This window comes from Oncorhynchus nerka, linkage group LG27 (genome assembly GCF_034236695.1).
Source record: "Oncorhynchus nerka isolate Pitt River linkage group LG27, Oner_Uvic_2.0, whole genome shotgun sequence".
NCBI classification, from domain to species: domain Eukaryota; kingdom Metazoa; phylum Chordata; class Actinopteri; order Salmoniformes; family Salmonidae; genus Oncorhynchus; species Oncorhynchus nerka.
The window spans coordinates 94,604,736-94,676,824 of record NC_088422.1 but is presented as its reverse complement, the minus strand read 5'-3'; the positions used below and the strand labels follow the sequence as shown (position 1 = coordinate 94,676,824).

Genomic DNA, 72,089 nt, shown 5'->3' with positions numbered 1-72,089 from the left:
ATAAACACCTTTGCACAGAAGAACTTTTGCGGCTCCGCCATCTTTTTATTTTGATAGAGGTTAGGTTATCCAGTTTAGCCTTCTGGCCTACTCTACGTGACATATGGTGGCAGTGTTGGGATTCACTGATTTGCGGTACGCCATCCCACCACTGCCACCATATGTCACCATATGTCACGTAGAGTAGGGCAGAATATAGCAAACGATTTGAAACACTTCCACCTTGAGAAATCACCCTACTAATCCTCTCAGCAGTGCTGCTACTTACAGACTGAACCAGTCAAAAGTTTGGACCCACTTACGCATTCAAGGGTTTTTCTTTATTTTTCTTTATAATAACACATATGGAATCATGTAGTAACCAAAAAAGTGTTTAACACATCAAAATATATTTTATATTTGAGATTCTTCAAAGTAGCCACCCTTTGCCTTAACAACAGCTTTGCACACTCTTGGCATTCTCTCAACCAGCTTCATGAGGTAGTCACTTGGAATGCATTTCAATTAACAGGTGTGCCTTGTTAAGTTCATTTGTGGAATTTCTTTCCTCCTCCTCAATGCATTTGAGCCAATCAGTTGTGTTGTGACAAGGTAGGGGTGGTATACATAAGATAGCTCTATTTGGTAAAAGACCAATTCCATATTATGGCAAGAACAGCTAAAATAGGCAAAGAGAAGCGACAGACCATCATTACTTTCAGACATGAAGGTCAGTCAATACGGAACATTTCAAGAACATTGAAAGTTTCTTCAAGTGCAGTCGCAAAAACCATCAAGCGCTATGATGAAACTGGCTCTCATGAAGAACGCCACAGGAAAGGAAGAACCTGAGTTACATCTCAAATCAAATTGTATTTCTCACATGCGCCGAATACAACCTTACAGTGAAATGCTTACTTACAAGCCCTTAACCAACAATGCAGTTTTAAGAAAATCACTAAAACAGTAAGAGATAAGAATAACAAATAATTAAAGAGAAGCAGTAAATAACAATAGCGGGCTATATACAGGGGGTACCGGTACAGAGTCTGTGTCAATGTGCGGGGGAACCGGTGTCGAGGTAATTTGGGTAATTGTGTACATGTAGGTAGAGTTATTAAAGTGACTATGCGTAGATAATAACAGAGAGTAGCAGCAGTGAGGTGTGGGGGGGTGGCAATGCCAATAGTCTGGGTAGCCATTTGATTAGCTGTTCAGGAGTCTTATGGCTTGGGGGTGGTAGCTGTTTAGAAGCCTCTTGGACCTAGACTTGGTGCTCTGGTACCGCTTGTCGTGCGGTAGCAGAGAGAACAGTCTATGACTAGGGTGGCTGGAGTCTGACAATTTTTAGGGCCTTCCTCTGACACCGCATGGTATAGAGGTCCTGGATGGCAGGAAGCTTGGCCCAGGTGATGTACTAGGCCGTACGCACTTCCGTCTGTAGTGCCTTGTGGTCGGAGGCTGAGCAGTTGCCATACCAGGCAGCGATGCAACCCGTCAGGATGCTCTCGATGGTGCAGCTGTAAAACCTTTTGAGGATCTGAGGACCCATGCCAAATCTCCTGAGGGGGAATAGGTTTTGTTGTGCCCTCTTCACGACTGTCTTGGTGTGTTTGGACCATGTTCTCAACCTGCCCCACTACAGCCCCGTCGATGAGAATGGGGGCGTGCTCGGACCTCCTTTTCCTGTAGTCCACAATCATCTCCTTTGTCTTGATCACATTGAGGTTGTTGTCGTGGCACCACACGACCAGGTCTCTGACCTCCTCCCTATAGGCTGACTCATCGTTGTCGGTGATCAGGCCTACCACTGTTGTGTCATCAGCAAACTTAATGATTGTGTTGGATTCGTGCATAGCTGTGCATTAATGAGTGAACAGGGAGTACAGGAGGGGACTGAGCACGCATCCCTGAGGGGCCCCCGTGTTGAGAATCAGCGTGGCGGATGTGTTGTTACCTACCTGTCTCGTCAGGAAGTCCAGGATCCAGTTACAGAGGGAGGTGTTTAGACCCAAGGTCCTTAGTTTAGTGATGAGCTTTGTGGACATTATGGTGTTGAACGCTGAGGTGTAGTCAATGAACAGCATTCTCACATAGGTGTTCCTTTAGTCCAGGTGGAAAAGGGCAGTGTGGAGTGCAATAGAGACTGCATCATCTCTGGATCTGTTGGGGCGGTATGCAAATTGGAGTGGATCTAGGGTTTCTGGGATAATGTTGTTGTTGTGAGCCATGACCAGCCTTTCAAAGCATTTCATGGCTACAGATGTGAGTGCTACGGGTCGGTAGTCATTTAGGCAGGTTACCTTAGTGTTCTTGGGCACAGGGACTATGGTGGTCTGCTTGAAACATGTTGGTATTACAGACTCAGACAGGGAGAGGTTGAAAATGTCAGTGAAGACACTTGCCAGTTGGTCAGCGCATGCTCGGAGTACACGTCCTGGTAATCCGTCTGGCCCAGAGGCCTTGTGAATGTTGACCTGTTTAATGGTCTTACTCACATTAACTGTGGAGAGGGTGGTCACACAGTCGTACAGAACAGCTGATGCTCTCATGCTTGTTTCAGTGTTACTTGCCTCGAAGCGAGCATAGAAGTTATTTAGCTCGACAAGCAGGCTTGTGTCACTGGGCAGCTCTCGGCTGTGCTTCCCTTTGTAGTCTGTAATAGTTTCCAAGCCTTGCCACATCCGACGAGCATCGGAGCCAGTGTAGTACGATTCGATCTTAGTCCTAAATTCACACTCTGCCTGTTTGATGGTTCGTTGGCTGGCATAGCGGGATTTCTTATAAGCTTCCGGGTGAGAGTCCCGCTCCAGAGGATAAGTTCAGAGGATAAGTTCAGAGTTACCAGCCTCAGAAATTGCAGCCCAAATAAATGCTTCACAGAGTTCAAGTAACAGACCCATCTCAAAATCAACTATTCAGAGTAGACTGCGTGAATCAGACCTTCATGGACAAATTGCTGCAAAGAAACCAGTACTAAAGGACACCAATAAGAAGAAGAGACTTGCTTGGACCAAGAAACACGAGCAATGGACATTAGACCGGTGGAAATCTGTTGTTTGGTCTGAAGAGCCCAAATTTGCGAGTTTTGGTTCCAACCGCCATGTCTTTGTGAGACGCAGAGTAGGGGATTTCCACATGTGTGGTTCCCACCGTGAAGCATGGAGGAGGACGTGTGATGGTGTGGGGGTGCTTTGCTGGTGACAGTGTCAGTGATTTATTTAGAATTCAAGTCACAGTTAACCAGCATGGCTACCACAGCCATCCCATCTGGTTTGCGCTTAGTGGGACTATCATTTGTTTTTCAACAGGACAATGACCCAACACACCTCCATGCTGTGTAAGGGCTATTCTATCAAGAAGGAGAGTGATGGAGTGCTGCATCAGATGACCAGGTCTCCACAATCACTCGACCTCAACCCAATTGAGATGGTTTGGGATGAGTTGGAGCGCAGAGTTAAGGAAAAGCAGCCAACAAGTGCTCAGCATATGTGGGAACTCCTTCAAGACTGTTGGAAAAGCATTCCTCATGAAGCTTGTTGAGAGAATGCCAAGAGTGTGCAAAGCTGTCATCAAGGCAAAGGGTGGCCACTTTGAAGAATCTAAAATATGAAATATAATTTGATTTGTTTAACACTTTTTTGCTTACTTTATCATTCCATATGTGCTATTTCATTTATTCTACAATGTAGAAAATAGTAGAAATAAAAATAAATGAGTAGGTGTGTCCAACGTTTTGGCTGGCACTGTGTATATCTGTATACAGTTGAAGTCTGAAGTTTACATACACTTAGGTTGGAGACATTAAAACTTGTTTTTCAACCACTCCCCAAATTTCTTGTTAACAAACAGTTGTTTTGGCAAGTCGGTTAGGACATCTACTTTGTGCATGACACAAGTAATTTTTCCAACAATTGTTTACAGGCAGATTATTTCACTTATAATTCCCTGTATCACAATTCCAGTGGGTCAGAAGTTTACATACACTAAGTTGACTGTGCCTTTAAACAGCTTGGAATATTCCAGAAAATTATGTCATGGCTTTAGAAGCTTCTGGCTAATTTACATCATTTGAGTCAATTGGAGTGGTACCTGTGGATGTATTTCAAGGCCTACCTTCAAACACAGTGCCTCTTTGCTTGACATCATGGGAAAACCAAATGAAATCAGCCAAGACCTCAGAAAAAAACATTGTAGACCTCCACAAGTCTGGTTCATCCTTGGGAGCAATTTCCAAATGCCTGAAGGTACCACATTCATCTGTACAAACAATAGTATGCAAGTATTAACACCATGGGACCACGCAGCTGTCATACCGCTCAGGAAGGAGATGCGATCTTTCTCCTAGAGATTAACGTACTTTGGTGCGAAAAGTGCAAATCAATCCCAGAACAACAGCAAAGGACCTTGTGAAGATGCTGGAGGAAACAGGTACAAAAGTATCTATATCCACAATAAAACAAGTCCTATATCGACATAACCTGAAAGGCTGCTCAGCAAGGAAGAAGCCACTGCTGCAAAACCGGCATAAAAAAGCCAGATTACGGTTTGCAACTGCACATGGGGACAAAGATCGTACTTTTTGGAGAAATGTCCTCTTTTTAAAAATTTATTTTACCTTTATTGTACTAGGCAAGTCAGTTAAGAAGAAATTCAAATTTTCAATGACGGCCTAGGAACAGTGGGTTAACTGCCTGTTCAGGGGCAGAACGACAGATTTGTACCTTGTCAGCTCGGGGATTCAAACTTGCAACCTTTCGGTTGCTAGTCCAACGCTCTAACCACTAGGGTACCCTGCCGCCCCTGGTCTGATGAAACAAAAATAGAACTGTTTGGCCATAATGACCATCATTATCTTTGGAGGAAAAAGGGGGAGGCTTGCAAGCCGAAGAACACCATCCCAACCGTGAAGCACGGGGGTGGCAGCATCATGTTGTGGGGGTGCTTTGTTGCAGGAGGGACTGGTGCACTTCACAAAATACATGGCATCATGAGGTAGGAAAATGGTGTGGATATATTGAAGCAAAATCTTAAGACATCAGTCAGGAAGTTAAAGCTTGGTCGCAAATGGGTCTTCCAAATGGACAATGACCCCAAGCATACTTCCAAAGTTGTGGCAAAATGACTTAAGGACAACAAAGTTCAAGGTATTGGAGTGGCCTGACCTCAATCCTATAGAACATTTGTGGGCAGAATTTAAAAAGAGTGTATGAGCAAGGATGCCTACAAGCCTGACTCAGTTACACCAGCTATGTCAGGAGGAATGGGCCAAAATTCACACAACTTATTTTAGGAAGCTTGTGGAAGGCTACCTGAAACGTTTGATCCAAGTTAAACAATTTAAGGGCAATGCTACCAAATACTAATTGAGTGTATGTAAACTTCTGACCCACTGGGAATGTGATGATAGAAATAAAAGCTGAAATAAATCATTCTCTCTACTATTATTCTGACATTTCACATTCTTAAAATAAAGTGGTGATCCTAACTGACCTAAGACAGGGAATTTTTACTAGGATTAAATGTCAGGAATTGTGAAAAACTGAGTTTAAATGTATTTGGCTAAGGTGTATGTAAACTTCTGACTTCAACTGTGTATCTGAACCTCGCGACCCCGCTCTCTGACTATTCTACACCCTTCACATGTGCGGGTGTTTGTGCTTGTACGTGTGTGTGTGCGTGTGTGTGCATATGTGTGTGCGTGTGTGTGTGCGTGTGTGAGTACTGCCCATTAAATGTTAAATGTATCTTGCTTGAGCTAGGGTTATGTTAGCCTGGCCTTGACAAGCTGGGGCAGGTTGTGTGCATGCCTGCCTTCACCATACTAAAAGGAGAGAAACAACTGTAGGAGGCTGGGAGAAAGGAGAGATACTACTACTGGAGGCTGGTAGAAAGGAGAGATACTACTGCTGGAGGCTGGTAGAAAGGAGAGAAACTACTGATGGAGGCTGGTAGAAAGGAGAGATACTACTGCTGGAGGCTGGTAGAAAGGAGAGAAACTACTGCTGGAGGCTGGTAGAAAGGAGAGAAACTACTGCTGGAGGCTGGTTGAAAGGAGAGAAACTACTGCTGGAGGCTGGTAGAAAGGAGATAAACTACTGATGGAGGCTGGTAGAAAGGAGAGATACTACTGCTGGAGGCTGGTAGAAAGGAGAGAAACTACTGATGGAGGCTGGTAGAAAGGAGAGATACTACTGCTGGAGGCTGGTAGAAAGGAGAGAAACTACTGCTGGAGGCTGGTAGAAAGGAGAGAAACTACTGCTGGAGGCTGGTTGAAAGGAGAGAAACTACTGCTGGAGGCTGGTAGAAAGGAGAGAAACTACTGATGGAGGCTGGTAGAAAGGAGAGATACTACTGCTGGAGGCTGGTAGAAAGGAGAGAAACTACTGCTGGAGGCTGGTAGAAAGGAGAGAAACTACTGCTGGAGGCTGGGAGAAAGGAGAGATACTACTGATGGAGGCTGGTAGAAAGGAGAGATACTACTGCTGGAGGCTGGTAGAAAGGAGAGACACTACTGATGGAGGCTGGTAGAAAGGAGAGAAACTACTGCTGGAGGCTGGGAGAAAGGAGAGAAACTACTGCTGGAGGCTGGTAGAAAGGAGAGAAACTACTGATGGAGGCTGGTAGAAAGGAGAGATACTACTGCTGGAGGCTGGTAGAAAGGAGAGACATTATTTTTATTTTATTTTTTTTTTATTTCACCTTTATTTAACCAGGTAGGCTAGTTGAGAACAAGTTCTCATTTGCAACTGCGACCTGGCCAAGATAAAGCATAGCAGTGTGAACAGACAACACAGAGTTACACATGGAGTAAGCAATTAACAAGTCAATAACACAGTAGAAAAAAAAATGGGCAGTCTATATACAATGTGTGCAAAAGGCATGAGGTAGGCGAATAATACAATTTTGCAGATTAACACTGGGGTGATAAATGATCAGATGGTCATGTACAGGTAGAGATATTGGTGTGCAAAAGAGCAGAAAGGTAAATAAATAAATAAAATAAAAAACAGTATAAAAACAGTATGGGGATGAGGTAGGTGAAAATGGGTGGGCTATATACCAATAGACTATGTACAGCTGCAGCGATCGGTTAGCTGCTCGGATAGCTGATGTTTGAAGTTGGTGAGGGAGATAAAAGTCTCCAACTTCAGCGATTTTTGCAGTTCATTCCAGTCACAGGCAGCAGAGTACTGGAACGAGAGGCGGCCAAATGAGGTGTTGGCTTTAGGGATGATCAGTGAGATACACCTGCTGGAGCGTGTGCTACGGATGGGTGTTGCCATCGTGACCAGTGAACTGAGATAAGGCGGAGCTTTACCTAGCATGGACTTGTAGATGACCTGGAGCCAGTGGGTCTGGCGACGAATATGTAGTGAGGGCCAGCCGACTAGAGCATACAAGTCGCAGTGGTGGGTGGTATAAGGTGCTTTGGTGACAAAACGGATGGCACTATGATAGACTGCATCCAGTTTGCTGAGTAGAGTGTTGGAAGCCATTTTGTAGATGACATCGCCGAAATCGAGGATCGGTAGGATAGTCAGTTTTACTAGGGTAAGCTTGGCGGCGTGAGTGAAGGAGGCTTTGTTGCGGAATAGAAAGCCGACTCTTGATTTGATTTTCGATTGGAGATGTTTGATGTGAGTCTGGAAGGAGAGTTTGCAGTCTAGCCAGACACCTAGGTACTTATAGATGTCCACATATTCAAGGTCGGAACCATCCAGGGTGGTGATGCTAGTCGGGCATGCGGGTGCAGGCATTACTGCTGGAGGCTGGTAGAAAGGAGAGACACTACTACTGGAGGCTGGGAGAAAGGAGAGATACTACTACTGCTGGAGGCTGGGAGAAAGGAGAGATACTACTGCTGGAGACTGGGAGAAAGGAGAGATACTACTACTGCTGGAGGCTGGTTGAAAGGAGAGATACTACTGCTGGAGACTGGGAGAAAGGAGAGATACTACTACTGCTGGAGGCTGGTTGAAAGGAGAGATACTACTGCTGGAGACTGGGAGAAAGGAGAGATACTACTACTGCTGGAGGCTGGTTGAAAGGAGAGATACTACTGCTGGAGACTGGGAGAAAGGAGAGATACTACTACTGGAGGCTGGGAGAAAGGAGAGATACTACTACTGCTGGAGGCTGGGAGAAAGGAGAGACACTACTACTGGAGGCTGGGAGAAAGGAGAGATACTACTGCTGGAGGCTGGGAGAAAGGAGAGATACTACTGTAAAGTCCATACCAGTGTGATGCATTACATGCTCAGTCTACACTGGTAAATCCCCGTCTCTACCCCTCCCCCCATTATCCTAAACACAATAACAACACTATACTACAGACCTACTCTCCTCTCTACACCCCACCACAATAAAAACACTATACTACAGACCTACTCTCCTCTCTACACCCCACCACAATAAAAACACTATACTACAGACCTACTCTCCTCTCTACACCCCACCACAATATCAACACTATACTACAGACCTACTCTCCTCTCTACACCCCACCACAATAAAAACACTATACTACAGACCTACTCTCCTCTCTACACCCCACCACAATAAAAACACTATACTACAGACCTACTCTCCTCTCTCTACACCCCCCATAATAACAATACTATACTACAGATCTACCCTCCTCTCTCTCACTACCCCCCAACAATAGCAACACTATACTATAGACCTACTCTCCTCTCTACACCCCATCACAATAAAAACACTATACTACAGACCTACTCTCCTCTCTCTACCCCCCCCCCACAATATCAACACTATACTATCCCAACAATATCAACTCTATACTACAGACCTACTCTCCTCTCTCTACACCCCCACCCCCCACAATATCAACACTATACTACAGACCTACTCTCCCTCTCTCTCTACACCCCCTCCACAATATCAACACGATACTATGGACCTACTCTCTTCTCTCTACACCCCCACCCCCCACAATATCAACACTATACTATAGACCTTACTCTCTCTCTCTACACCCCCTCCACAATATCAACACGATACTATGGACCTACTCTCTTCTCTCTACACCCCCCACCCCCACAATATCAACACTATACTCTCCTCTCTCTACACCCCCCCACACACACATACCAACACTATACTATTCTCTCTCTCTACACCCCCCACCAATCATCAGGGCGGCAGGGTAGCCTAGTGGTTAGAGCGTTGGACTAATAACCGGAAGGTTGCAAGTTCAAACCCCCGAGCTGACATGGTACAAATCTGTCGTTCTGCCCCTGAACAGGCAGTCAACCCACTGTTCCTAGGCCATCATTGAAAATAAGAATTTATTCTTAACTGACTTGCCTAGTAAAATAAAGGTAAAATAAATATACAGTATCTACCCTGACTATTTACATTGACCCTCTTCTTATTTGCACGGACTCAATGCAACTCACACATACCACACTGACAATGCAACACTCACTGGGCTATACCCACACACTCACACATACTACACTGAAAATACACACACACTGGGCTATACTCACACATACTACACTGACAATACACACTCACTGGGCTATACACTCACACATACTACACTGTCAATACAACACATACTGGGCACATACTACACTGACAATACACACTCACTGGGCTATACCCACACACTCACACATACTACACTGACAATACACACTCACTGGGCTATACACTCACACATACTACACTGTCAATACAACACATACTGGGCTATACCCACACATACTACACTGACAATACACACACACTGGGCTATACCCACACACTCACACATACTACACTGACAATACACACACACTGGGCTATACTCACACACTCACACATACTACACTGACAATACACACACACTGGGCTATACCCACACACTCACACATACTACACTGACAATACAACACATTCACTGGGCTATACCACACACTCACACATCACACATACTACACTGACAATACACACTCACTGGGCTACACTGACAATACAACACTCACTGGGCTACTGACAATACATACTGGGCTATACCCACACACTCACACATACTACACTGACAATACACACTCACTGGGCTATACCCACACACTCACACATACTACACTGACAATACAACACACACTGGGCTATACCCACACACTCACACATACTACACTGACAATACACACTCACTGGGCTATACTCACACACTCACACATACTACACTGACAATACACACTCACTGGGCTACTACACTGACAATACACACTCACTGGGCTATACTCACACACTCACACATACTACACTGACAATACAACACATACTGGGCTATACCCACACACTCACACATACTACACTGACAATACACACATCACTGGGCTATACCCACACACTCACACATACTACACTGACAATACAACACATACTGGGCTATACCCACAATACTACACTGACAATACACACTCACTGGGCTATACTCACACACTCACACATACTACACTGACAATACACACTCACTGGGCTATACTCACACACTCACACATACTACACTGACAATACACACTCACTGGGCTATACCCACACACTCACACATACTACACTGACAATACACACTCACTGGGCTATACACACACACTCACACACAATACACACACACTGGGCTATACTCACACACTCACACATACTACACTGACAATACAACACATACTGGGCTATACCCACACACTCACACATACTACACTGACAATACAACACATACTGGGCTATACCCACATACTACACTGACAATACAACACTCACTGGGCTATACCCACACACTCACACATACTACACTGACAATACACACTCACTGGGCTATACCCACACACTCACACATACTACACTGACAATACAACACACTGGGCTATACACACACTCACTGACAATACAACACATACTGGGCTATACCACACACTCACACATACTACACTGACAATACACACTACTGGGCTATACCCACACTGGGCTATACCCACACACTCCCACATACTACACTGAAAATACACACACACTGGGCTATACCCACACACTCACACATACTACACTGACAATACACACTCACTGGGCTATACCCACACACTCACACATACTACACTGACAATACAACACATACTGGGCTATACCCACACACTCACACATACTACACTGACAATACAACACACACTGGGCTATACTCACACACACACAATACAACACATACTGGGCTATACCCACACTACACACTGACAATACACACTCACTGGGCTATACTCACACACTCACACATACTACACTGACAATACAACACACTACTGGGCTATACCCACACACTCAATACACACACACTACACATACACAATACACACTGACAACTCACACATACAACTGACAATACTGGGCTATACCCACACACTCACACATACTACACTGACAATACAACACACACTGGGCTATACCCACACACTCACACATACTACACTGACAATACACACACACTGGGCTATACCCACACACTCACACATACTACACTGACAATACACACTCCCTAAAACACTTCTGTGAGCAGGCCTTTCTAATCGACCTGGCCCGGGTATCCTGGAAGGACATTGACCTCATCCCGTCAGTTGAGGATGCCTGGTCATTCTTTAAAAGTAACTTCCTCACCATTTTAGATAAGCATGCTCTGTTCAAAAAATGCAGAACCAAGAACAGATACAGCCCTTGGTTCACTCCAGACCTGACTGCCCTCGACCAGCACAAAAACATCCTGTGGCGGACTGCAATAGCATCGAATAGCCCCCGTGATATGCAACTGTTCAGGGAAGTCAGGAACCAATACACGCAGTCAGTCAGGAAAGCTAAGGCCAGCTTCTTCAGGCAGAAGTTTGCATCCTGTAGCTCCAACTCCAAAAAGTTCTGGGACACTGTGAAGTCCATGGAGAACAAGAGCACCTCCTCCCAGCTGCCCACTGCACTGAGGCTAGGTAACACGGTCTCCACCGATAAATCCACGATTATGGAAAGCTTCAATAAGCACTTCTCAACGGCTGGCCATGCCTTCCGCCTGGCTACTCCAACCTCGGCCAACAGCTCCGCCCCCCCGCAGCTCCTCGCCCAAGCCTCTCCAGGTTCTCCTTTACCCAAATCCAGATAGCAGATGTTCTGAAAGAGCTGCAAAACCTAGACCCGTACAAATCAGCTGGGCTTGACAATCTGGACCCTCTATTTCTGAAACTATCTGCCGCCATTGTCGCAACCCCTATTACCAGCCTGTTCAACCTCTCTTTCATATCGTCTGAGATCCCCAAGGATTGAAAGCTGCCGCAGTCATCCCCCTCTTCAAAGGGGGAGACACCCTGGACCCAAACTGCTATAGACCTATATCCATCCTGCCCTGCCTATCTAAGGTCTTCGAAAGCCAAGTCAACAAACAGGTCACTGACCATCTCGAATCCCACCGTACCTTCTCCGCTGTGCAATCTGGTTTCCGAGCCGGTCACGGGTGCACCTCAGCCACGCTCAAGGTACTAAACGATATCATTACCGCCATCGATAAAAGACAGTACTGTGCAGCCGTCTTCATCGACCTCGCCAAGGCTTTCGACTCTGTCAATCACCATATTCTTATCGGCAGACTCAATAGCCTCGGTTTCTCGGATGACTGCCTTGCCTGGTTCACCAATTACTTTGCAGACAGAGTTCAGTGTGTCAAATCGGAGGGCATGCTGTCCGGTCCTCTGGCAGTCTCTATGGGGGTGCCACAGGGTTCAATTCTCGGGCCGACTCTTTTCTCTGTATATATCAATGATGTTGCTCTTGCTGCGGGCGATTCCCTGATCCACCTCTACGCAGACGACACCATTCTATATACTTTCGGCCCGTCATTGGACACTGTGCTATCTAACCTCCAAACGAGCTTCAATGCCATACAGCACTCCTTCCGTGGCCTCCAACTGCTCTTAAACGCGAGTAAAACCAAATGCATGCTTTTCAACCGATCGCTGCCTGCACCCGCATGCCCGACTAGCATCACCACCCTGGATGGTTCCGACCTTGAATATGTGGACATCTATAAGTACCTAGGTGTCTGGCTAGACTGCAAACTCTCCTTCCAGACTCACATCAAACATCTCCAATCGAAAATCAAATCAAGAGTCGGCTTTCTATTCCGCAACAAAGCCTCCTTCACTCACGCCGCCAAGCTTACCCTAGTAAAACTGACTATCCTACCGATCCTCGATTTCGGCGATGTCATCTACAAAATGGCTTCCAACACTCTACTCAGCAAACTGGATGTAGTCTATCATAGTGCCATCCGTTTTGTCACCAAAGCACCTTATACCACCCACCACTGCGACTTGTATGCTCTAGTCGGCTGGCCCTCGCTACATATTCGTCGCCAGACCCACTGGCTCCAGGTCATCTACAAGTCCATGCTAGGTAAAGCTCCGCCTTATCTCAGTTCACTGGTCACGATGGCAACACCCATCCGTAGCACACGCTCCAGCAGGTGTATCTCACTGATCATCCCTAAAGCCAACACCTCATTTGGCCGCCTTTCGTTCCAGTACTCTGCTGCCTGTGACTGGAACGAACTGCAAAAATCGCTGAAGTTGGAGACTTTTATCTCCCTCACCAACTTCAAACATCAGCTATCCGAGCAGCTAACCGATCGCTGCAGCTGTACATAGTCTATTGGTAAATAGCCCACCCATTTTCACCTACCTCATTCCCATACTGTTTTTATACTGTTTTTTTATTTATTTATTTACTTTTCTGCTCTTTTGCACACCAATATCTCTACCTGTACATGACCATCTGATCATTTATCACCCCAGTGTTAATCTGCAAAATTGTAATTATTCGCCTACCTCCTCATGCCTTTTGCACACATTGTATATAGACTGCCCCTTTTTTCTACTGTGTTATTGACTTGTTAATTGTTTATTCCATGTGTAACTCTGTGTTGTCTGTTCACACTGCTATGCTTTATCTTGGCCAGGTCGCAGTTGCAAATGAGAACTTGTTCTCAACTAGCCTACCTGGTTAAATAAAGGTGAAATAAATAAAAAACTGGGCTATACTCACACACTCACACATACTACACTGACAATACACACTCACTGGGCTATACCCACACACTCACACATACTAGACTGACAATGCAACACACACCGCTGTTTATACTGATTGCCAAGTCACTTTTACCCCACCTACATGTACTCTACATATTACCTCAATCCCCTCCACTACCCCTACACATTGACTCAGTACTGGTACCCCTGCACATTGACTCGGTACGGGTACTCCTTGTAAATAGCCTCGTTATTACCTCAACTACCTCATACCCCTGCACATTAACTCAGTACTGGTACTCCTTGTATATAGCCTCGTTATTACCTCAACTACCTCATACCCCTGCACATTAACTCAGTACTGGTACTCCTTTTATATAGCCTCGTTATTACCTCAACTACCTCACATTGACTCAGTACTGGTACCCTGCACATTAACTTGACTCAGTATATAGCCTCGTATTACCCAACTGCACATTGACTCAGTACTGGTACTCCTTGTATATAGCCTCGTTATTACCTCAACTACCTCGTTGACTCAGTACTGCACATTGACTCAGTACTGGTACTCCTTATATAGCCTATATTATCTCAACTACCTCGTTGCACATTGACTCAGTACTGGTACTCCTTGTATATAGCCTCGTTATTACCTCAACTACCTCGTACCCCTGCACATTGACTCAGTACTGGTACTCCTTGTATATAGCCTCGTTATTACCTCAACTACCTCGTACCCCTGCACATTGACTCAGTACTGGTACTCCTTGTATATAGCCTCGTTATTACCTCAACTACCTCGTACCTCTGCACATTGACTGGGTACGGGTTCTCCTTGCATATAGTGTCATTACTGTTATTTTATTGTGCTACTATTTCCTTTTTTGCAAATATTTCTTAGTGTTTAACTTTGCATTATTTGGAAAGGGTTTGTAAGTAGGCATCTCACTGTAACAGTCTACACCTTTTGTTATTCGGCATGTGTGACAAATACAGTTTGATTTGACTGCCACAGTCTTGTAGCAATCACAGTTTTAGGATTGTGTTCTGCGAAGAGGAAAGTATGACAGGTACTTCAGTGGTGTGTTGTGTGGATTCTGTCCAATCATCTGGAACACATTGGCAGTGGACCCCTTCAAGAAGTTTCCCAAACGGTTAGACAAGAGCACAGCCTCTCCTGAGTTCTGGACTCAAATATTGTTTATGTTATTTTTCTTCTAATAACGAGCAGAGATTACACACTTTATGCAATATGCACAAGGTTGCTGTGTACAATGTCAGTTCTCATTGATGAAAGGAACCTTGTGATCTTCTATGTTTTATTAAGTGAATTGTTGGTGCTGCATGCATTGTGGAATGTTACATAATGTATCAGACTTGATCGTTATGTGGAGTTTTTATCACAACTCTTGGCAATTGGTATGGGTTGGGACCAGGGACTGGGACCAAGCCGGTGGGGCAGGCCCGGGCGAAAGGCAGGGCCCGGGCGAAATGCAGATGCAGCACATTTTGGTCAGCTGCAGCCTACGGGCTTTCACAGATCTACTTTGCAGTCTGAATGGGGAGTCTACGGAGGGTAGTCGTCCTGCGTTTACATTTGAAGCAGATTTTTTAGTAGACTTCAGACGGAGCCTACGACGGCGGATGACTATGAACTTGGCCAAACTTCGTTGATAATCACACGTATACCAACGCGTAGGAGAGGAGGCCATATTACATATATATTTTTTAATTCAAAATCCTTAGTCCAAAATGACGAATGTTCTTTGGTTTTCATCTACGGCTTTAATTTAGGCGAGGATGAAGAATGCATTTCGAATCGACTAGAGCGAACTACGTTTCGCCGCGGAGTGTCACTGATTTGAATCGTGTGCAACAGTGTAGTGGTGGAGTGGTGCGGTAATCGCTGAGCCAGTCTGTGCGCTAAAATTGGTAGCTACAAATGAACTTTGTTTGTGCAGCATATGTGTACATTTAACAAAGTCGTTGTTCAAGCGCCCACTTCATTTTGTCCTTTGGATAGTTTTACAAAATATTTACATCTGTATCTTGCGAAACCAAGGACCACAGTACTGGAAGGACTTTACTGACCTCAAGATGTCAATTCTGCCTTTTACTCCCCCCATTGTGAAAAGGCTTTTGGGTTGGAAAAAAGGCGAACAGAACGGACAAGAGGAGAAATGGTGTGAAAAAGCTGTGAAAAGCCTGGTGAAGAAGTTGAAGAAAACAGGGCAACTGGATGAATTGGAAAAAGCCATCACGACACAGAATATCAACACGAAATGTATTACCATACCAAGGTAGGCGACTAGAAACATACATTGCAATGTTTGCGCAAGAAATGGAATCGATTGAATGTGACAGTTTTCAAACACAAATCTGGCTAGGCAGTTAGGTTGGACTTTCCAGTTGTAGCTTTCTCTTCCTCGCAAACAATTTGATATTGTAGCCATTGAATATTTCTCATTCAATAATAGTTTGGCTTTTGGGCATACTGCACAAACCATGGGTAGGTAACTAGCCAGCTAGCTAACTGAGCAAGTTATACAGTGAGCTGCCTCTTGTCTGCATCAGCAATCACAGTACAGTAAACATAGCTAGGTAGCAAATGGAGCTAGCTAGCGAGTGTTGAATGTTTTGAGGGTTGCCCGTGTTTCTTTTCAACAATAATCATTGCATGCCACTTTTGTTGCACAACGAATTCTAGTTCACTGTCCTAGCTGGCAAACTACACACTACCCTCGGTAGATATATTTATGATGCCGGAAACGAGGCGAATCTGCATAGTGGAATAGACAGCTGTTCAATTCTAAACACAAATGGGTGACGAAGTTATATAATTTGGCCTTAATCTGGGGCGCTTTCTACTAGGATGGTGCGTAGGCGAGACTGAATCATCGTTTTCGCCATGCAGTGCAATACATCCACTGCTGTCTTGACAGATTTCAATACTTACACTGTAATGCCCGAACGTACTCTCCTTAAAAAACATCAATTAGGCCTAGCCTAGTTCTTCAGCTGCATCCTTGTAAGCTTGTCATGTCACTGTAATGCTGAAAAGCTAGCTTCTACTTACACCTCCTAGTCAGCTCAGTCAATGTGTTGTTTGTAAACTCATCCGTGTTTATTGTACAGAGAGCTTTCATATCCTTCAGTATACGGTATCGATGTTTGGTTTATTTGCAGCCACACTAGTATGTAATGCTTAAGTTTGGGTAACTTCTATGACCCTACTGCTGTCACTGTTGGTATTTCAGAACCTCACAACAAAGCAGACCTGTGATTGGCTGAAACGTTCATGTTGTTCCATAAATTCCAGCAGTTAATCAATGAATCGGCCTTCAAAATCTCATCTCCACTTTTGTCTGACATGGACTGTTGCTTAGCAAGCTACTGGGGCGGTGGTGTGGGCTGAAGTTGGATATATTTAGCTAATCAGACACTCCCACATTCTTGTTTGACCATCACAAGTGTTGTGCATTCTTCAGTCAATTGAATATCCTCTTAGCCAGGCTTGTACCACTGAAGATATCTGGCCCGGAAGTATAATACGCTAATATCTCCCTAATACCCTGGCTGTAGTGCAAAAGCCCTTGTCACAGACCAGTGTCATATAGTCAATGCTGGGACTGGAATGGGGAAATCTGATCCAGGAGCAGTGCTTAGGGGGACTTCCTGCCCCTGAATAACGGCCCACATTGCCCGGGAGGTCTGTTCCTATTTATTCCCCTGTGGTGGGGCTGACAGCAGCTGCTTGCTCAGGCCTGTCGAGGTGGTCATGGGGGAGCTCTCCTGGCGAACACATGAATTCCCCAGCGCCTCATCATTACTATCCTCACAGCTGATGAGCTAGCTCTGGATTTCACTGAGTCACAGCTGGCTTGATAGAGCTGATGGTGGTGGATTTGTATGGAACGGTAACATGTGTAGCCTATAGGACAGGTGTTTGTGGGGAGACCCTAGTTGACAAATGATAATTAAAAAATGTCTGTAAAATGTTGTCATATTGTTACATTCAATTGAGAATTGAACTCCCAGTAAATAGGCATACTTTGAATAATTTACTCTGAACAATAGTTATTACCCATTTAGGCTTTCTGTTTTTAGAGTAGGGCAGTTCATGCCAGATTGGCCAAGAATAAATATATTTATGATGTTTTGGATCCTTCTGAGATGAAATCTATAGATAGGTCCATTGAGAGAAGTCTATACACGGGATTCCCCAGTAACACATCAGATCAAGGTACTCACTGATCTCGACCCCAAATCCTAAACCTGAGGAAGTTGAGCAACCGACCTACCAGATCGAGACCCCAAATCCTAAACCTGAGGAAGTTGCGCAACTGACCTGATCTAAATGAAGCACAATTATTTCATATTGAAACAGGAGCTGTGTTAAACACTAAAGCCTCAGTGCCCGGTGTGGATTTAGAGGCCCTGAGTTGTTAGATAACATTTCAAATGGGTTTAACAGCAGCAATTCTAGCCTATAGCTGGCCTAACAGCAGCAATCTCCTCTAAGAAGCGGTGTAATCAGAGAGGCCAGCTATAGGCTCTCCTCTAGAATTCAGAGAGAATCTCTGATTAACACCAGCAATCTCTTAGAGGAGATTGCTGCTGTTAGGCCAGCTATAGGCTAGAATTCTCTCTGATTACACAGCTTCTTAGAGGAGATTGCTGCTGTTAGGCCAGCTATAGGCTAGAATTCTAACAGCAGCAATCTCTAAGAAGCTGTGTAATCAGAGAGAATTCTAGCCTATAGCTGGCCTAGTGGGTCATGGTGGGTCATAGAGAAGTTTTAGGCCTCATGATTATTTTTTCCTCCCTGATTGTCTGAATACAAAACATCGAAATAATGATTTGTTTGTTTGGAAACCAGTAGTCTTATTTCCTGTTACATTTCTCTTTTCTAAAATGTTGCGCAACAAATGGCAGTTTTCTACCCAGAGTTTGTCTTATTTTGTGGTGCAAAGCTATTGCTCGGCATGCTTCTTGGCGCCTCTACACTTTTGTGGTTTTGGACAGTCATTTTTTTTGCTTTTTAAATAATGGGTAGTTCTGAGAAACTAAGGCTCTGGGCCAAATACATGTCTTAGTCATTCTGCAGTGTGTACTTATGGCTTTGTGATGGCTCACACTCTCTCGCCTGAGCAATGCTGATGGCACTGGCTTTGTGATGGCTCACACTCACACTCTCTCGCCTGAGCAATGCTGATGGCACTGGCAGGAACTTCGGTATGAGAGGCCTGCTTAGAGGCCCACTTCCGCCTAAAACAAACATTCTCACATCTGTCAAGTCATTTTAGAGTGACTTTCTCAGAGCCAGTGGAGGCGGCTCCTGCTCTGTTTGAGTGGGGAGAAGACTAGTGTTCTCTCCCTGTCCTTTGAAATGTGCTTTAGTGAACTGTAGGCTAGGTGTGGCCTTCCTCAAGCAAAATGGGACAACACTATCGTTTTCATGGGAGTCTCCCCTTTCCGTAGTGGGGTCATATTAGTTTGTATCTATTGTTTACTCCATGTGTAACTCTGTGTTGTCTGTTCACACTGCAATGCTTTATCTTGGCCAGGTCGCAGTTGTAAATGAGAACTTGTTCTCAACTAGCCTACCTGGTTAAATAAAGGTGAATAAATCTCAAACGGTCCGGACGCTACAGACAGAGGTTGGCACATCGACGGTACCGACCTCAGATGAGTCCGTAGCTTGTGGGGGTCTTGGAGCAAAACTGAGAACACCATGGTGTTGGTGAGAGGCTCACCGTAGTGGTCATGTCAGTTATTAGGTCAAACTTTACGCTCGCTACAAACGTTTTCGTGAGAAATCCCAATTTTTAGGAATATCCCCTGGTCTGACAAACGGCACTGTAGCTTTGCCACTTTCCACCACAAATGCGGAAGGCCGAGGATGCAGCCCATTGTATTGATGCAGCCCATTGAAAACAAGCAGCGTTGGGCCAGTAACCAGCAGGTAGCCTAGTGGTTAGAGCGTTGGGCCAGTAACCAGCAGGTAGCCTAGTGGTTAGAGCGTTGGGCCAGTAACCAGCAGGTAGCCTAGTGGTTAGAGCGTTGGGCCAGTAACCAGCAGGTAGCCTAGTGGTTAGAGCCTTGGGCCAGTAACCAGCAGGTAGCCTAGTGGTTAGAGCCTTGGGCCAGTAACCAGCATGTAGCCTAGTGGTTAGAGCCTTGGGCCAGTAACCAGCAGGTAGCCTAGTGGTTAGAGCGTTGGGCCAGTAACCAGCAGGTAACCTAGTGGTTAGAGCCTTGGGCCAGTAACCAGCAGGTAACCTAGTGGTTAGAGCCTTGGGCCAGTAACCAGCAGGTAACCTAGTGGTTAGAGCCTTGGGCCAGTAACCAGCAGGTAACCTAGTGGTTAGAGCCTTGGGCCAGTAACCAGCAGGTAACCTAGTGGTTAGAGCCTTGGGCCAGTAACCAGCAGGTAGCCTAGTGGTTAGAGCGTTGGGCCAGTAACCAGCAGGTAGCCTAGTGGTTAGAGCGTTGGGCCAGTAACCAGCAGGTAGCCTAGTGGTTAGAGCGTTGGGCCAGTAACCAGCAGGTAGCCTAGTGGTTAGAGCCTTGGGCCAGTAACCAGCAGGTAGCCTAGTGGTTAGAGCCTTGGGCCAGTAACCAGCAGGTAGCCTAGTGGTTAGAGCCTTGGGCCAGTAACCAGCAGGTAGCCTAGTGGTTAGAGCCTTGGGCCAGTAACCAGCAGGTAGCCTAGTGGTTAGAGCCTTGGGCCAGTAACCAGCAGGTAGCCTAGTGGTTAGAGCCTTGGGCCAGTAACCAGCAGGTAGCCTAGTGGTTAGAGCCTTGGGCCAGTAACCAGCAGGTAGCCTAGTGGTTAGAGCCTTGGGCCAGTAACCGAAAGGTTGCTAGATCAAATCCCCGAGCTGACAAGGTAAAAATCTGTCATTCTGCCCCTGAACAAGGCAGTTAACCCACTGTTCCCCGGGAAGTCATCATTGTAAATAAGAATTTGTTTTTAACTGACTTGCCTATTTAAATAAAGGTTAAATAAAAAATAAATAAAATCAACAGTTTTAAGGATAAGGAGGAAGACACTTGCAGAGTCAATTCCATCTCAGCGGCTGTCAATACATTAAAATAGAATGGAATTGACAATCCTACTTGAAAATTAGGAGCAATTGTCAATTAGTTTAATGAGTTGACTGTATTTGAACTGGTCTTCCCTCTTGACCCGTCCCAAACTGTAGGCCTTTACTGTGGAGCAGAGCTGAGAGAGCAGAACTGTAACAGACGGCACAGAATTGTCTCTCTCACTCTTGGTTCGGGGCCAGGACCCGGGAGCAGCAGTCTGTCTTGTCCACACACGTCCCTTTGACTGCAGGGCTGCAGGCTGGTGCCACCGACTCACACGGCAGCATGTTTGAGCAGGATAAAGACAGTCCCTCAGTTTGTGTCTGGATTAAGGGCCATTCTGTGACTTTGCTTAATATGCCTTATTTATTTACTGTGGTATTGTTTTGGTAAAGAGTGTTGAGTATTGTTTCTTAAGCTGGTATGGAAGTCAAAATTCTGGTATTGTGACAACACTAAGGGAGAGGAAGTGGGGAGAGAGAAACGGAAGCAGGAAGAACAGAGGGAGGAACTTGAGCTGATAACAAAATAATTAACAGATTGGTGTCCCCACCACAAGTGGTCTACAGTGCTGTTGTACAGCAATAGAAGCGTGGGTGATGGTGTCTATTAGATAAAGCATGTCATGATGAATAAACTGGCCTAGTTGCGATTTAGAAAATATTTGAGAATGCATTATACCACCGAAGTGACCTACAGTGAAATCTCAAGTATGTACACACGCACTAGAGGTCGACCGATTATGATTTTTCAACACCGATACCGATTATTGGAGGACCATAAAAGCCGATACCGATTAATCGGCCGATTTTATTTATTTGTAATAATGACAATTACAACAATAGTGAATGAACACTTATTTTAACATAATATAATACATCGATAAAATCAATTTAGCCTCAAGTAAATAATGAAACATGTACAATTTGGTTTAAATAATGCAAAAACAAAGTGTTGGAGAAGAAAGTAAAAGTGCAATATGTGCCATGTAAGAAAGCTAACGTTTCAGTTCCTTGCTCAGAACATGAGAACATATGAAAACTGGTGGTTCCTTTTAACATGAGTCTTCAATATTCCCAGGTAAGAAGTTTTAGGTTGTAGTAATTATAGGACTATTTCCCGCTATACCATCTGTATTTCATTATCCTTTGACTATTGGATGTTCTTATAGGCACTTTAGTATTGCCAGTGTAAGTGTAACAGTATAGCTTCCATCCCTCTCCTCGCTCCTCCCTGGGCTCGAAGCAGCAACACAACGACAATTAGCGCGCGCTAACTAGCTAGCCATTTCCCTTCGGTTACACGAGCCTCATCTCGGGAGTTGATAGGCTTCAAGTCATAAACAGCGCAATGCTTGACGCACAACGAAGAGCTGCTGGCAAAACGCTCGAAAGTGCTGTTTGAATTAATGTTTACGCGCCTGCTTCTGCCTACCACCGCTAAGTCAGATACTTGTATGCTCAGTCAGATTGTATACAACGCAGGACACGCTAGATAATATCTAGTAATATCATCAACCATGTGTAGTTAACTAGTGATTATGATTGATTGTTTTTTATAAGATAAGTTTAATGCTAGCTAGCAACTTACCTTGGCTTTACTGCATTCACATAACAGGCAGCCTCCTTGTGGAGTGCAACGAGAAAGAGGCAGGTCGTTATTGCGTTGGACTAGTTAAGGTTGCAAGATTGGATCCCCGAGCTGACAAGGTGAAAATCTGTCGTTCTGCCCCTGAACAAGGCAGTTAACCCACTGTTCCTAGGCCGTCATTGAAAATAAGAATGTGTTCTTAACTGACTTGCCTAGTTAAATAAAGGTTAAATAAAGGTGTAAAACATTTTTTTTAAATCGTCGAAACGGCGCCCAAAAATACCGATTTCTGACTGTTATGAAAATTTGAAATCGGCCCTAATTAATCGGCCATTCCGATTAATCAGTCGACCTCTAACACGCACACACCAAGGTTGTTATAGTAAATATTTAGTTAACTGAAATTAAATAATTATCCCCGTTTGGAAAAACTCAAACTAGACTTAAGCTATTAACTTTTACTCCAAAAACTAACAAAGCTAAAATATAAACCATCATGAATTATGTTAATCTAAAAAAAAATACTATTCTCAAAATCTGTGGTTTTCAAGCTGCTGAATCTGGTGGGTAAATGCAGCCAGGAGATGGAGACGTTTCAAAAAGGCCTCGCTTGTCTATCACTGTTCCGGGGCGTCACTGCTCCGGGGCGTCACTGCTCCGGGGCGTCTCTGTTCCGAGGCGTCGCCGTTCCGGGCGTCACCGCTCCGAGGCGCCACTAGCTAACATGTAAAACATAGAAGACTGACATTAGCTACCTAGACTAACACTTACTACTACAGTTGAAACTGTGGCTTCGGATCTTGACTTTTCGGGACTCCTCTTCCTGAACGCTAAAGGTCACAAAGTTTCTGCTCATGTGTGGTACTCTACTTAACACCGTCTCTTCTCGTAGAGAACAGGCTGCTCTGGTGAATGGTGCTCCTTTAATGACGTGAGATCAAGGTCTGCCAGATCCCATAGTGATAGTACCATTTTTATTCATTACTTTTATGAAGAATACTATTTGTGGGGTGCTTATATTTGTCCTGTTACACACAAGTGTGTTTTGGAAATGTGTCTGGCATATCCCAACTCCCCCTGAGAAACACCCACAGGGAATGGGGTCACGGCCTGGGTCAACATTGTACAGCACCCTCGGAGCAATTAGGATTAATTACCTGGCTCAAGGGCACAGCGACAGATTTTTCACCTTGTTGGCGCCGGTATTCGAACCAGTGACCTTTCGGTTACTGGCCCAACGCTACCTGCCGCCCCTGCCAAATATAACTGCATAGTATAAAGTTGCTGTAAGACAAACACCACCTCATTTCTTATATTTCAGGATGTGGCCAAAACTCAAGTGTGTCACTAGGCAAAATATGTGCTTTGATTGAAACTTAAAAACAGGTAGGCTTTGCTGCAGTTTAACACAATCTGCTCCAAAATGTGCTCACTGTACTTAATTCAAAAAGACACTGTATAGCTCAAGTTGATCTGAATGAATATTCCCATGAAAGTGATTGAGATCACATGGTTAATATGCAGATGCTGCGTGGACATTTTCACCGGTAAAACTTGAAGAATTATCATTCACGGTTTGACAGTGAGAAATGTGAAGGGAGAGTGACCACAGCAATGTGGGCATAATGTAGACGTAAATAAACCCAGGGGTCTTCTGCTCTGGGGGACACAGGATCCGCAGCCTCTGAGACAAGTTAAAAAGCATTGGATTGTCGTCAGCGTGGGCTTCAGTTTCACTCCACTATATAAGTCACATTGAGCTTGGTGTTATTATTGAACTGCCCGCTCCCATTGGATTGTCGTCAGCGTGGGCTTCAGTTTCACTCCACTATATAAGTCACATTGAGCTTGGCGTTATCATTTGAGCTTGGCGTTATCATTTGAACTGCCCGCCCCCATTGCAAGAAGTGACATCCTCCAAAATCACTATACAACACATGTCTGCTAGCCTCCCAGCATGCTTTCTGTCCCTAACACTAAATAATATAAAATGTTTTTAAAGCAAATCAGGTCTAAAAACTAACAGAGTTATGAATTAAAATCTAAAAATGAACAGTAACCTTGGCGCACACATGTAAAGTACTGAAAAATATATATACACACAACATGTAAAGTACTGAAAAATATATATACACACAACATGTAAAGTACTGAAAAATATATATACACACAACATGTAAAGTACTGAAAAATATATATACACACAACATGTAAAGTACTGAAAAATATATATACACACAACATGGAAAGTACTGATAAATATATATAAACACAACATGGAAAGTACTGAAAAATATATATAAACACAACATGTAAAGTACTGAAAAATATATATACACACAACATGGAAAGTACTGATAAATATATATAAACACAACATGGAAAGTACTGATAAATATATATAAACACAACATGGAAAGTACTGATAAATATATATAAACACAACATGGAAAGTACTGATAAATACAAGCGCATCATGTAAAGTGTTGGTTTCATGAGCTGAAATAAAATATCCCAAAAATTCACCATACGCTCAAAAAGCTTATTTCTCTCAGATTCTGTACACATTTGTTTTACATCCGTGTTAGTGAGCATTTCTCCTTTGCCAAGATAATCCATCCACCTGACAGATGTGGCCTATCAGGATCAATCATCCACCTGACAGATGTGGCCTATCAGGATCAATCATCCACCTGACAGATGTGGCCTATCAGGGTCAATCATCCACCTGACAGATGTGGCCTATCAGGATCAATCATCCACCTGACAGATGTGGCCTATCAGGATCAATCATCCACCTGACAGATGTGGCCTATCAGGATCAATCATCCACCCGGACAGCTGATGAAACTGAGGAGTATTTCTGTCTGTAATTTAAAAAAAACTCATTCTGATTATCTGGGCCTGTCTCCCCAGTGGGTGGGCCTATGGCTGTGCCCCTGCCCAGTCATGTGGGTGGTAGGTATTCTAGTGGTTAGAGTATTGGGCCAGTAACCAAAAGGTTGCTAGATCGAATCCCCGAGCTGACAAGGTAAAAATCTGTCGTTCTGCCCCTGAACAAGGCAGTTAATCCACTGTTCCCTGGTAGGCCGTCATTCTAAATAAGAATTTGTTCTTAACTGACATTAAATAAAGGTAATATATATATATATATATATATATATATATATATTTTTTTTTTTTTAAATCTGACATACAGATCAATGTACAGTATTTAAAGTGACTGATTTCCTTATATGAACGCTAACTCAGTAAAATGGTTGAAATGATTGAGTTTAATATTTTTGTTCAGTATGGTCGTGGTGGTAGTCGTGGTGGTAGTTGTGGTTGTAGTCGTGGCCAATAAGACACAAAGCAGGCTTGTTGTCTGTGTGAAGAGTTAGTGTTCCTCTCCCCCACAGACAGATAGTGGTCAGGCCAAGGCAAAGCAGAGTAGAGCTTTCTCTCACTAATACAACCTAACTCCTGCCGCCTCCACACAGAGCAGCAGTTGCTAACCAAACAGCAGCCCACACCCTCCCCAAGGCCCCAGCAACCAGCCGCAGCACATTCCTCTGGGCTGACTAACCACCCCACACACACACACACACTATAAGCCCCACACACACTATAAGCCCCGCACACACTCAGCGCATGGAGGGAGCGTGGAGACCACGATTGGGGCACTCACACTTAATACCATGACCAGACCCGGCACAGCGCACACACACGCGCGCGCACAATACCCATGATGCCCTCTGCTTGGACACACAGAAGCAGTCAACAAGCCAAAAATGCAGATGACCCGGTGCCCACATACACTGGGGAATTGTCACACAAAACCCTCCTGCTTCTGGATGAGGTACGCTGATGGTACACGCTGGAGCTACCAGGCAGAGCAGACAGGCAACACTGTGTCCATCTGTACCCTTCTGCCAAGACTACACACACACACACACAGACTGAGACACACACCGAAGGAACAGAAAGAGAGATGTCTCAGACAGGTACGGTGATGGAGCTACCAGGCAGAGCAGACAGGCAACACTGTGTCCTTCTGTACCCATCTGCCAAGACTACACACACACACACACACACACACACACAGACGGAGACACACACCGAAGGAACAGAAAGAGAGATGTCTCAGACAGCAGTATCCACTTTCTGTCAGACAAATCAAACAATGAGTTGAGCAGCCAGTGGTAATTACAACACAGACAGACAAACTCTCAGTGAACCAGTGTGTATCACATCACTAGAGAACAATACAGTCTGGACTGTGACTCAGGTACCTGCTTTAAAATGTGTGGGTGTGTGTGAGGAGGAGACATTGTGATGGCTCTGAGGGGTCTGTCCCAGACAGATTGAGATTAAACGCCTTTGTTGAGCGAGTCAACCAGAAAGTGTGTGTCTGTTTCAGGCTTGTGTCCCTGTCTGCTTGTTTTAGTTGCAGTGCTCAGGCTTGTGTCCCTGTCTGTTTGTTTTTAGTTGCAGTGCTCAGGCTTGTGTCCCTGTCTGTTTGTTTTTAGTTGCAGTGCTCAGGCTTGTGTCCCTGTCTGTTTGTTTTAGTTGCAGTGCTCAGGCTTGTGTCCCTGTCTGTTTGTTTTAGTTGCAGTGCTCAGGCTTGTGTCCCTGTCTGTTTGTTTTAGTTGCAGTGCTCAGGCTTGTGTCCCTGTCTGATTGTTTTAGCTGCAGTGCTCAGGCTAGTCTGTTTGTTTTTAGTTGCAGTGCTCAGGCTAGTCTGTTTGGTTTTAGTTGCAGTGCTCAGGCTAGTCTGTTTGGTTTTAGTTGCAGTGCTCAGGCTAGTCTGTTTGGTTTTAGTTGCAGTGCTCAGGCTAGTCTGTTTGTTTTTAGTTGCAGTGCTCAGGCTAGTCTGTTTGTTTTTAGTTGCAGTGCTCAGGCTAGTCTGTCTGTTTTTAGTTGCAGTGCTCAGGCTTGTGTCCCTGTCTGTTTGTTTTAGTTGCAGTGCTCAGGCTTGTGTCCCTGTCTGTTTGTTTTAGTTGCAGTGCTCAGGCTTGTGTCCCTGTCTGTTTGTTTTAGTTGCAGTGCTCAGGCTAGTCTGTTTGTTTTTAGTTGCAGTGCTCAGGCTAGTCTGTTTGTTTTTAGTTGCAGTGTGCAGGCTTGTGTCCCTGTCTGTTTGTTGTAGTTGCAGTGCTCAGGCTAGTCTGTTTGTTTTTAGTTGCAGTGCTCAGGCTAGTCTGTTTGTTTTTAGTTGCAGTGTGCAGGCTTGTGTCCCTGTCTGTTTGTTGTAGTTGCAGTGCTCAGGCTAGTCTGTGTGTTTTTAGTTGCAGTACTCAGGCTTGTGTCCCTGTCTGTTTGTTGTAGTTGCAGTGCTCAGGCTTGTGTCCATGTCTGTTTGTTTTAGTTGCAGTGCTCAGGCTTGTGTCCCTGTCTGTTTGTTTTAGTTGCAGTGCTCAGGCTTGTGTCCCTGTCTGTTTGTTTTTAGTTGCACTGCTCAGGCTAGTCTGTTTGTTTTTAGTTGCAGTGCTCAGGCTTGTGTCCCTGTCTGTTTGTTTTTAGTTGCAGTGCTCAGGCTAGTCTGTTTGTTTTTAGTTGCAGTGCTCAGGCTAGTCTGTTTGTTTTTAGTTGCAGTGCTCAGGCTAGTCTGTTTGTTTTTAGTTGCAGTGCTCAGGCTAGTCTGTTTGTTTTTAGTTGCAGTGCTCAGGCTTGTGTCCCTGTCTGTTTGTTTTAGTTGCAGTGCTCAGGCTTGTGTCCCTGTATATTTGTTTTAGCTGCAGTGCTCAGGCTAGTATCTCTGTCTGTTTGTTTTGTTTGTTTTTAGTTGCAGTGCTCAGACTAGTCTGTTTGTTTTAGTTGCAGTGCTCAGGCTAGTCTGTTTGGTTTTAGTTGCAGTGCTCAGGCTAGTCTGTTTGTTTTAGTTGCAGTGCTCAGGCTAGTCTGTTTGTTTTAGTTGCAGTGCTCAGGCTTGTGTCCCTGTCTGTTTGTTTTTAGTTGCAGTGCTCAGGCTTGTGTCCCTGTCTGTTTGTTTTAGTTGCTGTGCTCAGGCTAGTCTGTTTGTCTGTTTGTTTTAGTTGCTGTGCTCAGGCTAGTGTTTCCTTGGCAATATTAGGTTAAGCATTAAGCAAAGGCCCTAAAGCAACATCCAGGGTGGTCTGCAATACCTTTTATCAGTTGAAATCAAATGAAGCACAACGTATTTTGGTCCAGGCTAGATCCTCCCTGCCTATCTAATGGTTGAACCTATTTAACTTTCAGTTAGTATTTCATCATGGCTGAATGAACAGTTGCCTTTTCCCCGTGTGTTTGATGTTTGTGTTGAGACCACCCCAGACGCAGGCAGGCACACACACATTGTCTCTACTCCAGTTGTGCTCACTGAAACAGGATGTGTTTGCCTGCTGTTTTGAGCTGAGGGGAAGAGAGGAAATATCTAACTAGCTAGCAGGTGAATGACTGGCAGGGCAGGTGCACACACCCTTAGGATTTCCCCCAGACATGGAAGCTGTAAAGGTAGAGTTCAGGAAGTGTGTGGTATCATTTAGGCCCCCTCCCCCCATGTTTTGCTTGCTGATGCATTGTCATTTACCAGGTTACCACTGACTGCTTCCAGTCAGATTGGACACTTTGGCCACAAGCTTTTATGATGGGGCACACAATGCTTGGAGGGTGGAGAGGGGAAGTAGTCGGGCCAGGGGGACAGACGGAGGGGGGAGGGGGTGTGTCAGACACTCTGAGCCGCCCTGATCTATTGAGACAATCTGTCATTCTTTACCCCCCTTTTGTCCTGCTCTCTCTCTCTCTGCTCTCTTCTCTCTGCTCTCTTCTCTCTGCTCTTCTCTCTCTCTCTGCTCTCTCTCTCAGCTCTTCTCTCTGCTCTCTTCTCTCTGCTCTCTTCTCTCTGCTCTCTCTCTCCCTGCTCTCTCTCTCTCTCCCCTGCTCTCTCTCTCCCCTGCTCTCTCTCTCCCCTGCTCTCTCTCTCCCCTGCTCTCTCCCCTGCTCTCCCTCTCATATTTCTGTATGAAGACATGGCCATTCTGTTATATTAGATCAGTCTCTGTAGTTTATGGACATTAGAGACAGGCAAGGTAGTCTTTGTTGTGTTGCTCGACTGTAGTTAGTCATTATGAGGGAGCAGAAATAGAATGTTTAGTCTAACTAGATTCTATATCAAAGCATAGCCTATAGGCTAGACCAACCAGGATTAGGATTATTAGTGAATAAACTGTCATTCATTTAAATATTTTAAATAAGTACAACGATGTAGCCTGGTGGATGTTTTTCTACCAGTCCAACTTCCTTTTGACTCACTGTAGCAGTGTGCTGAGTGAGTTGAAGAATTCCGTGGCCAAAGTTTTGGCCTTGGTCCACAGAGGGGTGTGTGTGTGTTCAGAGGCGCTTGGAGCACAGAACCGTAGCCAGTGTGTGACTGTTCGTGCTTCAAAGTGTTTGTTTTGCCCCCTCAGATTAGTGCAGCTCAGCCTGGGCCAGTCGGAGTCTCTGATCTGAGGCACACACACACACCCACCCTTCACACACACCCCACCAACCCCTTAAATCTGAGAACCCCCTCTCACACAACCCCTAACCCCTCCACCCCAGCAGCAGCAGCTGTACTAACCCACAAATCTGGGCCCTTTCTTCTCCATACTACACAAACATAGACAACACACACAACAGCAGGCGATGTGGGTGAGGCAGGGGGATTTAGGGTGCAGGTCTCCCATCTCCTCCAGGGTTGTGAGGGGGCTCCGGGTCAGTCTCTGTTGGAGAGCCACAGTATCCTCCACCCAGTTCCCCCAAAGCAAATTCAACTTCTAACCCTTTCCACATCAGTTCAACACCTACATTTAAATGTCCACATTGTTAACAGATTTCCCTTTGTCGCGCTTTATTCAAATGCCTGAATGCATTCTGCAAACGGTGGAACAGGCTACATCTGATAACACAACAACTTAATGGCAGTGGCCAACTACTGTAGTAATCTAGCCAGCTAACCTCTGTAACTAGCCGGCAAGCCAGCAAGCAAAGCTGAAGGGATTGCAAACAGGTTAGAGTAACTCTAGGCAATGCAACTTTTGTTGGCCTAGGACCCGTCTTTTCAATGCTGTCTTCGTATTCTGATAGCTGAAGTTGCATGTAAGTGTCGGGTGTATACCGAGCTATACTGTAATGCCGCATAGGCCTAGCTGAATGGAATCAGGACTGGGGATAAACATGAATAACCATGCTCCATTAGCTAGGTCTAGCTGAATGGAATCAGGACTGGGGATAAACATGAGTAACCATGCTCCATTAGCTAGGTCTAGCTGAATGGAATCAGGACTGGGGATAAACATGAGTAACCATGCTCCATTAGCTAGGTCTAGCTGAATGGAATCAGGACTGGGGATAAACATGAGTAACCATGCTCCATTAGCTAGGTCTAGTGACTCACCGCTTCTCACTAGTTTCCCCCTAGATACACTCTAGAAGGTCATGTACTTGTTTACCCAGTTTCTGTCACTGAAATTATATTATTTTTGTATATGGCCTGTCCAATGCGGGATTGCTGAGAGTGTCATTCAGTGTAACTTGCCTCAGTCACACAGCCATACCTAGGGCCTGGCTGTTCTGCTAGCCTGGGTCCATGGAGGGCTTGGACTCCGGATCCTTCCTGAACCCATTTGGTGTTTTCCATTCCCCAGCACCCGATCCATCTTTCATGTCTTGTCAGAGTTCTCGCCCACCGGCACCGACAGGGCATACCGGGTCAAAGCCATTCCTCCACTGCCATCCTGGAACATATTTGAAACACAACGCGCTCCACATACTCATAAAGCATATTTGAAGAGTGCGAGGTCGTCTGGGGCCTGGTATGGCCCCTCCAACAACATGGTAGTCGCTCGGGGACGGTGGCATGTTATGAATGGCTGGGGGTTGTTCTGGGCAACGTTTCACTCACTTCTATCGCTGTGGTAAATGTCTTGAACAGTGACTCAGCGGCTGTATGTGAAGTTGGCGTTTTTGCCTAGGGCTTGTTGTATGGTCCCTTCCTCCCTCCCTCCCTGGACTGTGCTAGTGGAATCCCTCACGTTAGAACAGCACATTGAGTCTGAATCTGTGTGTCTTGTGTTTCCTGGACCTGAGTTGGTCCAGACCAGAAAGCTGTTGCGGGGATGCAGTGACGAGAGTAGGGTCCCAGTGAAGGACTGAGGAATAGGATGTTTTTGTCTGTTCCATGTTCAGTGTCAACCCCCAGCCTAAACCCCAAAGGAATACACCCACTGTAGAGCATGGGCCTGAGATGCAGTTACATCACCTCAGCCCAGTCTGTACACACACACACACACACCAAACAAACCTGGGTTCAAATACTATTTCTATTACTTTTCAATACATTTCAAAACAATTATTCAGATAACTAAAGGTTATGTGGTTAGTTTTATGTAAAAAAAAAAACTAGTAGTTGAATATTGGAATGTATTTGATACACTTTTTGAAAATACTACACTGACTCAAATCCACGCCCAAGCCTAACCTTTAACCCATAACCCTAAAACTATACCGAACTCCTAAACCTACCTGTATCCCATAGCCTTAATTATAACCCTAATTTTAACCGTAAATGTAACCCCTAAGCCTAAAATAGCATTTTTCCTCGTGGACTGGAAAAATGTCCCCACTTACCCAAATGTTTCCTTGTTTTACTATCCTTGTGAGGACTTCTGGTCCCCACAAGGATAGTTAAACACACACACACACAGAACACTAGAGAGTGAGCTGAGCTAACCCAGCCCCCCATTAACCTTAATTCTTTATGATGGCCACAGGACTCACTGATGTGCAAAGCCCCAGGAAATGGCTGCTCGTTTACGGGCTGTGGCAACAGCAACCCACTGACTCCTTTTCAGCCAATTGGGGCTCATAAAAGGGGACCTTGCCCTGTGCCATGCGCTGTGTGAAATAACTTTTTGTTTAATAAGAACCGGAGGATGTGTTTGAGTAGGACCGAGAACTGAATGCTCTGTGTGACAATGCGACTTCGGGACTGTATGTTATAGATTTTCTGCTGACACACACACACACACACACACACACACACACACACACACACACAGTTTTCATGGTTTAATTATTTAGTTTGGTTTAAGGCAACATTGTTGAATCCCCACACACACACACTTGTCCTCCACCACCACACACAGGGGGATTCTGCTTGTAACACCCCCCCTTTCTCAAAATGCCAAGACAGTGAAAAGTTGCTATGAAATATTAAAGGCCCTGATGTTTTTCCCTCTGGAGGCAGTAGTTGGCTGAGACTAACACACACGCGCTCAGTCTGGCTGAGTACCACTGAAGGCTCCTCCAATCACATTACAGCATGGAGCGTTGGTACGGTGAGGTCACTGGTTAGACTCCTCGTTGCTCCGCTGAGACTCTCCTGCAGGCTTCTAAAGAGCTTAGTGGGGGACCAGATTGAACAGGGGGAAAAAATAGAGGTTGACCGATTTATGATTTTTCAACGCCGATACCGATTATTGGAGGACCAAAAAATGCTGCTAATTAATTGGCATATTTTATATATATATATATATATATATATATATATATGTAATAATGACCAATGAACACATATTTTAACTTAATATAATGCATAATTAAAATCATTTTAGTCTCCAGTAAATAATGAAACATGTTCAATTTGGTTTAAATAATGCAAAAACAAAGTGTTGTAGAAGAAAGTAAAATGCAATATGTTCCATGTAAGAAAGCTAACGTTTCAGTTCCTTGCTCAGAACATGAGAACATATGAAAGCTGGTGGTTCCTTTTAACATGAGTCTTCAATATTCCCAGGTAAGAAGTTTTAGGTTGTAGTTATTATAGGACTATTTCCCTCTATACCATTTGTATTTCATATACCTTTGACTATTGGATGTTCTTATAGGCACTTTAGTATTGCCAGTGTAACAGTATAGCTTCCGTCCCTCTCCTCGCTCCTCCCTGGGTTTGAACCAGCAACACAACGACAACAGCCACCACATTGAAGCAGCGTTACCCATGCAGAGCAAGGGAAACAACCACCCCAAGGCTCAGAGCGAGTGAAGTTTGAAACATATCAGCGTGCGCTAACTAGCCAGCCATTTCACTTCGATCACGCCAGCCTCATCTCGGGAGTTGATAGGTTTGAAGTCATAAACAGTGGAATGAAGAGCTGCTGGCAAAACGCACGAAAGTGCTGTTTGAATGAATGTTTACGCGCCTGCTTCTGCCTACCACCGCTCAGTCAGATACTTGTATGCTTGTATGCTCAGTCAGATTGTATGCAACGCAGGACACGCTAGATAATATCTAGTAATATCATCAACCATGTGTAGTTAACTAGTGATTATGATTGATTGTTTTTTATAAGATAAGTTTAATGCTAGCTAGCAACTTACCTTGGCTTACTGCATTTGCGTAACAGGCAGTCTCCTTGTGGAGTGCAACGAGATAGAGGCAGGTCGTTATTGCGTTGGACTAGTTAACTGTAAGGTTGCAAGACTGGATCCCCCGAGCTGACAAGGTGAAAATCTCTTTCTGCCCCTGAACAGGCAGTTAACCCACTGTTCCTAGGCCGTCATTGAAAATAAGAATGTGTTCTTAACTGACTTGCCTGGTTAAATAAAGGTGTAAAAAGAAATGTAAAAAATGGCAAATCGGCGCCCAAAAATACCGATTTCCGATTGTTATGAAAACTTGAAATCCGCCCTAATTAATCGGCCATTCCGATTAATCGGTCAACCTCTACTCCATACATCTTGTCAAATTGTAACCAGAGAATTAATAGTGAAGTTACAAAAACAAGGTGAAATTCAGTCGTGATGAATCGGCTGCACGTTTCCTAACCCCCCACCACAAGTTCTCCTACTAATAACAAGCTGAAAGCCATGCGTAGCTTCTCCTTTTACACTTCCTGTCTCTGAGTTAGTGATATCATTGCCACTTATTATTATTATTAGACCTAAAAACCCTTCTCACACAGCTCTGACCCATGACAATAAGGGGTCGTATTAAACCAAACATTCACAAGCTGTGGTGTGACTCTGCTGTGTAGTTTGATTTTATACGCTGTGAAGACGCCTTTCTGACTGTCTGAAATTCTATGAAGGAACATTTTTAATTCCGTTGGTAATGGTTTGAATGTTTACACGGTTATAGTGGAATCATTTTTGTTCAGTTCAATTCAAGAGTGCAGGCTGTTTCCCCTACATGTACCCTGGCTCAGTGGTCTACATGTTTCATTGACAACAGATGGCCATGGGGAGAAACCCTGTCACTACTGTAACCTAGTAACTGGTCGTCTGTGGCCTAGACAGCCTCCCTCTGCTGCTGGGATCCTACATCAGGGTGCATCAGAATGAGACAGAGCAACATGAGCATATTTAATACATGTTATATAGTCAGCCCAGGGATGGGCAACTGCCCCACTGTTTGTCCATAATGATCATCGTTATGTTTGGAGGAAAAAGGGGGAGGCTTGCAAGTCAAAGAACACCATCCCAACCGTGAAGCATGGGGGTGGCAGCATCATGTTGTGGAAGTGCTATGCTGTAGGAGGGACTGGTGGACTTTACAAAATAGGTGGCATCATGAGGAAGGTAAATTATGTGGATATATTGAAGCAACATCTCAAGACATCAGTTAGGAAGTTAAAGCTTGGTCGCAAATGGGTCTTCCAAATGGACAATGACCCCAAGCAGACTAACAAAGTTGTGGCAAAATTACTTAAGGACAACAAAGTCAAGGTATTGGAGTGGCCATCACAAAGCCCTGACCTCAATTCCATAGAAACATTTTGGGCAGAACTGAAAAAGCGTGTGCGAGCAAGGAGGCCTACAAATCTGACTCAGTTACACCAGCTCTGTCAGGAGGAATGGGCCAAAATTTTTACCCAACTTATCGTGGGAAGCTTGTGGAAGGCTACCCGAAACGTTTGACCCAGGTTAAACAATTTAAAGGCAATGCTACCAAATACTAATTGAGTATATTTGAGGGAAGCTGTCTAGGCCACAGAAGACCAGTTACTGGGTTACAGTAGTATATAGAGAACTGATAGTGAGTATATTGAGTGTATGTAAACTAATGACCCACTGGGAATGTGATGAAAGAAATAAAAGATGGAAGAAATCATTCTCCTTTCTATTATTCTGACATTTCACATTGTTAAAATGAAGTGTGGATCCTAACTGACCTCAGACAGGGAATTCTTACTGGGATTAAATGTCAGGAATTGTGAAAAACTGAGTTTGGCTAAGGTGTGTATAAACTTCTGACTTCAACTGTATGTACTACATTACTAAAAGTATGTGGAAACCTTCTAGTTCAACATCTCATTCCAAAATCATGGGCATTTAATATGGAGTTGTTCTCCCCCTTTGCTGCTGTAATAGCCTCCACTCCTCTAGGAAGGCTTTCCACTAGTTGTTGATACGTTGCTGCAGGGACTTACTTCCATTCAGCCACAAGAGCGTTAGTGAGGTCGGGCACTGATGTTGGGCGATTAGGCCGGGCTCGCAGTCAGCGTTCCAATTCATCCCAAAGGTGTCCGATGGGGTTGAGGTCAGGGCTCTGTGCAGGCCAGTCAAGTTCTTCCACGCCGATCTCGACAAACCATTTCTGTATGGACCTCACTTTGTGCACAGGGGGCATTGTCATGCTGAAACAGGAAAGGCCCTTCCACAAAGTTGGAAGCATAGAACCATCTAGAATATTATTGTATGCTGTAGCATTAAGACTTCCCTTCACTGGAACTAATGGGCCTAGCCCAAACCATGAAAAACAGCCCCAGACCATTATTCCTCCTCCACCAAACTTTACAGTTGGCACTATGCATTCGTGCAGGTAGCGTTCTCCTGGCATCCACCAAACCCAGATTTGTCCGTCGTACTGCCAGATGGTGAAGCGTATTCATCACTCCAGAGAACATGTTTCCACTGCTTCAGAGTCCAATGGCGGTGAGCTATACACCACTCCAGCTGACGCTTGGCATTGCTCATGGTGATCTTAGACTTGTGTGCGGCTGCTCGGCCATGGAAACCCATTTCATGTAGTGTATAAAATTGCACACTTCTCTCCGGACCAATGGTAGAATGTATATTGGTGGGTTGGGGTGGGGGGGCTTTAAAGTGTTTTGCTCGCAAGGTGAAATGTTTTTGCCATTACTCAGTGTATGGGGTGTGATCTCTGTACACTCGCAGTCGTGAGATTGTGTTCTTACCTTTTTGGAGTTGGCCTGCTTGGCCGTTTTCAAGAACGGCAAACTATTCAAGCAACGTGCCAAAAGGCAAAACAGTTTATGAACTTATAACTCCAAAGCAGTAACAACAAAACACACCTCTCTGTCTCTAGGCAAAACAGTTTATGAACTTATAACAAAGCAGTAACGACAAAACACACCTCTCTGTCTCTAGGCAAAACAGTTTATGAACTTATAACTCCAAAGCAGTAACAACAAAACACACCTCTCTGTCTCTAGGCAAAACAGTTTATGAACTTATAACTCCAAAGCAGTAACAACAAAACACACCTCTCTGTCTCTAGGCAAAACAGTTTATGAACTTATAACTCCAAAGCAGTAACAACAAAACACACCTCTCTGTCTCTAGGCAAAACAGTTTATGAACTTATAACTCCAAAGCAGTAACAACAAAACACACTCTCTGTCTCTAGGCAAAACAGTTTATGAACTTATAACTCTGTCTCTCTAGGCAAAACAGTTTATGAACTTATAACTCCAAAGCAGTAACAACAAAACAAACCTCTCTGTCTCTAGGCAAAACAGTTTATGAACTTATAACTCCAAAGCAGTAACAACAAAACAAACCTCTCTGTCTCTAGGCAAAACAGTTTATGAACTTATAACTCCAAAGCAGTAACAACAAAACAAACCTCTCTGTCTCTGCCAGGTCTCTGGATGGACGGTTACAGGTGTCCCACAGGAAGGGCCTCCCGCACGTCATCTACTGCCGCCTGTGGCGCTGGCCGGACCTGCAGTCCCACCACGAGCTGCGGGCTGTGGAGCTCTGTGAGTACGCCTTCCACACCAAGAAGGATGAGGTGTGTGTCAACCCCTACCACTACCAGAGGGTGGAGACGCCAGGTACGGACAACTGTCCCCTTTCATTAAAAACCACCAGAGGTTCAATGAGCTTCACCTCAGTAGCATGTATTGCACATCTTGTAAATGTATTGGCTCTTGTGACTGCTGGTTTGACAGGTGTGAGAGGCTCCGCCTCAGCTGTCATTTGTGAAAACATAAAAGAGCTATCTATAACTTTTGGTGTGTTAGAGAAACAATGCATTGTATCTGCATTTGTGTTCTTTGTGTTTCTGTCTGTGTGTAATACATGTCTAATTGTGTTTCTGTCTGTCTGTGATACATGTCTACTTGTGTTTCTGTCTGTGATACATGTCTACTTGTGTTTCTGTCTGTCTGTGATACATGTCTACTTGTGTTCTTTGTGTTTCTGTCTGTGATACATGTCTACTTGTGTTCTTTGTATTTCTGTCTGTGATACATGTCTACTTGTGTTTCTGTCTGTCTGTCTGTGATACATGTCTACTTGTGTTTCTGTCTGTCTGTCTGTGATACATGTCTACTTGTGTTTCTGTCTGTCTGTGATACATGTCTACTTGTGTTTCTGTCTGTGTGTGATACATGTCTACTTGTGTTTCTGTCTGTCTGTGATACATGTCTACTTGTGTTCTTTGTGTTTCTGTCTGTCTGTGATACATGTCTACTTGTGTTCTTTGTGTTTCTGTCTGTGATACATGTCTACTTGTGTTTCTGTCTGTCTGTGATACATGTCTAATTGTGTTTCTGTCTGTGTGTGATACATGTCTACTTGTGTTTCTGTCTGTCTGTCTGTGATACATGTCTACTTGTGTTTCTGTCTGTCTGTGATACATGTCTACTTGTGTTTCTGTCTGTCTGTGATACATGTCTACTTGTGTTCTTTGTGTTTCTGTCTGTCTGTGATACATGTCTACTTGTGTTCTTTGTGTTTCTGTCTGTGATACATGTCTACTTGTGTTTCTGTCTGTGATACATGTCTACTTGTGTTTCTGTCTGTGTGTGATACATGTCTACTTGTGTTTCTGTCTGTCTGTGATACATGTCTACTTGTGTTTCTGTCTGTCTGTGATACATGTCTACGTGTGTTTCTGTCTGTCTGTGATACATGTCTACTTGTGTTTCTGTCTGTCTGTGATACGTGTCTACTTGTGTTTCTGTCTGTGTGTGATACATGTCTACTTGTGTTTCTGTCTGTGTGTGATACATGTCTACTTGTGTTTCTGTCTGTCTGTGATACATGTCTACTTGTGTTTCTGTCTGTCTGTGATACATGTCTAATTGTGTTTCTGTCTGTCTGTGATACATGTCTACTTGTGTTCTTTGTGTTTCTGTCTGTGATACATGTCTACTTGTGTTTCTGTCTGTGATACATGTCTACTTGTGTTCTTTGTGTTTCTGTCTGTCTGTGATACATGTCTACTTGTGTTCTTTGTGTTTCTGTCTGTCTGTGATACATGTCTACTTGTGTTCTTTGTGTTTCTGTCTGTCTGTGATACATGTCTACTTGTGTTCTTTGTGTTTCTGTCTGTGATACATGTCTACTTGTAAGAGCGTCTGCTAAATGACTTAAATATAATGTAATGTACTTGTGTTCTTTGTGTTTCTGTCTGTGATACATGTCTACTTGTGTTCTTTGTGTTTCTGTCTGTCTGTGATACATGTCTACTTGTGTTCTTTGTGTTTCTGTCTGTGATACATGTCTACTTGTGTTTCTGTCTGTCTGTGATACATGTCTACTTGTGTTCTTTGTGTTTCTGTCTGTGATACATGTCTACTTGTGTTTCTGCAGTGCTGCCTCCTGTGCTGGTTCCCAGACACACAGAGATCCCCAGTGAGTTTCCTCCTCTGGACGACTACAGCCACTCCATCCCAGAGAACACCAACTTCCCCGCCGGCATCGAGCCACAGAGCAACTACATACCAGGTGACATATCAGTCGTATAACTAGTGAGACCAGTCTACATACCAGGTGACATATCAGTCGTATAACTAGTGAGACCAGTCTACATACCAGGTGACATATCAGTCATATAACTAGTGAGACAAGTCTACATACCAGGTGACATATCAGTCATATAACTAGTGAGACAAGTCTAAATACCAGGTGACATATCAGTCATATAACTAGTGAGACAAGTCTAAATACCAGATGACATATCAGTCATATAACTAGTGAGACAAGTCTACATACCAGGTGACATATCAGTCATATTACTGGTGAGACAAGTCTACATACCAGGTGACATATCAGTCATATTACTGGTGAGACAAGTCTACATACCAGGTGACATATCAGTCATATAACTAGTGAGACCAGTCTACATACCAGGTGACATATCAGTCATATTACTGGTGAGACAAGTCTACATACCAGGTGACATATCAGTCATATTACTGGTGAGACAAGTCTACATACCAGGTGACATATCAGTCATATTACTGGTGAGACAAGTCTACATACCAGGTGACATATCAGTCGTATTACTAGTGAGACCAGTGGTAAAGGAGGTGAAACTAGTCCTCACACAGACTCCTGGAGCAGGTGAGACCAGTCAGGATTTATGCAGCATGTTATAGAAAAGTATTTTAGTGGACGAGACTGGTCTAAGTGAGACACGTTTAAAATGAGAGGAAAGTCGGTGAGAGAAGTCTTAAAGCAAGTTAAAATCCCATTCAAGCGGACCAGACCGGTGAGTAGGGGAGGCTGGTCTAAGTGAGACGTTTAAAATGAGAGGAAGGTCGGTGAGAGAAGTCTTAAAGCAGGTTAAAATCCCATTCAAGCGGACCAGACCAGTGAGTAGGGGAGACTGGTCTAAGTGAGACGTTTAAAATGAGAGGAAGGTCGGTGAGAGAAGTCTTAAAGCAAGTTAAAATCCCATAAAGCAAGTTAAAATGGTCCCATTCAGAGAAGTCTTAAAGGAAAATCCCATTCAACCCAGACCAGTGAGTAGGGGAGACTGGTCTAAGTGAGACGTTTAAAATGAGAGGAAGGTCGGTGAGAGAAGTCTTAAAGCAAGTTAAAATCCCATTCAAGCGGACCAAACCAGTGAATAGGGGAGACTGGTCTAAGTGAGACGTTTAAAATGAGAGGAAGGTCGGTGAGAGAAGTCTTAAAGCAAGTTAAAATCCCATTCAAGCGGACCAGACCGGTGAGTAGGGGAGACTGGCCAAGAGTTTGAAATGCATGACCTTGTTTCACACAGCTCAGTGTCTGGGATTTGGTCTTGTCTGCCCACTCTCACACAGTCTAGTTGTGACAGACGAGGGTTTTTATCCAGTCACTTTTCCTTCAGTTCTCCTCCTGGCTTCTCAGTGAGGTTGGGTGACAGCCACTGCCCCTCTAGCCCCTCTCTGTTTTCTCTAGCCCCCTTTCCTTCTAGCCCCTCTAGCCACCTAGAGCCCTCTCCTTCCTTCACAGTGAGTTTGGGAGACGGCCACCTAGAGCCCTCTCCTTCCTTCACAGTGAGTTTGGGTGACGGCCACCTAGAGCCCTCTCCTTCCTTCACAGTGAGTTTGGGTGACGGCCACCTAGAGCCCTCTCCTTCCTTCACAGTGAGTTTGGGTGACGGCCACCTAGAGCCCTCTCCTTCCTTCACAGTGAGTTTGGGTGACGGCCACCTAGAGCCCTCTCCTTCCTTCACAGTGAGTTTGGGTGACGGCCACCTAGAGCCCTCTCCTTCCTTCACAGTGAGTTTGGGTGACGGCCACCTAGAGCCCTCTCCTTCCTTCACAGTGAGTTTGGGTGACGGCCACCTAGAGCCCTCTCCTTCCTTCACAGTGAGTTTGGGAGACGGCCACCTAGAGCCCTCTCCTTCCTTCACAGTGAGTTTGGGTGACGGCCACCTAGAGCCCTCTCCTTCCTTCACAGTGAGTTTGGGTGACGGCCACCTAGACCCCTACCTTCAGACAGACTCTAGCAGAGGTGTGAGCTACATCAGCAGACCGGATGAACAGTTGCCAAACACACACACACACACACACACACACACTCACACTGAGTCCAGAGGAGGTGGGCAGTCTCTGTCTGGCACAAATGGTGTCTGTGGTGGCTTGAGAGGCCGTCAGAAGCAGACACTGCCTCTTGGAGACCAGACCAGCACATGAACTGTTACTACCTCTGGAAGACAAGTTGAGTCAGTCAATACATTCAGCCTGTCAGGAGTAGATCCAACTCAGTCAGTACATTCAGCCTGTCTGGAGTAGAACCAACTCAGTCAATACATTCATCCTGTCGGGAGTAGAACCAACTCAGTCAGTACATTCAGCCTGTCTGGAGTAGAACCAACTCAGTCAGTACATTCAGCCTGTCTGGAGTAGAACCAACTCAGTCAATACATTCAGCCTGTCTGGAGTAGAACCAACTCAGTCAGTACATTCATCCTGTCGGGAGTAGAACCAACTCAGTCAGTACATTCATCCTGTCGGGAGTAGAACCAACTCAGTCAGTACATTCAGCCTGTCGGGAGTAGAACCAACTCAGTCAATACATTCAGCATGTCAGGAGTAGAACCAACTCAGTCAGTACATTCAGCCTGTTTTCTACTGGGTTCCCCTTCCCTTCCCTGAATAAAAGCATTGGCCGAGAGCACAATGACAAAGGGCGTTGTTAATATGCATATGTGAAGCAGTTTAGGGGCCTTTGGGACATGTTATTAGAAGGAACCTACCAACCAATCATTGTTTACTCTCTTGGCTGTGGTTTACTAGTGGTGTGTGTGTTTCAGAGACTCCTCCACCTGGCTATCTCAGTGAAGATGGGGAGACCAGTGATCACCTGATGAACCACAGCATGGACACCAGTTCACCCAACCTGTCACCAAACCCAGTGTCTCCAACACACAGCAATTTAGGTAAGCATTAGGACTGGGTATGACCATGGACCTCACAATACAATATTATCACCATACTTAGGTGCCGAGGCTGTATGTGTTGCCATTCAATACTGCAATTTGAAATTCCCAACATGTCGCTCTCCAAATGTCTGCTGCAGAGAGATGAGAGGGCAGGAGAATGGTTTTGTTTGTTGGTGTAGTTGCCTCCAACAAAAAATAAATACAGAAATTGCTATTTGGTTGTGTGTTTGGGGATGTTTATTTGTGAGATTTAGGCACAGTGTGTGTGTGTGTGTGTGTGTGTGTCTGTGTGTGTGTGTGTGTGTGTGTCTGTGTGTGTGTGTGTGTGTGTGTGTGTGTCTGTGTGTGTGTGTGTGTGTGTGTCTGTGTGTGTGTCTGTGTGTGTGTGTGTGTGTGTGTGTGTGTGTGTGTGTGTGTCTGTGTGTCTGTGTGTGTCTGTGTGTGTGTGTGTGTGTGTCTGTGTCTGTGTCTGTGTGTGTCTGTGTCTGTGTGTGTGTGTGTGTGTGTGTGTGTGCGCTAACTAGCGGACAAGCGTTGCACCGCAGCCCTCCCTCGGGAAGCCAGTCCACTGCTCCGTATTGTAACAGAGGAAACCCGGTCTGAGCCCAGAGCTGTGGCCAACTCCGTCAGCCCACACTGACATCAATGATAATATCCTGTTTATTAAATCACTGTTTCTGGCCCAGCTACTATAGAAATAAACAAATAGACTGGGCCTTCACATGGGCCCAGACAGTTCACTGTACTTCAAATAGACTGGGCCTTCACATGGGCCCAGACAGTTCACTGTACTTCAAATAGACTGGGTCTTCACATGGGCCCAGACAGTTCACTGTACTTCAAATAGACTGGGTCTTCACATGGGCCCAGACAGGTCACTGTACTTCAAATAGACTGGGCCTTCACATGGGCCCAGACAGTTCACTGTACTTCAAATAGACTGGGTCTTCACATGGGCCCAGACAGTTCACTGTACTTCAAATAGACTGGGCCTTCACATGGGCCCAGACAGTTCACTGTACTTCAAATAGACTGGGTCTTCACATGGGCCCAGACAGTTCACTGTACTTCAAATAGACTGGGTCTTCACATGGGCCCAGACAGTTCACTGTACTTCAAATAGACTGGGCCTTCACATGGGCCCAGACAGTTCACTGTACTTCAAATAGACTGGGCTTCACATGGGCCCAGACAGTTCACTGTACTTCAAATAGACTGGGTCTTCACATGGGCCCAGACAGTTCACTGTACTTCAAATAGACTGGGTCTTCACATGGGCCCAGACAGTTCACTGTACTTCAAATAGACTGGGCCTTCACATGGGCCCAGACAGTTCACTGTACTTCAAATAGACTGGGTCTTCACATGGGCCCAGACAGTTCACTGTACTTCAAATAGACTGGGCCTTCACATGGGCCCAGACAGTTCACTGTACTTCAAATAGACTGGGCCTTCACATGGGCCCAGACAGTTCACTGTACTTCAAATAGACTGGGCCTTCACATGGGCCCAGACAGTTCACTGTACTTCAAATAGACTGGGTCTTCACATGGGCCCAGACAGTTCACTGTACTTCAAATAGACTGGGCCTTCACATGGGCCCAGACAGTTCACTGTACTTCAAATAGACTGGGTCTTCACATGGGCCCAGACAGTTCACTGTACTTCAAATAGACTGGGCCTTCACATGGGCCCAGACAGTTCACTGTACTTCAAATAGACTGGGTCTTCACATGGGCCCAGACAGTTCACTGTACTTCAAATAGACTGGGCCTTCACATGGGCCCAGACAGTTCACTGTACTTCAAATAGACTGGGCCTTCACATGGGCCCAGACAGTTCACTGTACTTCAAATAGACTGGGTCTTCACATGGGCCCAGACAGTTCACTGTACTTCAAATAGACTGGGCCTTCACATGGGCCCAGACAGTTCACTGTACTTCAAATAGACTGGGCCTTCACATGGGCCCAGACAGTTCGCTGTACTTCAAATAGACTGGGTCTTCACATGGGCCCAGACAGTTCGCTGTACTTCAAATAGACTGGGTCTTCACATGGGCCCAGACAGTTCGCTGTACTTGAAATAGACTGGGTCTTCACATGGGCCCAGACAGTTCGCTGTACTTCAAATAGACTGGGTCTTCACATGGGCCCAGACAGTTCACTGTACTTCAAATAGACTGGGTCTTCACATGGGCCCAGACAGTTCGCTGTACTTCAAAGGTAAATGTTGGAAGTAGAAGGAAAAGTAAAAATAAATCTGTGCTGTTACGAGAACTGTGCAAGTGTTTGCTGAATGTTTTGGTTCCGGAACCCTGTAATTTGCCGTTGTCTCCACTGTCTTCAGGGCATGGGCCCAGACAGTTTGTTTTTCTCCCTGTTTCTTTTTCCAATTCCACTGGGTCTTCACTTGGGCCCAGACTCTGCTGTTCTCTCCTCCATCTTTAAATACTTCCCTGGCTCTGCTGTTCTCTCTCTTCAGTCTCTGCCCATCTTAATCTCCTCTATCTTAATCTCCACTTCTGGCTCTGCTGTTCTCTCTCTTCAGTCTGTTCTGCTGAATGGCTCTGCTGTTCTCTCTCTTCAGTCTCCCTCCGTCTTTCTCCTCTACTTCCCTGGCTCTGCTGTGGGGCTCCCTCTTCTTACTTCCCTGTTCTTTGTTCAGTCTCCCTCCGTCTTTTCCTCTACTTCCCTGGCTCTGCTGTTTTCTCTCTTCAGTCTCCATCTTTATGTCCTCTACTTCCCTGGCTCTGCTGTTCTCTCCCTCCATCTTTATCCTCTACTTCCCTGGCTCTGCTGTTCTCTCAGTCTCCCTCTTCTTTATCCTCTACTTCCTCTGCTGTTATCTCTTCAGTCTTCTGCTGTTCTCAGTCTCCCTCCGTCTGTCCTCTACTTCCCTGGCTCTGCTGTTCTCTCTCTTCAGTCTCCCTCTGTCTTTGGTCCCGTCTTTATGTCCTCTACTTCCCTGGCTCTGCTGTTCTCTCTCTTCAGTCTCCATCTTTTTATGTCCTCTACTTCCCTGGCTCTGCTGTTATCTCTCTCAGTCTCCCTCTGTCTTTATATCCTCTACTCCGGCTCTGCTGTCTCCTTCAGTCTCCCTCCGTCTTTATGTCCTCTACTTCCCTGGCTCTGCTGTTCTCTCTCTCTCAGTCTCCCTCCGTCTTTATGTCCTCTACTTCCCTGGCTCTGCTGTTATCTCTCTCTTCAGTCTCCCTCTGTCTTTATGTCCTCTACTTCCCTGGCTCTGCTGTTATCCCATCTTTATCCTCTACTTCCTGGCTCTGTCTCCCTCTCTTCAGTCTCCCTCTGTCTTTATATCCTCTACTTCCCTGGCTCTGCTGTTATCTCTCTTCAGTCTCCCTGTCTTTATCCTCTACTTCCCTGGCTCTGTCTCCTTTATCTGTCTTTATCTTTATCCTCTACTTCCCTGGCTCTGCTGTTCTCTCTCTTCAGTCTCCCTCCGTCTTTATCTCCTCTACTTCCCTGGCTCTGTCTCCCTCTGTTATCTCTCTACTTCCCTGGCTCTGCTGTTAGTCTCCTCCATCTTTATGTCCTCTACTTCCCTGGCTCTGCTGTTCTCTCTCTCTTCAGTCTCCCTCCATCTTTATACTTCCCTACTTCCCTGGCTCTGCTGTTCTCTCTCTCTCCCTCCAGTTTATGTCCCTTCCCTGGCTCTTTATCTCCTCTACTTCCCTGGCTCTGCTGTTATCTCTCTCTTCAGTCTCCCTCTGTCTTTATGTCCTCTACTTCCCTGGCTCTGCTGTTATCTCTCTCTTCAGTCTCCCTACTTCCCTGGCTCTGCTGTTATCTCTCTCTTCAGTCTCCCTCTGTCTTTATATCCTCTACTTCCCTGGCTCTGCTGTTCTCTCTCTCTTCAGTCTCCCTCCGTCTTTATGTCCTCTACTTCCCCTGGCTCTGGCTCTGCTGTTCTCTCTCTCTTCAGTCTCCCTCTGTCTTTATGTCCTCTACTTCCCTGGCTCTGCTGTTATCTCTCTCTTCAGTCTCCCTCTGTCTTTATATCCTCTACTTCCCTGGCTCTGCTGTTATCTCTCTCTTCAGTCTCCCTCCATCTTTATATCCTCTACTTCCCTGGCTCTGCTGTTCTCTCTCTTCAGTCTCCCTCCGTCTTTATGTCCTCTACTTCCCTGGCTCTGCTGTTCTCTCTCTCTTCAGTCTCCCTCTGTCTTTATGTCCTCTACTTCCCTGGCTCTGCTGTTATCTCCCATCTTTATCCTCTACTTCCCTGGCTCTGCTGTTCTCTCTCTCTTCAGTCTCCCTCCGTCTTTATATCCTCTACTTATCTCCTCTACTTCCCTGGCTCTGCTGTTCTCTCCCTCCATCTTTATCCTCTACTTCCCTGGCTCTGCTGTTATCTCTCTCTTCAGTCTCCCTCCGTCTTTATGTCCTCTACTTCCCTGGCTCTGCTGTTCTCTCTCTTCAGTCTCCCTCTCTTTATGTCTTTATGTCTGCTGTTCTCTCTTCTTTATTCCTGGCTCTGCTGTTATCTCTCTCTTCAGTCTCCCTCTGTCTTTATGTCCTCTACTTCCCTGGCTCTGCTGTTCTCTCTCTTCAGTCTCCCTCTGTCTTAATCTCCTCTACTTCCCTGGCTCTGCTGTTCTCTCTCTCTTCAGTCTCCCTCCGTCTTTATGTCCTCTACTTCCCTGGCTCTGCTGTTATCTCCCTCCATCTTTATCCTCTACTTCCCTGGCTCTGCTGTTATCTCTCTCTTCAGTCTCCCTCTGTCTTTATGTCATCTACTTCCCTGGCTCTGCTGTTATCTCTCTCTTCAGTCTCCCTCTGTCTTTATGTCCTCTACTTCCCTGGCTCTGCTGTTATCTCTCTCTTCAGTCTCCCTCTGTCTTTATTTCCTCTACTTCCCTGGCTCTGCTGTTCTCTCTCTTCATATCCTCTACTTCCCTGGCTCTGCTGTTCTCTCTCTTCAGTCTCCCTCTGTCTTTATGTCCTCTACTTCCCTGGCTCTGCTGTTATCTCCCATCTTTATCCTCTACTTCCCTGGCTCTGCTGTTATCTCTCTCTTCAGTCTCCATCCGTCTTTATGTCCTCTACTTCCCTGGCTCTGCTGTTCTCTCTCTTCAGTCTCCCTCCGTCTTTATGTCCTCTACTTCCCTGGCTCTGCTGTTATCTCCCTCCATCTTTATCTGCTCTGCTGTTATCTCCCTCCATCTTTATCTGCTCTGCTGTTCTCTCCCTCCATCTTTATCTGCTCTGCTGTTATCTCCCTCCATCTTTATCTGCTCTGCTGTTCTCTCCCTCCATCTTTATCTCTAGCTGTGTCTTTTCTCCTCACTTCTGTTTCCATTTCTCTTCCCTCTATCTTTACATCTTCACATTGTACCCACCTCTGTGTCTCTCTCTGTCTCTGTCTATCACTCTCTCTCTGTCTCTCTGTGTTCTGTCTTTTTTACTCTGAAGTAGTCCCATATAGATGATATTGGTAAAGGCTTAGTTATTGAGCATCCTACTTGGGACTATCTAAATAAAGTGTTTCCCCATGTCTCTCCTGTGTCTGTCAGACCTACAGCCTGTGATGTACTGTGAACCAGCCTTCTGGTGTTCTATCTCCTACTACGAGCTGAACCAGCGGGTGGGCGAGACCTTCCACGCCTCCCAGCCGTCCCTCACCGTGGACGGCTTCACCGACCCCTCCAACTCGGAGCGCTTCTGCCTGGGCCTCCTCTCCAACGTCAACCGTAACGCCGCTGTGGAGCTGACACGCAGACACATAGGTACTGACGCTTTGAAAATAAACCGCTGACAAAATGACTTTTGGCCTGGTGCTCGGTCATTGACATGAGGGGAAAGTGAAATGGAACAGCAGTGTTAGATGGGATAGTCAACTTTAGGACTACCCCTACTTCCAACCTGAACCACCTGTACTGGCCACATGTGGTAGCAACTTGAAACAGAATTGTGTTTACAAGGTCATTCACACCAGAGTACAGAGAAAGAGAGATATTTTATTAGCCAATACTTTAGGTTGGGGGGGGGGGGGCCTTAGGCCGCGGGGGGGGACGTTTTTATCAGAGAATGGTCAAGGGGCCAGAACATAATTATAATATGTTGTACACTGCTAAGCCCAAAATGAAATTGTATTTGAAAATAACAATCATTTCATACCTTGATTACAGTGAGACACGGTCACATATGCCCATTTTTTTGAGGAGGAGGGGGGATACTTGGGAACAAGTTTCCTAAATACAGCGCATTCTGAAAGTATTCAGACATCTTGACTTTTTCCACATTTTGTTACGTTACAGATTTATTCTAAAATGTATTCAGTTACACACAGTACCCCATAATGACCAAGCACTAACAGGTTTTTAGAAATGTTTGCAAATGTATTAAAAAAAAAAAACGAATACCTTATTTAAATAATTATTCAGACCCTTTGCTATGAGACTCTAAATTGAACTCAGGGGTATCATTTCCATTGATCATCCTTGAGATGTTTCTACAACTTGATTGAAGTCCACCTGTGGTAAATTCAATTGATTTGACATGATTTGTAAAGGCACACAGTTGTCTATATAAGGTCCCACAGTTGACAGTACATGTCAGGGCAAAAGCCAAGCCATGAGGCACAGATCTGGGAAAGGGTACCAAAAAAATGGCTACAGCATTTGAAGGTCCCCAAGAACACAGTGGCCTTCATCATTCTTAAATGGAAGAAGTTTGGAACCACCAAGACTCTTCCTAGAGCTGGCTGCCCGGCCAAACTGAGCAATTGGGGGAGAAGGGCCTTGGTCAGGGAGGTGACCAAGAACCCGATGGTCACTCTGACAGAGCTCCAGAGATCCTCTGTGGAGATTGATGTCATCTGGAAGGTTCTCCCATCTCTGCAGCACTCCACCAATCAGGCCTTTATGGTAGAGTGGCCAAACGGAAGCCACTCCTCAGTAAGAGGCACTTGACAGCCCGCCTGGAGTTTGCCAAAAGGCACCTAAAGACTCTGTCCATGAGAAACAATTCTCTGGTCTGATGAAACCAAGATTCAACTCTTTGGTCTGAATGCCAAGCATCACGTCTGGAGGGAACCTGGCACTTCCCTACGGTGAAGCATGGGGGTGGCAGCATCATGCTGTGGGATTGTTTTTCAGCGGCAGGGACTGGAAGACTAGTCAGGATCTAGGGAAAGATGAACAGAGCAAAGTACAGAGATCCTTGATTAAAACCTGCTCCAGAACACTCAGGACCTCAGACTGGGGAAAAGGTTCACTTTCCAACAGGACAAACGACCCTAAGCACACAGCCAAGAAAAACGCAGAACTGGCTTCAGGACAAGTCTCAATGTCCTTAAGTGGCCCAGCCAAGGCTGGACTTGAACCTGATCGAACATCTCTGGAGAGACCTGAAAATAGCTGCGCAGCGACGCTCTTCATCCAACCTGACAGAGCTTGAGAGGATCTGCAGAGAAGAATGGGAGAAACTCCCTAAATACAGGTGTGCCAAGCTTGTAGCATCACACCCAAGAAGACTCAAGGCTGTAATCGCAGCCAAAGGTGCTTCAACAAAGTACTGAGTAAAGGGTCTGAATACTAATGTAAATGTCATATTTCAGTTTTCTATTTTTAATACATTTGCAAAAATGTAAAATAAAAAAGGTTGCTTTCTCATTATAGGGTATTGTGTGTAGATTGATGAGGGGGGGGCGATTTAATCCATTTTAGTATAAGGCTAACGTAACAAAGTGGGAAAAGTCAAGGGGTCTGAATACCTTGCGAATGCACTGTATTTAGGTATACATCACATGTTCGTTGTCATCAGTGTTCAGAATTGAATGGTCTGTGTGTTCACATCAGGGGTGGTTCTGGTTCTAGATGGATGGTTCTCTGTTTGTCTGCAGGCAGAGGGGTACGTTTGTACTATATTGGAGGAGAGGTGTTTGCAGAGTGCCTCAGTGACAGTGCCATCTTCGTCCAGAGTCCCAACTGTAACCAGCGTTACGGCTGGCACCCCGCCACGGTCTGCAAGATCCCCCCAGGTGAGAGCTGAGAAGGGTGTGTGTGTGTGTGGCAAAGAGCGAAAGGTTGACACACAGTAGGTTAATTTCCACAATGACTGTCGTACTGTGGTTACTCACCAACACACGTACAACACACACGCACACACACACCTCATTGATTGTATCTTGACGGTAACGGTTTGTCGGACGGTTGTGTGACGGTTCCGTAGGCTGCAACCTGAAGATCTTTAACAACCAGGAGTTTGCTGCCCTGCTGGCCCAGTCGGTGAACCAGGGCTTCGAGGCGGTCTACCAGCTCACCAGGATGTGCACCATCCGCATGAGCTTCGTCAAGGGCTGGGGAGCAGAGTACAGGTAACACACAGTCCACAGCGACACACTCTCATTAAGGGTTCATGTATTAAACCAGAGTCAACCCCTGTCGGTCGTTGATACCATGCTCCTACCTGATTAGCTCACTAGGTGATTCAGATGAGACGGTACAGGAACTATGTGGGATGGCTGAGGGGTTCAAGGTTAAATAACTATGTGGGATGGCTGAGGGGTTCAAGGTTAAATAACTGTGGGTTGGCCGAGGGGTGCAGGGACAGTCTGGGATATTAAATAGAACACCCTGATAGGTTCTTGTATACAGTGGTTCATTCAGGAGTCTGATGGTAGCAGAGACAGTCTGGGATATTAAATAGAACACCCTGATAGGTTCTTGTATACGGTGGCTCATGCAGGAGTCGGTTCTTACACCCTAGAGGCCTTTTTTTAAGTCCTTGCTTCCCCCTCTGTATTCCTAGAACAATAAGCATTCATCTATTGTAATCACAGCTACCCACCTCTCTCTTCTCCTCTTCTTCTCCTCCTCCTCCTCTCTTCTTCTCATCCTCTATAATGATGAAGTGCTCTGACAGACAGAGCTGCTGTCTTGATGTATCATTCATCACTGTGGACTGTGCTGGATTATGACTGCTAGTAGTTCTCTGGCCTGGCAGACACGCAGTGAGGGAAGCAGGAGTATGGCTGCTAGTAGTTCTCTGGCCTGGCAGACACACAGTGAGGGAAGCAGGAGTATGGCTGCTAGTAGTTCTCTGGCCTGGCAGACACACAGTGAGGGAAGCAGGAGTATGGCTGCTAGTAGTTCTCTGGCAGATACACAGTGAGGGAAGCAGGAGTATGGCTGCTAGTAGTTCTCTGGCAGACACACAGTGAGGGAAGCAGGAGTATGGCTGCTAGTAGTTCTCTGGCCTGGCAGACACACAGTGAGGGAAGCAGGAGTATGGCTGCTAGTAGTTCTCTGGCCTGGCAGACACAGTGAGGGAAGCAGGAGTATGGCTGCTAGTAGTTCTCTGGCAGACACAGTGAGGGAAGCAGGAGTATGGCTGCTAGTAGTTCTCTGGCCTGGCAGACACAGTGAGGGAAGCAGGAGTATGGCTGCTAGTAGTTCTCTGGCAGACACAGTGAGGGAAGCAGGAGTATGGCTGCTAGTAGTTCTCTGGCCTGGCAGACACACAGTGAGGGAAGCAGGAGTATGGCTGCTTGTAGTTCTCTGGCCTGACACACAGTGAGGGAAGCAGGAGTATGGCTGCTAGTAGTTCTCTGGACTGGCAGACACACAGTGAGGGAAGCAGGAGTATGGCTGCTAGTAGTTCTCTGGCCTGGCAGACACACAGTGAGGGAAGCAGGAGTATGGCTGCTAGTAGTTCTCTGGCAGATACACAGTGAGGGAAGCAGGAGTATGGCTGCTAGTAGTTCTCTGGCAGACACACAGTGAGGGAAGCAGGAGTATGGCTGCTAGTAGTTCTCTGGCAGACACACAGTGAGGGAAGCAGGAGTATGGCTGCTAGTAGTTCTCTGGCCTGGCAGACACACAGTGAGGGAAGCAGGAGTATGGCTGCTAGTAGTTCTCTGGCCTGGCAGACACACAGTGAGGGAAGCAGGAGTATGGCTGCTAGTAGTTCTCTGGCCTGGCAGACACAGTGAGGGAAGCAGGAGTATGGCTGCTAGTAGTTCTCTGGCAGACACAGTGAGGGAAGCAGGAGTATGGCTGCTAGTAGTTCTCTGGCCTGGCAGACACACAGGAGTATGGCTGCTTGTAGTTCTCTGGCCTGAGCACACAGTGAGGGAAGCAGGAGTATGGCTGCTAGTAGTTCTCTGGACTGGCAGACACACAGTGAGGGAAGCAGGAGTATGGCTGCTAGTAGTTCTCTGGCCTGGCAGACACACAGTAGTTCTCTGGCCTGGCAGACACACAGTGAGGAAGCAGGAGTATGGCTGCTAGTAGTTCTCTGGCCTGGCAGACACACAGTGAGGGAAGCAGGAGTATGGCTGCTAGTAGTTCTCTGGCCCGGGCAGACACACAGTGAGGGAAGCAGGAGTATGACTGCTAGTAGTTCTCTGGACTGGCAGACACACAGTGAGGGAAGCAGGAGTATGGCTGCTAGTAGTTCTCTGGCAGACACAGTGAGGGAAGCAGGAGTATGGCTGCTAGTAGTTCTCTGGCCTGGCAGACACACAGTGAGGGAAGCAGGAGTATGGCTGCTTGTAGTTCTCTGGCCTGACACACAGTGAGGGAAGCAGGAGTATGGCTGCTAGTAGTTCTCTGGCCTGGCAGACACACAGTGAGGGAAGCAGGAGTATGGCTGCTAGTAGTTCTCTGGCCTGGCAGACACACAGTGAGGGAAGCAGGAGTATGGCTGCTAGTAGTTCTCTGGCCTGGCAGACACACAGTGAAGGAAGCAGGAGTATGGCTGCTAGTAGTTCTCTGGCCTGGCAGACACACAGTGAGGGAAGCAGGAGTATGGCTGCTTGTAGTTCTCTGGCCTGGCAGAGACACAGTGAGGGAAGCAGGAGTATGACTGCTAGTAGTTCTCTGGCCTGACACACAGTGAGACTGCTAGTAGTTCTCTGGCAGACACACAGTGAGGGAAGCAGGAGTATGGCTGCTAGTAGTTCTCTGGCCCGGGCAGACACACAGTGAGGGAAGCAGGAGTATGACTGCTAGTAGTTCTCTGGACTGGCAGACACACAGTGAGGGAAGCAGGAGTATGGCTGCTAGTAGTTCTCTGGCAGACACAGTGAGGGAAGCAGGAGTATGGCTGCTAGTAGTTCTCTGGCCTGGCAGACACACAGTGAGGGAAGCAGGAGTATGGCTGCTTGTAGTTCTCTGGCCTGGCAGAGACGCAGTGAGGGAAGCAGGAGTATGACTGCTAGTAGTTCTCTGGCCCGGGCAGACACACAGTGAGGGAAGCAGGAGTATGACTGCTAGTAGTTCTCTGGACTGGCAGACACACAGTGAGGGAAGCAGGAGTATGGCTGCTAGTAGTTCTCTGGCAGACACAGTGAGGGAAGCAGGAGTATGGCTGCTAGTAGTTCTCTGGCCTGGCAGACACACAGTGAGGGAAGCAGGAGTATGGCTGCTTGTAGTTCTCTGGCAGAGACACAGTGAGGGAAGCACACAGACTGCTAGAGGGCCTGAAGCAGGAGTATGGCTGCTAGTAGTTCTCTGGCAGACACACAGTGAGGGAAGCAGGAGTATGGCTGCTAGTAGTTCTCTGGCCTGGCAGACACACAGTGAGGGAAGCAGGAGTATGGCTGCTAGTAGTTCTCTGGCCTGGCAGACACACAGTGAGGGAAGCAGGAGTATGGCTGCTAGTAGTTCTCTGGCAGACACACAGTGAGGGAAGCAGGAGTATGGCTGCTAGTAGTTCTCTGACCTGGCAGACACACAGTGAGGGAAGCAGGAGTATGGCTGCTAGTAGTTCTCTGGCCTGGCAGACACACAGTGAGGGAAGCAGGAGTATGGCTGCTAGTAGTTCTCTGGCCTGGCAGACACACAGTGAGGGAAGCAGGAGTATGGCTGCTAGTAGTTCTGGCCTGGCAGACACAGTGAGGGAAGCAGGAGTTCTGCTAGTAGTTCTCTGGCCTGGCAGACACACAGTGAGGGAAGCAGGAGTATGGCTGCTAGTAGTTCTCTGGCAGACACACAGTGAGGGAAGCAGGAGTATGGCTGCTAGTAGTTCTCTGTGAGGGAAGCAGGAGTCTGCTAGTAGTTCTCTGGCCTGGCAGACACACAGTGAGGGAAGCAGGAGTATGGCTGCTAGTAGTTCTCTGGCCTGGCAGACACACAGTGAGGGAAGCAGGAGTATGGCTGCTAGTAGTTCTCTGGCCCGGGCAGACACACAGTGAGGGAAGCAGGAGTATGACTGCTAGTAGTTCTCTGGACTGGCAGACACACAGTGAGGGAAGCAGGAGTATGGCTGCTAGTAGTTCTCTGGCAGACACAGTGAGGGAAGCAGGAGTATGGCTGCTAGTAGTTCTCTGGCCTGGCAGACACACAGTGAGGGAAGCAGGAGTATGGCTGCAGTGAGGAAAGCAGGAGTATGGCTGCTAGTAGTTCTCTGGCCTGGCAGACACACAGTGAGGGAAGCAGGAGTATGGCTGCTAGTAGTTCTCTGGCCTGGCAGACACACAGTGAGGGAAGCAGGAGTATGGCTGCTAGTAGTTCTCTGGCCTGGCAGACACACAGTGAAGGAAGCAGGAGTATGGCTGCTAGTAGTTCTCTGGCCTGGCAGACACACAGTGAGGGAAGCAGGAGTATGGCTGCTTGTAGTTCTCTGGCCTGGCAGAGACACAGTGAGGGAAGCAGGAGTATGACTGCTAGTAGTTCTCTGGCCTGACACACAGTGAGGGAAGCAGGAGTATGGCTGCTAGTAGTTCTCTGGCAGACACACAGTGAGGGAAGCAGGAGTATGGCTGCTAGTAGTTCTCTGGCCCGGGCAGACACACAGTGAGGGAAGCAGGAGTATGACTGCTAGTAGTTCTCTGGACTGGCAGACACACAGTGAGGGAAGCAGGAGTATGGCTGCTAGTAGTTCTCTGGCAGACACAGTGAGGGAAGCAGGAGTATGGCTGCTAGTAGTTCTCTGGCCTGGCAGACACACAGTGAGGGAAGCAGGAGTATGGCTGCTTGTAGTTCTCTGGCCTGGCAGAGACGCAGTGAGGGAAGCAGGAGTATGACTGCTAGTAGTTCTCTGGCCCGGGCAGACACACAGTGAGGGAAGCAGGAGTATGACTGCTAGTAGTTCTCTGGACTGGCAGACACACAGTGAGGGAAGCAGGAGTATGGCTGCTAGTAGTTCTCTGGCAGACACAGTGAGGGAAGCAGGAGTATGGCTGCTAGTAGTTCTCTGGCCTGGCAGACACACAGTGAGGGAAGCAGGAGTATGGCTGCTTGTAGTTCTCTGGCCTGGCAGAGACACAGTGAGGGAAGCAGGAGTATGACTGCTAGTAGTTCTCTGGCCTGACACACAGTGAGGGAAGCAGGAGTATGGCTGCTAGTAGTTCTCTGGCAGACACACAGTGAGGGAAGCAGGAGTATGGCTGCTAGTAGTTCTCTGGCCTGGCAGACACACAGTGAGGGAAGCAGGAGTATGGCTGCTAGTAGTTCTCTGGCCTGGCAGACACACAGTGAGGGAAGCAGGAGTATGGCTGCTAGTAGTTCTCTGGCAGACACACAGTGAGGGAAGCAGGAGTATGGCTGCTAGTAGTTCTCTGACCTGGCAGACACACAGTGAGGGAAGCAGGAGTATGGCTGCTAGTAGTTCTCTGGCCTGGCAGACACACAGTGAGGGAAGCAGGAGTATGGCTGCTAGTAGTTCTCTGGCCTGGCAGACACACAGTGGGGGAAGCTGGAGTATGGCTGCTAGTAGTTCTCTGGCCTGGCAGACACAGTGAGGGAAGCAGGAGTACGGCTGCTAGTAGTTCTCTGGCCTGGCAGACACACAGTGAGGGAAGCAGGAGTATGGCTGCTAGTAGTTCTCTGGCAGACACACAGTGAGGGAAGCAGGAGTATGGCTGCTAGTAGTTCTCTGGCAGACACACAGTGAGGGAAGCAGGAGTATGGCTGCTAGTAGTTCTCTGGCCTGGCAGACACACAGTGAGGGAAGCAGGAGTATGGCTGCTAGTAGTTCTCTGGCCTGGCAGACACACAGTGAGGGAAGCAGGAGTATGGCTGCTAGTAGTTCTCTGGCCTGGCAGACACACAGTGAGGGAAGCAGGAGTATGGCTGCTAGTAGTTCTCTGGCCTGGCAGACACACAGTGAGGGGGTTTAATGTCAAGGAGACATGGGGGGAACCGGGAGGAGAGGTATTGAGATCAATAGCCCAAACCGGTCTGAAGTGGCTACTTTTATTTCAACTGTTTCTCCCAAGTGCCAGGACGCCAAGGGAACGTGAGGGGGAGAATAGACACAAAATAATGAAGCATTTTCTCTTGCTTTAATCTACCGATGGTTTCATTTTTAGTCACTGCCCTGCTATGCTTCTTTTTCCCCTGTGCAATTCCTCACTCCAATATTTAGTTGTAATGAACTAATCATGCGCATGCAGTAGGTACATTTGTACAGACGTTTTCCATCAGCAGCCATTGATAAATTTTACATGTGTTTCCACAATAAGAAAAAAAACAGCTCAGCCCAGCGCACACAGGGCTGAGACAGGGAGGGAGTTGTGTAAGGGGGATGGAATGCAGGGAAGAGGGGGAGGGTAGAGCGGGGGAGGCAGGAGACACGGAGGGAGGGAGGCAGAAGACACAGAGGGACGGAGGGAGGCAGGAGACACAGAGGGACTGAGGGAGGCAGGAGACACAGAGGGACGGAGGGAGGCAGGAGACACAGAGGGACGGAGGGAGGCAGAAGACACGGAGGGAGGGAGGCAGAAGACAGGGAGGCAGGAGGGAGGGAGGCAGAAAGACACGGAGGGACGGGGGGAGGCAGAAAGACACGGAGGGACGGAGGGAGGCAGAAAGACACGGAGGGACGGAGGGAGGCAGAAAGACACGGAGGGACGGAGGGAGGCAGAAAGACACGGAGGGGCAGAAAGACACGGAGGGAGGAGGGAGGCAGAAAGACACGGAGGGACGGAGGGAGGCAGAAAGACACGGAGGGACGGAGGGAGGCAGAAAGACACGGAGGGACGGAGGGAGGCAGAAAGACACGGAGGGAGGCAGGGAGGCAGAAGACAGGGAGGGAGGCAGAAGACAGGGAGGGAGGCAGAAGACAGGGAGGGAGGCAGAAGACAGGGAGGGAGGCAGAAGACAGGGAGGGAGGCAGAAGACAGGGAGGGAGGCAGAAGACAGGGAGGGAGGCAGAAGACAGGGAGGGAGGCAGAAGACAGGGAGGGAGGCAGAAGACAGGGAGGGAGGCAGAAGACAGGGAGGGAGGCAGAAGACACGGAGGGAGGCAGGGAGGCAGGAGACACAGAGGGAGGGCAGGAGAGGAGGAGACACAGAGGGAGGGCAGGAGAGGAGGAGACACGGAGGGAGGGCGGGAGACACGAAGGGAGGCAGAAGACACAAAGGGAGGGAGGGAGGGAGGGAGGGAGGCAGAAGACACGGAGGGAGGGAGGGAGGGAGGGAGGGAGGGAGGCAGAAGACACGGAGGGAGGGAGGGAGGGAGGCAGAAGGCAGAAGACAGAAAGGGAGGGAGGGAGGGAGGCAGAAGACACGGAGGGAGGGAGGGAGGGAGGCAGAAGACAGGGAGGCAGAAGACAGGGAGGCAGAAGACAGGGAGGCAGGGAGGCAGGAGGGAGGCAGGAGGGAGGGAGGCAGAAGACAGGAGGCAGAAGACAGGGAGGCAGAAGACAGGGAGGCAGAAGACAGGGAGGCAGAAGACAGGGAGGCAGAAGACAGGGAGGCAGAAGACACGGAGGGAGGGCAGGAGAGGAGGAGACACTGAGGGAGGGCGGGAGACACGGAGGGAGGGCGGGAGACGCGGAGGGAGGGAGGCTTGGAGACGCGGAGGGAGGGAGGCTTGGAGACGCGGAGGGAGGGAGGCTTGGAGACGCGGAGGGAGGAGGCTGGAGACGCGGAGAGAGGGAGGGAGGCTGGAGACGCGGAGAGAGGGAGGGAGGCTGGAGACGCGGAGAGAGGGAGGGAGGCTGGAGACGCGGAGAGAGGGAGGGAGGCTGGAGACGCGGAGGGGAGGGAGGGAGGCTGGATGCAGGCAGGGAGGCAGGCCGGATGCAGGCACGGATGGAGGCAGGGATGCAGGCACGGAAGGAGGCAGGGAGGCAGGCCGGATGCAGGCACGGATGGATGGATGGAGGGAGGGAGGCCGGATGCAGGCACGGAAGCAGGCTGGAGGCACGGAAGCAGGCTGGAGGCAGGCGGGAGACACTGAGAGAGGGAGTGGGGCGCTGTGCTTCTGTCCCAGGGTGGGACGTTGTGTGCTCTCCTTGTCCCTTCAGACAGAAACGCAATGGTTCACTGTTGACTTTTATCACTAGCCTGGTTCCAGATCACTGTAGTGTTACTGCCCAGTCTACACTAGCCTGGTTCCAGATCACTGTAGTGTTACTGCCCAGTCTACACTAGCCTGGTTCCAGATCACTGTAGTGTTACTGCCCAGTCTACACTAGCCTGGTTCCAGATCACTGTAGTATTACTGTCCAGTCTACACTAGCCTGGTTCCAGATCACTGTAGTATTACTGCCCAGTCTACACTAGCCTGGTTCCAGATCACTGTAGTATTACTGCCCAGTCTACACTAGCCTGGTTCCAGATCACTGTAGTATTACTGCCCAGTCTATACTAGCCTGGTTCCAGATCACTGTAGTGTTACTGCCCAGTCTACGCTAGCCTGGTTCCAGATCACTGTAGTATTACTGCCCAGTCTACGCTAGCCTGGTTCCAGATCACTGTAGTATTACTGCCCAGTCTACACTAGCCTGGTTCCAGATCACTGTAGTATTACTGCCCAGTCTATACTAGCCTGGTTCCAGATCACTGTAGTGTTACTGCCCAGTCTATACTAGCCTGGTTCCAGATCACTGTAGTGTTACTGTCCAGTCTACACTAGCCTGGTTCCAGATCACTGTAGTGTTACTGCCCAGTCTACACTAGCCTGGTTCCAGATCACTGTAGTATTACTGCCCAGTCTACACTAGCCTGGTTCCAGATCACTGTAGTGTTACTGTCCAGTCTACACTAGCCTGGTTCCAGATCACTGTAGTGTTACTGCCCAGTCTACACTAGCCTGGTTCCAGATCACTGTAGTGTTACTGCCCAGTCTACACTAGCCTGGTTCCAGATCACTGCAGTATTACTGCCCAGTCTACACTAGCCTGGTTCCAGATCACTGTAGTATTACTGCCCAGTCTACACTAGCCTGGTTCCAGATCACTGTAGTATTACTGTCCAGTCTACACTAGCCTGGTTCCAGATCACTGTAGTGTCACTGCCCAGTCTACACTAGCCTGGTTCCAGATCACTGTAGTATGACTGCCCAGTCTATACTAGCCTGGTTCCAGATCACTGTAGTATGACTGCCCAGTCTACACTAGCCTGGTTCCAGATCACTGTAGTGTTACTGCCCAGTCTACACTAGCCTGATTCCAGATCACTGTAGTGTTACTGCCCAGTCTACACTAGCCTGGTTCCAGATCACTGTAGTGTTACTGCCCAGTCTACACTAGCCTGGTTCCAGATCACTGTAGTGTTACTGCCCAGTCTACACTAGCCTGGTTCCAGATCACTGTAGTGTTACTGCCCAGTCTACACTAGCCTGGTTCCAGATCACTGTAGTATTACTGCCCAGTCTACACTAGCCTGGTTCCAGATCACTGTAGTATTACTGCCCAGTCTACACTAGCCTGGTTCCAGATCACTGTAGTATTACTGCCCAGTCTACACTAGCCTGGTTCCAGATCACTGTAGTGTTACTGCCCAGTCTACACTAGCCTGGTTCCAGATCACTGTAGTGTTACTGCCCAGTCTACACTAGCCTGGTTCCAGATCACTGTAGTGTTACTGCCCAGTCTACACTAGCCTGGTTCCAGATCACTGTAGTGTTACTGCCCAGTCTACACTAGCCTGGTTCCAGATCACTGTAGTGTTACTGCCCAGTCTACACTAGCCTGGTTCCAGATCACTGTAGTGTTACTGCCCAGTCTACACTAGCCTGGTTCCAGATCACTGTAGTGTTACTGTTCACTAGCCTGGTTCCAGATCACTGTAGTATTACTGCCCAGTCTACACTAGCCTGGTTCCAGATCACTGTAGTATTACTGCCCAGTCTACACTAGCCTGGTTCCAGATCACTGTGGTTCCAGTCATTACTGCCCAGTCTACACTAGCCTGGTTCCAGATCACTGTAGTGTTACTGCCCAGTCTACTAGCCTGGTTCCAGATCACTGCTATTACTGCCCAGTCTACACTAGCCTGGTTCCAGATCACTGTAGTGTTACTGCCCAGTCTACACTAGCCTGGTTCCAGATCACTGTAGTATTACTGCCCAGTCTACACTAGCCTGGTTCCAGATCACTGTAGTATTACTGTCCAGTCTACACTAGCCTGGTTCCAGATCACTGTAGTGTTACTGCCCAGTCTACACTAGCCTGGTTCCAGATCACTGTAGTATTACTGCCCAGTCTATACTAGCCTGGTTCCAGATCACTGTAGTATTACTGCCCAGTCTACACTAGCCTGGTTCCAGATCACTGTAGTATTACTGCCCAGTCTACGCTAGCCTGGTTCCAGATCACTGTAGTTTTACTGCCCAGTCTACGCTAGCCTGGTTCCAGATCTCAGGGGTTGGCAAAACCGCACAAACATCTCGACCAGTCTATTTCTTCGGGATCTTTGACCCTTCCATGGGACTGTTGAGCTAAGATAGGCTAATGCGAATAGCATGAGGTTGAGCTAACGTAGGCTAATGCGAATAGCATGAGGTTGAGCTAACGTAGGCTAATGCGAATAGCATGAGGTTGAGCTAACGTAGGCTAATGCGAATAGCATGAGGTTGAGCTAACGTAGGCTAATGCGAATAGCATGAGGTTGAGCTAACGTAGGCTAATGCGAATAGCATGAGGTTGAGCTAACGTAGGCTAATGCGAATAGCATGAGGTTGAGCTAACGTAGGCTAATGCGAATAGCATGAGGTTGTAAGTAACAAGAACATTTCCCTGGACAGACATATGATATTGGCAGAAAGCTTAAATTCTTGTTAATCTAACTGCACTGTTCAATTTGCAATAGCTATTAAAGTGAATGAATACCATTGCTATTGTTTAAGGAGAGTACACACTTTTTGAACATGAAAAGTTATTAATAAACAATTTAGGCACATTTGGGCAGTCTTGACACAAAGTTTGGAACAGACATGCAATAGTTCATTGTATCAGTCTAAAACTTTGCACATACACTGCTGCCATCTAGTGGCCAAAATATAAATTGTAGCTGGGCTGGAATAATACATTATGGCCTTTCTCTTTTTCAAAGATGATGGTACAAAACAAATACAAAATAACAGTTGTCTTTTACCATATCTATTGTGTTATGTTCTCCTACATTCCTTTCAAATTTCCACAAACTTCAAAGTGTTTCCTTTCAAATGGTACCAATAACATGCATATCCTTGCTTTAGGGCCTGAGTTACACACAGTTAGATTTGGGTATGTCATTTCGGCGAAAAATGGGGGCGGTTCCTCCTCCCACTGAGAAGGATCTGCTTTGAGTTGTATGATATATTTAAGCAATAAGGCACAAGGGCGTGTGGTATATGGCCAATATACCAAAGCTAAGGGCTGTTCTTATGCACGTCTTATTCACAAACTCACACACTGTGTTGAAAACCTACAAGAAAATGGATGAGTCTTTGTCACTGTCATACAGGTATAATCCAGATCCTAGTTGATTGTGTCCTGCAGTGAACTATCCTGTCTCTTATGTCTCCTCCTCCTCTTTGGTCTCTCTACCCAGGCGACAGACCGTGACCAGCACCCCTTGTTGGATCGAGCTGCACCTCAACGGCCCCCTGCAGTGGCTGGACAAGGTGCTCATGCAAATGGGTTCCCCCAGCATCCGCTGCTCCAGCGTGTCGTAGGAATACTCTCCCCACCGTCTCTGTCACAGCACCAGTGAATTAAACAGACTAGAGACCATAGACACATCAACTAAAGGATCAGAAAGGGTTCGGCAGGCATTGAGAGAAGGCTTGGTGTCTTTGGAAGAAGAGCCTGTAGGCTGAGAAAGCCCAACCCTCGTCTGAGACATACTCTCCCCAACCCTCGTCTGTCACATACTCTCCCCAACCCTCGTCTGAGACATACTCTCCCCAACCCTCGTCTGTCACATACTCTCCCCAACCCTCGTCTGTCACATACTCTCCCCAACCCTCGTCTGTCACATACTCTCCCCAACCCTCGTCTGTCACATACTCTCCCCAACCCTCGTCTGTCACATACTCTCCCCAACCCTCGTCTGTCACATACTCTCCCCAACCCTCGTCTGTCACATACTCTCCCCAACCCTCGTCTGTCACATACTCTCCCCAACCCTCGTCTGTCACATACTCTCCCCAACCCTCGTCTGAGACATACTCTCCCCAACCCTCGTCTGAGACATACTCTCCCCAACCCTCGTCTGAGACATACTCTCCCCAACCCTCGTCTGAGACATACTCTCCCCAACCCTCGTCTGAGACATACTCTCCCCAACCCTCGTCTGAGACATACTCTCCCCAACCCTCGTCTGAGACATACTCTCCCCAACCCTCGTCTGAGACATACTCTCCCCAACCCTCGTCTGAGACATACTCTCCCCAACCCTCGTCTGAGACATACTCTCCCCAACCCTCGTCTGTCACATACTCTCCCCAACCCTCGTCTGAGATATCTCCCCAACCCTCGTCTGTCACATACTCTCCCCAACCCTCGTCTGTCACATACTCTCCCCAACACTCGTCTGCCAACATACTCGTCTGAGACATACTCTCCCCAACCCTCCTGTCACAACCCCCCCAACACTCGTCTGCCACATACTCTCCCCAACCCTGACTCTCTCCCCAACCCTCGACATACTCTCCCCAACCCTCGTCTGAGACATACTCTCCCCAACCCTCGTCTGAGACATACATACTCTCCCCAACCCTCGTCTGTCACATACTCTCCCCAACCCTCGTCTGAGACATACTCTCCCCAACCCTCGTCTGAGACATACTCTCCCCTACTCTCCCCAACCCTCGTCTGAGACATACTCTCCCCAACCCTCGTCTGAGACATACTCTCCCCAACCCTCGTCTGAGACATACTCTCCCCAACCCTCGTCTGAGACATACTCTCCCCAACCCTCGTCTGAGACATACTCTCCCCAACCCTCGTCTGAGACATACTCTCCCCAACCCTCATCTGAGACATACTCTCCCCAACCCTCGTCTGAGACATACTCTCCCCTACTCTCCCCAACCCTCGTCTGAGACATACTCTCCCCAACTCTCCCCAACTCTCGTCTGAGACATACTCTCCCCAACCCTCGTCTGAGACATACTCTCCCCTCCACACCAACTGACAGCACTTTTTTAACGTTTTTTTTGTACGTGTTTGTGGCAAAAGGGGGCGTGTGCATTAAAACAGGAAGGCGTTGTTATGGCCTCTATGTCATAGACATTTATTTGTTATTGAACATGTTTAATATGTCGGCATCTAGTGCCAACACCGCTGTAGCATGGGAGATTTTAAGGCATGAGATTCCTCCATTTCCTTTTCTGTTTTTGTTATCATTGTTAGTTGTACATATGTTTATGTAGCGCTGCTAGATAATTACTAGATTGGGTGTTTCGGGAATGGTGAGTGATACTGCTTTTTATATAGCATGCTAGAAGAACATGGAAGTTTTACACATTTCAGTGGAGACTGTTTCTGTTTTTTTTCGTTGTCTTTTTGTTGCAAATTTGTAGAATGCCGCCCATTTGTTAGCTGATTGAAAATATATGAATTTGTCGTAATGAAATATGTTCCTCCCTTGCCACTTCTGAGTAGTGTGTAAAGGGAAATCTAGTAAGAAGCTTTTAGGCGAGGTCGATGTTCTCCTGTCTGTCCAGTCCTCTGAATGGGTTTCCCATGTTCTCTAGTTTGTCCCGGAACAGTGCAGATCGTGTTTGTAATCAGTCTTTTTGGAAGCGCGCCAAATCTCTTTCCCGCACAGTCCGAGACCATTGGGTTGTGGATTTGAACTGTCACCCAGATATCCTCTGACAGTCTGAGGAGTTTGACATAGCAGTGTATTTCTCAATACATCTGAAACTGTGGTTTGATTATCCATAGCATTTGACAAAATTAGAACTTTACAAAAATAGTTTTTTGTATTTTACCCCCTTTTTCTCTGCAATTTCGTGACATCTAATTACGATCCAATTACGATCTTGTGCCATCGCTGCAACTCCCCAATGGGCTCGGGAGAGGTGTAGGTCGAGCCGTACATCCTCCGAAATATGACACGCCAAGCCACACTTCTTAACACCCGCCCACTTAAACCCAGAAGCCAACTGCACCAATGTGTCGGAGAAAACATCGTTCAACTGACGACCGAAGTCGCTAGAGCGCGATCAGGCAAATAAAGCCCCACCTGCCAAACACTCCCCTAACCCGGACAACACTGGGCCAATTGTGCGCTGCCCTATGAGACTCCCGGTCACAGTCGTTTGTGACACTGCCTGGGATCGAACCCAGGTCTGCAGTGACGGCTCAGGCCTTAGACCGCTGAGCGACTCGGAAGGCCTTGACACAAACTTTTGTCATGGCAATGGTCGTGTTGAGCGACGTTGCCCCTGCATTTTTACAAGAAATCTCAAAGTCTGGGAATAGTTGATCCAATCATTTATATAAGCAAACATACTTCAAGGGGCAAGTCTTAGTGTCCATTTTGGAAAAGTGACTATTGACTGCTTATGGGCATTGCAGAGTGTTGCCAGTCAGCTGCTGTTCTCAGAACCTAGGATTAAGCTAAGTATCCTGGACTATAGATACAGGAGTGTTCCTTCCTCATGTCTATTTTACTACAGAAGTGTAATGTTCTGTATTTTGTAATGAAACGCCATGCAAGACTGTATGGTGCTGATGTGAAAACCCTGAGAGGTGCACTATCGCTTGTTAAAAGCTAGCTAGCCTGATCTCTCTCTCTCTCACACACACCAGTTGCCATGCCCCCGTCCTTGGCTGATACCCGTCTCAATCTGCACATTTTCTAGGACTCCATGGGTTCCCCTGGAAGTGATAACTGTGGGTAAGAGTGGAACCTGTACTATGGTCTGTATTATTAGTGTTGTTTCATCACCGTTTCTTTGGTATAGTACTCTCAGATCCAGCAGGGGGTGCTACTCTCACCCCCAAAAAACACATGTGTATATACATCTAGAAAAAAAATCAAATTGCATGCTTATTTTCACACTCGTCCCCTTTCTTTTGTAATGTAGATTCTATTTTGCTACCAAGTATTTTTGTAGAAAGGGGATGGTATAGCATTATATGCTCTGCTTCTGATGTCGTCACGGCGATGGAGACATACTGCTGTCAGGTGGAGAGGACAATGTTTTGGGGGAACGCAGATTTAGTTTAGTTTTATTTTGTTTTAAGGGAAACGTTAGCCCGACCCTGGCAATGTACATAGTAGGACCAAGTCCCCTTTCTGTCAGTCAGTTCTTTCTTCAATACTCTACTCCTCTTATGAAATGCAGGATTTTAAGCCTTCTTACTGTCTACCTGGAAGTGTATCAGTGTGTGTTTCTATGAATATGACCATTGTGATCCTGATGGTTTTGGGCTAGAGGAGGACAGAAGGGATGTAGGGGGAGATCAGATCTCCCTGTAATGACCGACAGCACCGCTTATTATTACAATCCCCTCACTGAAGACTGCACTGTCCGGAATGGCACCCTATTCCCTACATGGTGCACTACTACCCATAGGGCGCTGGTCAAAAGTAGTGCACTACTACCCATAGGGCGCTGGTCAAAAGTAGTGCACTACTACTCATAGGGCGCTGGTCAAAAGTAGTGCACTACGTGCCATTCCAGATGCAGCCCATTCGTCTTTATTAGGAGTGGTCTGTGTTTTGGTTGTTTCCATTCCCATCTTACTGTATGGGGGTGCTTGGTCGAGGTGGAGGGAATTGAACCATGGTCTCCTACAGCACTTAGTTACTTAAGTGCATTGACCAAGCGCAAGCTTCTGTCTTGACGCTAACCCAACGGTGATAACTGCTAGCCGTTATCGTTACAGTGATGCTAACCCAACGGTGCTAGCTGTTAACATTAGTGATGCTAACCCAACGGTGCTAACTGCTAGCAGTTAACATTACAGTGATGCTAACCCAACGGTGCTAACTGCTAGCCGTTATCATTATAGTGATGCTAACCCAACGGTGCTAGCTGTTGACATTAGTGATGCTAACCCAACGGAGCGAACTGCTAGCAGTTAACATTACATTGATGCTAAGCCAACGGTGCTAGCCGTTAACATTACAGTGACACAGAGCAGTGTGTATGAGGTTATACTGTTATACTGCTCTCCATGTACATTGTCCTACAAGGACATTTCAGAAAAAGTAGTATCTACCGATCTGGAGAAAGAGATTTGCTCTTTGTAAAGCTGTCCCCAAGTGTCCAGGTGAACTGAACCCAAATTCACTGTCCTATAGGACCATTGAAAATCCAATGGTACATGCATTTACCTGATAGAATATATTTTATTAGCAAAAGAAATGTTTTTAATCTGCTCTTCAAGTTGTATTGCTTGTTCTTGTTTCCACCCGTACTATTCTGTGTGTATTAGTTGTTTGTCCTTTTTATGCTCCCAAATCTTTTAATGTCATTTTGTATAAATATATATCCTTTTTATTTTATTTTCTTGCATAGGAAATGTTGTTGAAATGATGCATCATACTTGTATCTGTTATTGTTGGTCTTTTAATAAAAAAATACATATCTCAAACGATTCCGGTGTAGCCTATTATCATTTTATTAGCTAGGACCAAGTCTATACATTTAATGCTGCTAGATGTGACTTTTTTTGGGGCGCCCTTATCAAATTCACATAGTAATATGAGTTATAGATCAGTCATTGTCATGGAAAGCAAGTCCAAGAAGCGGTAAATCTGTTCTATGCTTGATATTTCTATGCTTCCCGTTCTTAAGTTTTTGTTTTTTCCTCTTTTACTTTAGGTTTTGTACAGCAGGTTCAAACAGCTGGAAATACAATGTGTTTGGTTTTGGAAAAGACATTTCACAGGTTTAGATGCTACATTGATTCTCTGCACTACTTGCTTATGTTTTTATTTTACCCCCTTTTCTCCCCAATTTCTTAGTATCCAATTGTTAGTAATTACTATCGTGTCTCATCGCTACAACTCCCGTACGGGCTCGGGAGAGACGAAGGTCGAAAGCCATGCGTCCTCCGAAACACAACCCAACCAAGCCGCAATGCTTCTTAACACAGTGCTCATCCAACCCGGAAGCCAGCCGCACCAATGTGTTGGAGGAAACACTATGCACCTGGCGACCTTGGTTAGTGCGCACTGTGCCCTGCCCGCCACAGGAGTCGCTGGTGCGAGATGAGAAGGATATTCCTACCGGCCAAGCCCTCCCTAACCCGGACGAAATTGGCAGTGGAATGGCCATACCGAAGAACTCCGTGGCTTTCAGCGTGGCACCGTCATAGGATGCCACCTTTCCAACAAGTCAGTTCGTCAAATTTCTGCCCTGCTAGAGCCGCCCCGGTCAACTGTAAACGTCAAGGAGCAACAACGGCTCAGCCGTGAAGTGATAGGACACAAGCTCACAGAACGGGACCGCTGAAGCGCATAGTGTGTAAAAAATAATCTGTCCTCGGTTGCAACACTCACTACTAAGTTCCAAACTGCCTCTAGAAGCAACGTCAGCACAATACCTGTTAGTTGGGAGTTTCATGAAATGGGTTTCATTGGACTCTGGAGCAGTGGAAACGTGTTCTCTGGAGTGATGAATCACGCTTCACAATCTGGCAGTCCAAATCTGGGTTTGGCGGTTGCCAGGAGAACACTACCTGCCCTAATGCATAGTGCCAACTAAAGTTTTGGGAAGGAGGAATAATGGTCTGGGGCTGTTATTCATGGTTTGGTCCAGGCCCCTTAGTTCCAGTGAAGGTAAATCTTAACGCTACAGAATACAATGACTTTCTAGACGATTCTGTGCTTCCAACTTTGTGGCAACAGTTTGGGGAAGGCCCTTTCCTGTTTCAGCATTACACTGCCACCGTGCACAATGAGGTCCATACAGAAATGGTTTGTCAAGATCGGTGTGGAAGAACTTGACATGCCTGCACAGAGTCCTGAACTCAACCCCATCGAACACCTTTGGGATGAATTGGAAGGCCGACTACGAGCCAGGCCCAACATTAGCGCCCGACCTCACTATTGCTCTTGTGGCTGAATGGAAGCAAGTCCCCGCAGCAATGTTCCAACATCTAGTGGAAAGCCTTCTCAGAAGAGTGGAGGCTGTTATAGCTGCAAATGGGGGACCAACTCCATATTAATGCCTATGATTTTGAAATGAGATGTTCGACTAAGAGATGTCCACATACTTTTGGTCATGTAGTGTATGAGTAGCTCGCCAAACAATTCTGAAAGTACATACAGTGGGGCAAAAAAGTATTTAGTCAGCCACCAATTGTGCAAGTTCTCCCACTTAAAAAGATGAGAGGCCTGTAATTTTCATCATAGGTACACTTCAACTATGACAGACAAAATGAGAGAAAAAATCCAGAAAATCACATTGTAGGATTTTTTATTAATTTATTTGCAAATCATGGTGGAAAATAAGTATTTGGTCACTTATAAACAAGCAAGATTTCTGGCTCTCACAGACCTGTAACTTCTTCTTTAAGAGGCTCCTCTGTCCTCCACTCATTACCTGTATTAATGGCACCTGTTTGAACTTGTTATCAGTATAAAAGACACCTGTCCACAACCAAAAAAATTGTAGACCTGCACCAGGCTGGGAAGACTGAATCTGCAATAGTGTGGGAGCAATTATTAGGAAATGGACGACATACAAGACCACTGATAATCTCCCTCGATCTGGGGCTCCACACAAGGTCTCACCCCGTGGGGTCAAAATGATCACAAGAACGGTGAGCAAAAATCCCAGAACCACAGTGGGACCTAGTGAATGACCTGCAGAGAGCTGGGACCAAAGTAACAAAGCCTACCATCAGTAACGCACTACGCCGCCAGGGACTCAAATCCTGCAGTGCCAGACATGTCCCCCTGCTTAAGCCAGTACATGTCCAGGCCCGTCTGAAGTTTGCTAGAGAGCATTTGGATGATCCAGAAGAAGATTGGGAGAATGTCATATGGTCAGATGAAACCAAAATATAACTTTTTGGTAAAAACTCAACTCGTCGTGTTTGGAGGACAAAGAATGCTGAGTTGCATCCAAAGAACACCATACATACTGTGAAGCATGGGGGTGGAAACATCATGCTTTGGGGCTGTTTTTCTGCAAAGGGACCAGGACGACTGATCCGTGTAAAGGAAAGAATGAATGGGGCCATGTATCGTGAGATTTAGTGAAAACCTCCTTCCATCAGCAAGGGCATTGAAGATGAAACGTAGCTGGGTCTTCCAGCATGACAATGATCCCAAACACACCGCCCGGGCAACGAAGGAGTGGCTTCGTAAGAAGCATTTCAAGGTCCTGGAGTGGCCTAGCCAGTCTCCAGATCTCAACCCCATAGAAAATCTTTCAATCAATCAAATTTATTTATAAAGCCCTTTTTACATCAGCCGATGTCACAAAGTGCTGTACAGAAAGCAATGCAGGTGTAGAAGCACGGTGGCTAGGAAAAACTCCCTAGGAAGGCAGGAACCTAGGAAGAAACCTAGAGAGGAACCAGGCTCTGAGGGGTGGCCAGTCCTCTTCAGGCTGTGCCGAGTGGAGATTATTACAGGTAATTAAAAATAATAATTTTAAGAGTGGAAAAACAAAAAACATCTAAAACCAGGAAAAATAAAACAGGACTATTTGGGAAAATATAAAACAGAATTTGGGAGCAGGTATATTGACAGAAAAAACAGTGCACTACTTTCACTAAGGACCTGGGGAAGAGTTGCAGCGGAGGAGAGAAGAATGGGCCTATTTGAAAGCTAGAAATAAAATTGTATCTTGTGACATTTTCATTTTTTTACATTTTTTTAAGTATCTCTCATGCTAGAAAAGGTTAGAGAACCCTGTTCTAACCACTTTGCTTTGGGCACTGAATCCATTGGTGCACTGAAACCTCCATTGGTGCACTGAAACCTCCATTGGTGCACTGAAACCTCCATTGGTGCACTGAAACCTCCATTGTATCCCTACACTGACCTCTAAAAGACTACTATGACAAGTGGAGCTACCCCAGAGAGAGAGAAGAAACTGTCTTGGATAGTTCCTCTGTTAGTTTGGGGATAGCCGGGCCCTGGTTGGTGAGTAATCTGACGCTCCTCTGGGCTGCAGACATGAACATTACCACTAATTACAGGCTTGCAGCCCAACACGAGCTGTTTCTCTCTCCATGTTTCACCGTTGCTAGGTAACGGCTCATATAAACCATGCCCACGTCTGTGAGAATCACAGCTCCGGCCACTGCGATATGAAGACGGGCTTTGTTCAGACGCCCGGTGGGGCAAGGAGAACCTGCTGTCACTTCAGGAACCACCACCCACTGACACACAATGGGCTTAAGGGTGGCGATTTAGGACCAGATTGACATGCCTTTGGTTAGTTTATTACACTTCAAAAAGCCTGTCAGATTTTTCAGACCTCAAAAGTCTTATGTTGAGATGCATATGTCCCAGGCCAGTCAATGTCTCAGCAGGCCAGAATGGGAAAGACATCATCGTATCTTGTTCAGATAGTTGGGCCTATACTTAAAATTCTACTAGCGTTTACATTTCAGTCATTTAGGAGACGTTCTTATCCAGAGCCACTTACAGGATCAATTAGGGTTAAGTGCCTTGCTCAAGAGCACATCAACAGATTTCAACTAGTCTGCTCGGGGATTCAAACCAGCAACCTTTTGGTTACTCGCCCAACCGCTAGGCTACCTGCCACTAGCAGTCACAGACATTCTCACAGACATGTACCCTATGAAATGATTGCTGACTCATTGCCGTTAATGTCTTACGTTGTTGTGATGTCTTTTTGACCTTTGTGTTTTTGATGACTCTCGTCTCAGACGGTCTCTACTTGTATTCATTCAGCGTCACACTTCACCTCATTACCAGGCTGAGCCTTCAACCCTGAAGAGCAGGTACACATGTAGATGGCCTTGTCTACATCTTCAGTTGAGATGTATATTATCATGCTGCTTTACTACTGTAACACCAGTGTTATACTAGTGTATACACCCTTGTGTATACTAGTGTATACACCCTTGTGTATACACTAGTCTAGTGGTTAGAGCGTTGGGCCAGTAGCCAAAAAGTTGCTGGATAGAATCCCCGAGCTGACAAGGTAAAAATCTGTTGTTCTGCCCTTGAACAAGGCAGTTAACCCACTGTTCCCTGGTAGGCTGTCATTGTAAATAAGAATTTGTTCTTAACTGACTTGCCTAGTTAAATAAATGTTAAATTAAAACTTTTTTTGAGAAACGCTACAGTCACATCTAGTCATAGATTCAGAGATCATAATGAATGGGAGAAATGCTACA

General features: G+C 46.5%; 1 protein-coding gene across 1 annotated transcript; it reads left to right on the top strand.

The window, feature by feature from the left end:
- Positions 1–15,591: 15,591 nt before the first annotated feature.
- smad3a (SMAD family member 3a) lies at positions 15,592–63,230 on the top strand. Its single transcript, XM_065012372.1, has 8 exons — positions 15,592–16,345; positions 37,596–37,789; positions 39,555–39,689; positions 42,490–42,615; positions 48,154–48,366; positions 50,484–50,621; positions 50,813–50,957; positions 62,350–63,230. The coding sequence occupies exons 1-8, from the start codon at positions 16,143–16,145 to the stop codon at positions 62,471–62,473; spliced, it is 1,278 nt and encodes a 425-aa protein (XP_064868444.1). The 5' UTR covers positions 15,592–16,142; the 3' UTR covers positions 62,474–63,230.
- Positions 63,231–72,089: the final 8,859 nt, after the last annotated feature.

Excerpts from the sequence above, each read along its gene's own strand:
- smad3a (XM_065012372.1), top strand. The coding sequence starts at position 16,143 with ATGTCAATTCTGCCTTTTACTCCCCCCATTGTGAAAAGGCTTTTGGGT. Across the intron at positions 16,346-37,595 it reads AAATGTATTACCATACCAAG|GTCTCTGGATGGACGGTTAC; the intron begins GTAGGCGACTAG and ends TGTCTCTGCCAG. Across the intron at positions 42,616-48,153 it reads TCCAACACACAGCAATTTAG|ACCTACAGCCTGTGATGTAC; the intron begins GTAAGCATTAGG and ends TGTGTCTGTCAG.